Raw genomic sequence first — 60,948 nt, forward strand, 5'->3', positions numbered from 1 at the left:
TTCATGGCGTGAATGATTACCTACTTGAATCGTTAAAGTGCAGAGATCGTAAGATCGTAAAAATTGTAAGATTAAATTTTGCTGCTTTCAGTAGCTCAGTCTCAACAACGGCGTTGTTGTTCTATTCCTTAATGAGGATTGTCTTCTTCGTGTTTCTTGTTTAAGCGATGCGTTTTTGCGCCGTATCTTGCGTCCACACGTAAATCATGCCTTTTTGGATAGTACGTAGGAATTCTACATATAGCACAAATTAGTGAAGGCGATCGATGTACTCCTTACCGGTGATTTTTGGCCCCTGTAGTCACGGACTCGTCTCTACTTATTGAAAAAAGGGGTTAACGACCCTCGAGTGCAGTCTAACGTTCGTTGAAGATCAATGTGGTGTGCATATCTGTACGGCACGCGTGGGAAAGTCTGTCAGTAATTTGCAAATGGTCAGACGTTCACCGGTTACCCCCACCCATAAAAATGAGAGCCACCATGAAGATAAAAATGACCAATCAAATAAATAAATACTTGTCCCGGGTGTATCTGAAACTAGATGCAAGTTTTACACCTATGTCACCGTCATATTTAACTAGGGGTGCAGTAGCTGTTCACTTCAAGTTCAGCTCATGCTGGCTTCCTCTCCGACCATACGTGGGAAAGTCTGTCAGTCGTGGGTTTCTCCTGGGCTCTGCCCAGTTTCGTCCCACCATAATGCTGGCCGCCGTCGTATAAGTGAAATATTCTTGAGTACGGCCTAAAACACCAAATAAATAAATAAACAAATATAACTATGATAAATGGGCCTAAACACCCTACAGTTCCCAAAAAGGAGATTTTTCTCTACAATTTTGAGTACAGTAGAACCTATCCATGTGCGAAACCATAAATGTCCAATGCAAGACAATTTCGCCATGAGCAAAATGAATACACTTTGCAGAGGCATTGAGTCAGGCGTACCTAGATCGAGACTGACAATAGTTCCCAAAAAATGGGTTCTCGTTGAAATAAGTAAAATGGATACATGCACCCAGAATACACAATACACACTATTTCAGACTCGTCCATTCCGGTTTCCTCTACTCATTAACCTAACCGCCATCATATACTGCTAAGTGAAATATTCTTGAGCACGACGTAAAACACCAATCCAATAAATGTATAAATCGATGTTCAAGACAAGCTTCCACAAAACTCCGTGGAATGGATCTTTTTTCTTGAAATAACACTCCTTGATTGTGTATTTGGTACTACAATGACGCGTACGGGTGTTTCAGTAGCGATCAGCATTCAGGTTTAGGAGTGGAGGAAATCCCTGCAACTAATAAAACTCCTAACATATGGCCACATAGAGACAATTTACTTATTTATTTATTAACTTATTTATTTGTTTGATTAGTGTTTTACGCCGTACTCACTTATATTTATATAATATTTCTCACATTTGGGAATTGCTGAAATCGCTTGTTCTGTAAATCCGTCTTGCGATTAACGACCTTAAGCGTCCCTTATAAGCTACACACAAGTTGGAAATGACGCTTGGATGCACATGCGTTTGAATTAGACAGAGATCCACAACCATCCACAGGTTGCAGCCAGGCCGGAGAGGAAGCCAACATGAGCTGGACTTGAACTCACAGCGACCACATTGGTGACCGACTCAACTGCCAATGCGCCGCCCTAGCACACTAACCATCTCGGCCACCTAGACACCCAAGATGACATTGACAACGAAATATAGTTAATCTTGTTTTTGTTTTCTCATATATATTTACCCGTTATACATGTGTAACAAAGAACAATCTACAGACATTTAACACAATTTACACTTGTGAAAAAATGTATGACAGCCAACAAATTGGGTGACATGGCCAGTTACAAAACTTAATCCACTTACATCCATGTACGTATGTATGTATATAATAAGTCATAACGATGATTTTATGCTCTTTAGCTTCTGAGCGACATGAAAAACTGAATTGTGAATACTCAGTTACATGAAGAATGCGAGAATAATGAAGGTGCAAGAGGGGAAAGAACTCGAGCATGTCTTCTTGTACGCAGATGTAACAATTAACTTGATTAATGTTCGCAATAAATAATGTCACGAAAACATGCAAAAGTGGAAATCACATGAAAAACAGACCATACATCTCTTGTAACAATTCGTGACACTTTGTCGCAGCCTACACCTGAATTTCACCCTGGTGCGCTTTCATGCAAAGGCAATATTCACAATGATCGGTGTTTTGGAAACGGACGGATATATCAAATCCTGTTGACACCCAAAAGTGAAACTAAGCAAGGTCAAACTACCATACAACTGTACATCCTCGACGCAGGAAACTTGTATCAGTCATCGGTTAGTTAATATCGACAATGAAGTAAGACATGTCCCCACGTAAATACTTTTTAAGGCCATGGTATAAACAGTATATTAATCAGTTTTTTACACACATACATGTGCATGTATATAGCAAAGTTCACGAATACAGTAACATTTTAACGCAGTTTTTAACATACACCTTAATGATAAACAGCACCTTTCTAAACACCACCACATAGTAAAGTTGAACAAACCTGGATTTCGATCACTCGCATGATCAGCTGCAGTGATTTCTTTGCTCTTTCCCTCATATTCCTATCACATCAGAAAAGACTTTAGCTATTGTGTGAGGCATTAATTAACCAAATAAATAAACATTCATGTACAGTGTACACAGCAAGTAGTGTCCTGTGAGAGCAACCTTGGCACTAAGATCATCTTAATCACAATTTCAACCTCTAACCCATACCACTGGTCATATTTATGGAAAGTTACAATGATCCAGGCACAGAAATCCCATTCTAGGTTTATATGCAGATTATTAAACCAGGTTTCAATACAGCGAATTTTAGGTGCAGCCTATAATCAGGCTGTTTACACAGCATCAGGGTTAAAAGTTTTTTTTAGGTAAACCAGAAGCCAGCTAAAAGCCAGCCACTAGCCTTCTGGTGGCACACATCTTGAAAGATTTGTGCAAGGCAGAAACTAACAGACATCATGTCAAAATTGTCAAACTTGACAGTAAGTCTACACCATCAGCAGACATCTGCCAGAAATGATGACGAAACCTGGGAAACTGGTTTAATAGTAGTGTGCTTGCAATGAACTAGTGGCAGGCTACTGAGAACCTATGGCCTGCTGTATATCAAACTTGGTAAGTTGCTAAAAAACCAGTTAGCTTTCAATGAAGCTTTACAGGCCACAGAAATTTTCAGCGACTTGAATTGCCTCATATCAACAGCATGCTTGGTGTAAAATATTTACAGCCTATCAAAAAACTTGTACAACATAGGAGACCACAAGTTCGTTTTAGTAAAATTTTTGTAGTCACACACAGGTACCCTTCTAGCTGTCCCTGTGCAGCAAAAGTTACAAGTTCAAGAGACAAGCTATGTTCGGTGAAATATGATTCAAGTCCCATGCTGAAGATGCAGAAGATGCTTGTTTTCAGGGTTGCTAAAAACCGAACGGATAAACAGTAATGTCTCTTGCTTGAGTTGCTCAATTTCCTGCTGAAGCTTCCTGTTCTGCTGTATAAGAGCTGCCGATTCCATCGTGACTGCCAGCAGACCCGATTTCTGTAGAGCGTCCGCTGTTCGCAAGAACCTTTTCTTTTTAGCACTTGTTTCACTAAAACTGGAGCAATCAGCATCACTGGAATTCCTGGAGGGTCCGGATTCGTCGTGTGGTTGCACCATTTCTGAATGTGAGCGTTTCACAGGAGTCTTTGAAAGAGACTGGAATTTGGAAAGGCCAAACCGCATGGGGCTCAAAGAAGGTTCTGAATCATGGATATCTATTCTCTGTCGTTTGATAACACTATTAAAGCACTTTGAAGACATTCGGATTGCCGGAAATTTACCCTTAGTACTCTGTGACCTGTAAACAGGTTCTGAGGAATCAAGTCTTCCATTATAGTCCTGAAAGTAGTGAAGAAGATGAATTCAGCACGTATCAATGTTTTGACCATAATTTTATCAAGTTCCAGCCATATTTACAATTTTTAGTTTAAATATTGACAACTAGCTGGAATCACACAGCAACCTTCAACTCTTGTATGTTTTAATATGAAAGATGTTTTCATCTGATATATTTTATCATTTCTTATCTTCCTTATTACATGTTAAGTTACGATTTGTGACAGTAAATTTTATGACATATTCATGCGGAGAATGATAACACAAAATTCTCAGACATGTTATTTTTTCTGAGGAAAAAAAACAATAATAAATTAATGTACAAACAAATAACTTTGGAAGATTCTACATTTTCTGCATAATATGATGAATGTGGACAAAACAGGGTACTGCATAAAATACAAGAATGGAACCAATCCCTTTTGTCCTCATAATGTCCCCCAATGCCTAAGTATCCCCACAATGTAAATAATCCTACTTACAAACGGAAGACTCCTCATTTTTGGACTGCTAGCACGGCTACTGCTAGGAATGTTGTCTGAGACACCTACCAATAAAAACAGCAGAATTGTTCAAATATATGCACTTTTATACATGTGTCTGGAATGGCGAACAATCATTACACGTACATGGTGATGACAGAGCGGAAATTCTTCACAACCCCATTTTTTCTATCTGTTCATAAAAACGATGCCACTAGAATATTTGCAAAGACACCAATCCTCTTTTTTTCAGGGGATAAAATCCTTCTATGCAGAAATACACAAGGATCCAGTGGATCAAGGTTCCCGACCTAGCTGTGCAGGATTTCTTAATGATTTTGGTTGTTGATGTTAAAGGCTTCAGGAAGTACCCACTGGGAGCTCAGCCTGAGTTTTGTGACATGCCAGACGATGTTGTTAAAATAACTGAAGAATCCACGATGCACGGCTTTAACAAACAACCTTCATTTCGTGGAGTGTACAGGTACATATATTGAACATCACATAAAGCGCATCAAAACAAGGCCCTCCAATTACAACTCACAGACTGAATAAGGACCTATGATTTCAGAAATACTTTTTATGAAAATCTGTAAAACCTTTACCTACAGTAAGTGTGTTTCACCTAATGTTTGACAAGTAAAACTGCACATTCAGTACCACTGCAGTTTCTTAAAAGGATACTTTTAATGCCAACACATACACTTTTCTTATAAGGAATTAATTAAACTTCACTTATATATTTTTAAAGGTGGATGAATCAATCAGAATCAAGCAAAACGTTTGACATGAAATATGCTCACCTTTAAGAGGGTAAAATACAGTACATGTACATATTAGCTTTCTGCGTTTACGTATGTATAAGTTATTCACACATACACATGTTATTCACACATACACACATAAGTTATTCACACATACACATATTAGTTATACACACATTATAAGTTATAAAACCAAAATCTGGAGAAAAAAAACCCCATCACAAAAGCATTACAAAAGTGTCCTCCAAGAAGAAAACCTGTGGCATTTCTCTATAGTTCTGGATGAATTTGTAAATTGTTTAGATATTCTTCTTTGATGAATCAATATATTATGTGAAAACCTGTAGAGCTGTAGCTCTTAGTGTGTTGTCTGAAATGATTACATCCACCCACATGTACATGCATCTCACCTGAATTGAAGCCGGACAAATGAGGTGCCCATGGCAGCTGAAACTGGAACCCTTGAAAGGTATTCTGCACAGGTTGTTCAACAAGCCTTTCAGGCTGCTGTAACTGGACCCCCAACACCTGTCCCCCAATGGGCATGACTGGAGCTGAAAAGACACAGAACAGGGGAAGGATGAAATAAAGTTTATTTATTAAACTACCATAACCATCCACTGCAAGGAAGCCATCAGAAAAGACATATTGTTACATGCACCTGTTCAATACATGCACATTCTAAACCTTCATCAGGTTTCAGCTACATGTAATTACAGGTGTCATCTCAAGAACAACCACAGGATCTATGACTTTTAATCCTGTCTAACTCACAAACACATAAATTCACAATGATACGGCTGAAACACCATGAGTGCAATCCCTCATTCATTCATGCATTCAAACAACTAGCACTTGAAGTGTTCGTATACATTAATCATGTACAGTATCTTACCTTTGATACCCATTATTTAGCGGTTATCTTCACACAGCACATCAATCAGGAGCAAACCATTGTAAAGACAAAATTTTGCCACCCAGGCCCTATATAGGGAGCCTATCAGGCCAGACAACGAGCAACAAGGCATGTCCCTCAGAAATTTTGTCAATATCGACAAAAGCAGGAATCAACACAGTATTGTAGAGATTACACATGAATATAGCCTCTCATTAATCCTGTTTATGACCATCTGGAGCTATTTATGGTAAAGGACAATCAATTGCTACCTAAATTAACCATTTTTAATCAATTAAGTATACCTTGAGGACCTAACAGTTAATATAGGATTACTTATGGTACAGTAGCATTCAAGATCATGGACACAGTGAAGGTTGCAACATGAAGGTTGATCTTCAGCGGCACGATCTAAGCGCCTATAAAACCAAAAAAAACATTTTTTTGAACTTTAACTCTAAATCGACCCACAACACACATACTACCCCATTCATAATACAATTCACATGATTCCATATAAACGTCATAATATGAGAGACCTCAAAGAAACTCAAAGAAGATTGTCAAGATGGAAGTACTGCACAGCTAAAGGGTTTCCATGGTGATCATGTTTCTGCTTGCTTTTGATTTTGCATCATCCTTTTCCCTTCAAATGGATTTTAATACATGCATGTATATAATAATATATTGCTAGCAGCAAGAGTTCCACGAAAATATACATTCCCTCATCTACATTCACAGAACAGCATGACGTTGCTATTCGTTACACACATTCTTTGGCCTTCCAACAAGCTGAAGCTTTCATCTTACACCATAACAGCCCTTAGTATACCATTTAAAAACATGCTGAACCAAAAGATACAGCAATATTTTAGAGGTGACATTACAGAAAAAACAAAAGGGAAAAATTTCAGTTTTCTTACCAATCAATCAATCAGGTTTCAGAAATCTAAACTCTACAACGATCAGATGCAGACAAGTGATATAAATGAATTGACTAGCAGCTGCCAACAAATAACACATCCTTTCCTGATGATAAAAGGGAGATTTCTGCATCCATCAATGCCACTGAAGGTGTGCATGGCTTCTTTTATATATGTCAGTGGAAATGTCAACTGATTACATGTAGTTTACTGCAAAATAAGTAAACAACCCAGTGGCCTTGAGCTCACAATTGATTTTCTATTTATAAGAGGCTGTAATGATTTTGACTTGACCTGGATCTCTGCTTCGTTCTCAAGGGGACACTAAAGAACTCGCTCTCTGCGTAGTCAGCATGATAAACACTACAATCAGGACTGCATCTTTCAATGAGAGCAAAGAATTACCACATCCACCACACTGTTATTTCCTCCCATCCTTTCCACTTTTTATATATTTACATTTGGCTTCTATGACATTCTGTAATTTTCCAGCACCCACACAATGCATTCCATCCGTAATTCCCATTCTTCCCCCAAATCTACACCTACAGTAAACTTGTTATTAATTAATACACTGAATCCACACACCTACACCTTTCGGGACTTTCTGATAAACCATGTAATTCTGACCTTTTTTGTCGTTGTGGTGAGCACGTACCCATTCTGACTATTGCACATACAAGTACCTATGTTCACTTCTGCATGTACATTCACACACAGCCAGCACACTTGTCATAATATACTGATCACTCAAACAACAGGCTTGATATACACTTTTGATTTTTATAATACATGTGTTTATTAATGCTTATCCTGGGGCCTCCGTGGCTCAGTCGGTTAGCGCGCTAGCGCAGCGTATTGACCCAGAAGCCTCTAACCAATGTGGTCGCTGTGAGTTCAAGACCAGCTCATGCTGGTGGGTTTCCTCCGGGCTGTGCCCAGTTTCCACTCACCATAATGCTGGCCGCCGTCATATAAGTGAAATATTCTTGAGTACGGCGTAAAACACCAATAAAATAAATAAATAAATAATGCTTATCCTGGTACTTAAAATACTATAAACCTAGAGCTGAATTCACTTCTGGTTTCTATAACAACTCACCAGCTTAACTACAGCTACAGCCACATTTTGTACAGGTCCTTTATTTTTATATGATGTTTTTTGCTGTAGGCTTTAACCCATGAAATCCTATCTACATTGCCATCTACTTCTAGCCAATCATTGTCACGCCAATCTGTATCTTTTCCACATGTCCAAGGAAAATTTACAAGAAGATCCATCAACATAACCTTCCAAAGAGACCCAGAGATGTATTTAAACGACACGTCATGTAACTGAACATTTTTTCTTCATCCACTCTTTATTCTGGAGGTGGTTTGATGTAAACTGTACTGCTCTCTTCATTATGCCAAAATCTTCACAACTGTTTATATTCCAAATTTTCCACGAACTTGTTGTTCAACACATCTGATTTTTTAGATACTTTCAAAAGCTTCAGCTAAGAAAAGCTTTTCATGCTGCACTTTGTATCTTTGTAATTAAAGGGACATACCCCCGAAAGAAATTCCCCTGAAAGAAAAGGAGAGCCTCGGAAGTTTCTTTGAAGCATTTCTGAAGCCCCTATGAAGCCTAAATAGAAGTACCTTTGAAAACCCAGACCTCACCTCGCTGAGATAGAGGGAAGGGGATCAAGTTAAGGTTACAATTTTTATACACAGCATCTTTGAAGCCCCCCATGATGGCTGGATAATTGTGTAAGTTTCAGATGTGCCTCTGAAGCCCCTACTGCTCTCCGGCACTTCAAAAGATGCCCATGGAAAGTGCTTAACAAGTGCCCGGGGCTTCGGAAGGAGTGCACTAAGCCTGTTGGAAGTGCTGCTGAAGCCCCGTGGAGCGCATCTTAAGTAGGGGGCTTCAGCTGGAGTGGGTGCTTCTTTTCCACGTGGGTTGGTTTAGCTTAATACATGTATAAAAATTAGTTGCATTTGACTCTTTAACTAAAAGCTCCTAGCATTACATGTATATTCCTCCCCCCCCCCCCACTCCCCCTCAAATTTCCCAACAGAATTATGGGGGAGATCCATCACTGGTCTGAAATGACATCCACCAGATGAGATAATATGCAAATGAGACACCCCAAACATTCCCACAATGCAACGTTCGCTTGAGAATCACACATAAAAAAAAAAATACGATAAGCTGAAAGCGAATTATAAGTCTAGTACACCAAATACGATGTAAATCGCTAATGATAATGTATTACAAAGTATTCGGTAATTCTCAATGGCACAGCAAAAATGAAGCCACATGGAAAGCCACATAATTACCACGCAACAGTGTGTCTTACATTTCAATGTTGGCTGAACATCTCCCATTGTATAGACAACAAGGGAACGGGATAAAGTAAAAAAAAAGTCAGTCATCGGCCATGCTTAAACTATAGCGACTGGAGTGAGCTGATGGTTGAAGGGATACTCCGCATAAAACTGGGCAGATGATTGTTCATTCAAAGTCAGATACATGTCAATAGACATCGGGAAGTCTCAACTCTAAGTAGATGACGTCTAAAATAATGGGGTAATTTTTTTTTACCACTGGCAAGGCCTCTTTAAATGTCAGCTTACATAAATATTCAATAAAGACTGATTTAACATTTTGAGTACCACCCTGAGCCTATCCCAATGATGGAGCTGTGCATGTCACAAGACATTAAATCTACAGCTGTTAAACAACCCTGACCTGGCTACATGTAGAACACATCACTGATAACATGGTATATGCAGACTTGTCTTCCATCAACACCCTTGTCATGCTTGTATGATTATTAAATCATGAGGGAGTGATGTATTACTCAGTGTTCCTTCTGATATATACAACATTAACAGATTATCACTTTACATTGTATCTGACACATGTATGTTTACATATGACATGTACAACACCTGCTACCTCAGCTACATACAAGTACAAATGCACCTATACAACATCCGTACACTTGTTTCCATGTATATTCATAATACTAGGGCATAAAGTCAAAAACAATGCTATATAACACACTGCAGCCTATTTATGATAAAATATATGCGGCACTATCCAAGTATTAAAACCACATGGAGAGGTGCAAAGATCAATGCAACACTGCACCTAAAAAATTGTTGTTTAGTGTCATTTTATGGCTTATTCCTTATCTGGCTTAAATGTCAAAGAAGATTGCTTAAAGATATTTTTTGGACAAAAAATGATCGAATGATGTTTTTATGGCACAGCTTTGTGTCCATACCTTGAGGCTATATACCTTAATTCAGCCGCCTCAGCAGCTTTCAAATGATCTTTATAAGTATTTACTATTAACAAACCTGTGTCTCTGTACCAAGCTAAAAATATAGCTTTCCTATATGTTTGTACATACATATGTTCTGAAAATAATATATGTTTGTTTGCTTTATATTTTTGTTTGTTGTTTTAATTTTTCAGTTAATTTTTATTGCTGGATTAAGCAGGGTGCCTGCTGTTGTAAACAACCATCACTTACTCCTCCCATGGTGACAAAAGCCTTTTGCATTTTATTTAAAGCTCAGTGTTAGAGTATGTCAACTTGTAAGTTGTAGGGGCCCCTCCGTGGCTCAGTTGGTCAGTGCGCTGGCGCAGCGTAACTAATAACCCAGGAGCCTCTCACCAATGCAATCGCTGTGAGTTCAAGTCCAGCTCATGCTGGTTTCCTCTCCGGCTGTACATGGGAAGGTTTGCCAACAACCTGCGGATGGCCATGGGTTTCCACCGGGCACTGCCCGGTTTCCACCCACCATAATGGCCACCTTCGTATAAGTGAAATATTCTTGAGTACGGCGTAAAACACCAATCAAGTAAATAAATAAATATAAGTTGTACTAAAGGATGAAACCAGACTGCTTTTAAGACATGTACGCTGTACGTGTAACTAGTACATCAGAATTATTTGATATAACAAATATTCATGCATAAGTGCATGCATTTTGATCAGTGTCTAAGCCCCCACTCCCCGCTCTCTATTCCACTGCTTTAAAATTATTTTCAGGTATCACAGTTTACAGGATGGGTGTAGTACAGTTGTAGGTCTACATTTCCAATTGTATGTCCATAGTTTTAGAAATGTATGAACATCAAAATCTATAGTCTTAAAACTGTCTATAATCTTAAAGTCTATAAACTGACATATTGTCCAACTACAAATTAAAAAGACTCTTTCTTAAGAAAAGATCTTAAATTTACATAACATGACACTGAAATAAAAAAAAAAAATCTTGTATAAATATTTTACAGAATAATCTATGCTCTTCAATCTAAAATAAATCCCTCAGATGTACTTACCTCTGCGTAATCGCAAAGCTTGTCTCGCTGGTACCCAGATGTGACCAAATGGTAGAAGTACAGGTTGCAGTGCAACATGTCGATGCATGGGAACACTTCGATGACAACATGGAGGCAGGCTCGTTTTGACACCCATTAGTACTTTCCTTATTAACAGCAGTTAAACTGCAGGTAATGCTTTGTAAAATCAAATGAAACTTGGGCCAAAATTGGTGCTTCTCACAAACACTGACAAAAGCTGTCCAGAAATCATCCAGAAGTAAATTATTCCTGATTACTCCTGAGTCTATATCACTTGCACAGCACTATAATCAAAAGTGCTTGTATCTATGAAATGCGACAGTATTGATTGAAACCGCCAACAGAAGGCACAGCATCTGTCCTGCACCAGTTGCACAGATTCAAACTAAAGGCATCAAAAAACTCAAGTCTGCAAATCACTCCTATTATTTGTATGTCCGAAAATCCCTTCCAAGGCAAAGGGTGACTTAAGCCTGGTTGGACCTAATGCAACAGACATGCTGTGGGCATGTAGTCATCCCATGCACTTGACAGGGGTCAAGTCTGCTGTAGCCATGTGAGGGCTTAATTCAATGATCAAACAGGATCGGTGGCCTTGAAACTGTGTGGACACGCGCTGGCAGAAAGCCACAGCAAACACAGTGTAACCCACTGGTTAGCCCCGAATATCTTCTCCACCGAGTGACCATGGAGGTGTTAGGGAGAACACAAGCTATTGCATTCTTTGGTGCGAGGGGGTCACGTACTGCAAGGTCACTGTCTTGGCAAATCATTATCATTATTGCATCCCTTAATACAAATAACATTCTGAAACCGCCCTCAATTGGCAAGTTGGGGTGTGGGGAGAGAGATAGCAAAAGATAGACACTGTGCATCAATGTTCAGTGGATACATGCATATGCTACAGAAATGTGGTCTGGCTGTAAATGAAAGGTTTGTACACCATATTAAATGTATGCATGGGTGTATGGATGCAAGCCTGTTGTTATGGACATGTATGCTTGGGGTTTTTATACATCATACATGTACTTAACAATTTTTCGTCATGTGACGACGAGTTATTAGGTGTGTGTACATGCATGTATACTGTGTCAATGCCACCAAAGTGCTGCCACCACCACTGAAGTATCATGCCAAAGACACCAGACATGACATCTCACTCAGTCACATTATACTGCAACGGCCAACCAGTCCTTCTTCCTTACTCTAAGCCTCTCAGTACTAAGCATCAAGCGAGACAGCAACAAGTACAGTTTTTAAAGACTTTGGAACGACTTGACCAGTTTCTGATCCCAGGTCTTCCGACTTTGAAGTGGAAACTCTCACAATAAGGCCACTGAAGCCATCAAAACATGTTGTACCTGGATCTTTGCATAAAGAGAACACAACAGGTGCTCCTATGAGAAAGACTTCAAAATTATTTCACAAGTCCTCACTTGGTAATGGCTGCATCTTAGGTTTGCAATCTCATATCTGCTACACTCTGAATATGGCTAGCACATGTTAGTGATTGATTCTGGGCATTCCTCTCTGTAGCTAACAATTTATATCAGGACTTATATGACACAGTTATTAAACATATTTTGGTAAAAGTTAACACTGTTCAAATTAAATTGGTGCTTCGTGTAATCTCATTCAGGTAAAAACAAAAAGCTGTGACAATGTGAGATGTCCAAATCTAACGGCACAAATCTTGGGTCATGTCCACGTAAGATAGTCCTTCGCAAACACTACATGTACCTGCCATGCCTGTATTACTGTATACATCATTCATGGAAGGGACATTTAAAGAGTCTGGCTCCCAAATGCAGTCATTTTAAAATTACCTCAACTACTTGAGTATTACAGCTCTTTCAAAGGCACAGTAAGAGTATTTAAGTGGATGAAGCAATTGACTTATCAATGCTCAAATTGTGTGTTCGTGATTGCTGGGCTTTTCTCGCTAAAAAGGTCAAGGGAACAGAAGAAAAAAATAAAAGGAGAAAAAAAAGAAAAAAACGCTGGAAAATCGTGAAGTTGATAAGCATAAATAAACCCCTTATTGTGCAAGGAGATTTAAAAACTCAGCTGCAGTAATACACAAAAAAAGGTGACACGAAGCCTGTTAGAACAGAACGAAAGGATGGCATTTCACTTGATCAACACACAGTATTTGCACAATTATCTCAGGTCAAAATGCGCAAGATTTTAAGGAAAAAGGGGTTGACATTTTTTCAGTTTTGGCAACCACTTCTGAATGCCACCAAAGATTTTTTTGGTTTATAATACTAAAACTTGAAAGCATGGGAGTATTTTTCTGAAATATCAATTGATATCGACGACACACATTTTGCACATTTCTAGCACATATGCAATCCATATTTGAAAAAAGACTGAAATTCTAACACTGCCATGAAATCATCATGAATTATTCAAACACTAATCACTCCAATTTTACTGTAAGTTTGGGGGAAAATCATGCACTTGACACTAAATCATGTACAACTTATTCGCATGATTTTTCACCAACTAATCACCCTTTCGTATTTATACCTGATTACAGCTTGTACACCATGCATTGTGATTTGTAGGTGAAAATCTTCATGAAATTATAGGTGATTTACTGAAATTAATTTGTTTTTCATATTAACTGAAGCACTGATGTAGTTGCAAGACAGCTGGACAATACATGCATGCTGACATAATTACCCGAAATGACCCAAAAATTTCAACCGCAAAAAAACACTTTTTGGAGGAGAATAAATGTCATGAGATATTATATCTAGTGCTAAAATTTACACTTTCCCAGTGGGATATCATCCTATCTTCCAAACACCTCTCAAAGCACCAAAAATCAACCGAGCTCCCAGAATCTGGGAAAATGAGCAACTTAGTCAAGACGAAATTTTAGACCATTTATGGTATGCTTGGTCAGTAACCAACAAGGCCTCTTATACATGTACATTATCATTAGACCTTCTATAGATGGGAGCCAAGGCTATGGTGGGCAGTGTCCTGTGATACCACAACCTTCAGTTTGATGTGTTTGGCTTTGATGGAAACATCTAGTTATCACCTGCTTTGGAAACCTGATATCAGAGAAGAGCAAGCCATCTGTCATGTCTATTGCACAGCTCCAGTACATGGTTTATTGATGTCTGACATGTCTGAAGACATATTTTCACTACTTTTACACTATTTCCCCCATCACACACTTAGTGCTTCCTGCACTGGGTTTTTTGGTCTTCTTCTCAAAAAACTTTGTCTAATAAGTTTGTTGACATTCACGCAATTAGGAAGATCAACTATTGGGCAGTAACCCAGGGGGTCAATCAGTGCTACAGATAATTTTCAGAGGTAGTGCCACTGGATAAGCCTACTGCAGTACACATTTTTTGAAAATACTCAACACTTCCTATTGTGGGTCCCCAGCAACAGGCCTGGAAAGTGTTAAGTTGACTGAGTGAAGGGGGTTGAGAAAATCGAAAGACATACACATGCCTACATGTATAGGCCTACACAGGCCTACACAGACCTACCTGTACAGAGATTCTTGCAGTTACACAGACGACTACATGTATATATATACATGTATATATGTGTACATGTCGCTTGCCCAGAATTATGACTTGTCATAACATTCTAGAATAAATTAATTACTTCAGCTCTTCCTCACAAGGAATGAATCTGAATGGCGGTCATAGCCCTACATTTATTTATTACACCTCAACCAGTAGGCCCACTGGGTTTATTCCAATAACTTACTCACTGACAGCTTTACCTCTTCATTTTGTTTTGATAGCAAAGGTTGCAGTGTTATTTTATTCTATGGTAAGTTGCCTAATGGGACTGGTAATTTGTCTCACCTGTCAAAACATTTCTGTATACACAAACAACTGCCGTTTTGGAATCAAAACATGATATTAAAGCTTGCTATGCTAAATCCAAATGTAGGCCTACATTAGAAGAGAAAAAATTATTATTCATGTTTTATTTGTTGGCAGTATACAGTATAAATCCAAAGTGTTTCTGAATGCTAGCTGTTCTCTTGAACGTTGTATTTTACTGCATTAGTTTCTCTCCTCAGAAATCACTGATAAATGTACGTGTTGGAAACAGGACCCTCGATGACACTTTAACATTGCTCAAATATTTATTTTATTTATTTGATTGGTATTTTATGCCATACTCAAGAATATTTCACTTATACAATGGCTTCCAGCATTATGGTGAGAGGAAACCAGGATGAACCTGGGGGAAATCCACGACCATAAGCAGGTTGCTGACAGACCTTCCCACCTATGGCACAGCTCAAATAACTGATGATAGGTGTAGAATTAGACCATTTCTTTTTTCAGCCCTTGCTACATATTTTTCATGGCAAACACTTGAGAATGTCACAAATACAAATATCACTGTAGTCATTCTCAATGAGGGGGGAAGCGGTACATGAGCCTTTGCTGTCATGGATAGTATCGCGCACGTAAAGTACATGTACTTTGCAGATCTATTTTCCATGAGGTCACTGGCTTATGTACTTGTAGGAAAAAATCTAGGTATTAAAATGGATCCCATATTAGTTATTTCAATTAACACTCTCATTACTGTCTCATGTATGAGTCTGGCTACTGGTTCATGTACAAGTCCGGTTACTGGTTCATATACAAATCTGGTTACTGGTTCATGTACAAGTCTGGTTACTAACCCATGTACAAGTCCAGTTGCTGTCTCATTTACAAGTCTGGTTACTGGCTCATGTACCAGTCTGGTTACTGACTCATGTACAGGTCTGGTTATTGGCTCATTTACACGTCTGGTAGCTGTCTCATGTACAAGTCTGGTTACTAACCCATGTATCAGTCCAGTTGCTGTACAAATATATATGGTTCATGTACAAGTCTGGTCACTGGCTAATGTACGTGTCATTATGACCCTCGGTACTCTCTGATGTACATGTCTGGTTACTGGCTCATGCACCAGTCTGGTTACTAACCCATGTATCAGTCCAGTTGCTGTCTCATTTACAAGTCTGGTTACTGGCTAATGTACATGTCATTATGACCCTCGGTACTCTCTGATGTACATGTCTGGTTACTGGCTCATGTACCAGTCTGGTTACTAGCCCATGTATCAGTCCAGTTGCTGTCTCATGTACAAGTCTGGTCACTGGCTAATGTACGTGTCATTATGACTCTCGGTAGTCTCTGATGTGTATGTCTGGTTACTGGCTCATGTACAAGTCTGGTCATTGTCTCATGTACACATCTGGTTACTGGCTGAAGAACAAGTCTGGTTACTGGTTCATGTACAAGTTTGGCTACTCGCTCATGTAAATGTCTGGCTACTGTCTCATGAACAAGTCTGGTTACTGGCTCGTGTACATGTCTGATTACTCTCTCAAATACGAGTCCTGTTACTGGCTCATGTACCAGCCTGGTTACTGGTTCATGTATGAGTCTTGTTACTGGCTCACCTAATGTTCTGTTTAAAGGCTCATGTACAAGTCTGGTTACTCGCTCATGTACCAGTCTGGTTAATGGCCCATGTACCAGTCTGTTTACTGTCTCATTTACAAGTCTGGTTACTGGCTCATGTACAAGCCTGGTTACTGGTTTATGTATGAGTCTTGTTACTGGCTCACCTAAGGGTCTGTTTAAAGGCTCATGTACAAGTCTGGCTACTCGCTCATGTACCAGTCTGGTTAATGGCCCATGTACCAGTCTGTCTACTGTCTCATTTACAAGTCTGGTTATTGGCTCATGTACAAGTCTGGTTACTGGTTCATGTACAAGTCAAGTTTCTCGCTCATGTACCAGTCTGGTTATTGGCTCTTATTACTAGCATGGTTACTGGCTCCTGTACAAGTCTTGTTATTGGCTCACCTAAGGGTCTGTTTAAAGGCTCATGTACAAGTCTGGTTACTGGCTCATGTACAAGTCAAGTTTCTTGCTCATGTACCAGTCTGGTTATTGGCTCATGTTACTAGCCTGGTTACTGGCTCATGTACAAGTCTGGTTATTGGCTCACCTAAGGGTCTGTTTAAAGGCTCATGTAGTTGCTGGCTAGTCTGGCAGTCTGCTTAATACTGGCTTGACTTCTGCATACAATTACAACTGGGTTATTGGCTCTTCACTTTGTCATAACAACTGGCTGTACTGGTTAGTTCGACTTCATACAAATTACAGTCATTACTAAAAACATACATATATGCATCTGCAAGGCAATGATAATCTTACAATCTCACCTGATAAGCTGCTTTCAGAGCCGTTGGTCATTTTTGATGCCATACTGGATTCTTTTCCTGCCCCTTTGGAAGCAAATTCTTTCCAGCTTTTAGATCCAAGGCCTTTTATGCCATTTTCTTCTAGAAATGAGGAATCCATAAAACTGAATGGCAGTGTTCTATGACTGGGCATCTTAACCCCTGTAGATAACCTGAAAGGAAGAAAAAAGGAAACATATGAGGACTCCTCTATGTACATGTACAATAACTCTTCATAAATTCCAATCTTTCAATTTCAGTTTTAACATCAAAAACAGTTATAATTATTACTACATATAGTATTATAAGTACATGTAATATATATTATTAAATTACTTGTTGAATGCATATCACCAAGTATTAGAACAGTCAAAATCTGCTTTTATCAAAACAAGCCTTGGAACTATTGTAACCCATTAAAAATGATCAGTTAATACAGTATTTAAGAAAAGTGACATAGATGGCAGCTTTCACAAATCTTATAATCTGATTTTGCCGAGTATAAGTGGGATCATAAAGTAGCTGCTGGTCTATCTCCAGTAAATACATGTATTTAATAATAAGAAGCATGTAGTGAGAAGCATGTACTGATGATGTGTCTTCATGGCTGTGGTTTAAGGTCTAAGCTGTGAAAATGTTGAATGCAAAGAATGCACATGTGAAACAGCATTTATTAGGTCATGCATGGACCTAATGTTCCCAGATATGGATAAAACAGACATGCCCTCAAAATATCGTTTTTTCAACATTTCACAAAAAAGAGAACACGGAAGAAGGGCAAAAAAGCGAAAAAAAAATGTAATGGACAGAGTTTAAGATCTCTGTTGACTGAGTTTCATGTTGAAGGACAGTAATCAATGTACATGTAGAAACGAAGACCTTGAGCAGATCCCACTCTCATATGACCTGTGTGGATGTTGTGTTCTCATACAAATCATATACATAGATATTTGCCCTGTTAATACCGTACTGTTCTCCAGCATCTGCCAGTCTTGTTTGTTAAAGTTATTAGAAGACCAGGCAATAATTTGTTAAAAATATTTTGCACAACATGCTTTTTCCCTCAGTATGATATAAAACCATAAAAGTATTTTTCACCTTCGACCAGTCAATTCAGTGGATAATTTCTTATTCAAACTCCAGAATTTTTTTTTACATGCCTAATGAAACTATACAAGATAAACACAAGACTGTCTGTTACTAACTCACCTGAGCATGTTATATTGCCTAAGGTCTCTGGAAAATTCTGTAACTATCTGTGTATCTACAGTACGTGTCACATTTTTGCTTATACTCTACATGTATTAATTAGATCACAAACACATATCCTAGTTTATAAAACGTAAACAACAATTTTTCTTCATGCTCTACTTATCAAAGCTTGGGGACAATATGCTGTAACAAAATGCAAATCTAACAAAAAATGTGCAATTCATCCATTTTGGTTCGAGTTGAATTCATCAGCTGCACTATTAAAGCACAAATGTTAACGGTTTAGTGCTTATATAACATATTCTAGAATTTACCATATTTCACCTCCGGTCTTCCATTTTTCAAGTGACATATCCTTGATCCTGAATAATTCAACTGATGATTTACATGTTTTTAGGCCTTTATGTGCTTCTGAAAGTGCACTTTTAAATACCAACCTAGGACGAAATCGAAGTATATATTCAACTGCACAATCAATTTAAACTGGGAACTTCATCCTGGAATGTATATTAATCCTGGAATGACATAGTTTTGCTAGATGCTGAACAACAGGTATCTCAAGGTAAGAAAAACTGTGTGAAACAGGAGTAGTACCTTGGTTGCTCTTTAACACCAACTGCACTACAATTAGCCAGACATGCCAGATGTAAGAAAATATTTGTACTGAAAAATTCACCAAGAGCTGTGGATTCCCATATATCACTTTCAGAGCTATTTATAACCTGCAACCTAAATAGTTCTGTATTAAAAGTCAGTTGTAATGTTGTGATCTGATCTATCTTAAAACTCTATCTGTTGGTCAAACTTTTGATATTGCATCTTTTATCAAGGATCTCCTATCTTTAAACATTCATTTAACCATGAACCCAGGTTCAACATGGCATGAAATGAAAACTGTATTGCAAATATTAGCTTATTTTATTCATTAGATACTAGGCTTTTAACGTTATATTCAAGTAGTGTATATATATATATATATATATATATATATATATATATATATATATATATATATGTCAATTACATGTGACAGTGGTGATGCAGTTTTATAAGCTGATGATCCAGAAGGTCTCGAGTATTCTGCAAGTACATGTACATGTAAGTATTTTTGAGTGATTTTCCTGTTTACTAAGTGTTTTGACAACAGTATTTTGAGTATAAAAATTATAGACTTGTTCAGTGACGCCTAATAGACTGTGAGTTATCACGACATTTTTCTACTCAATTCTGTTAAGTTAATGTGCTAGATTATGTTGCTCTTTTTTTAAACGCTAAGAATTTGCCAATATATATGTATGGTAGTGATTTTACATCAAATATAGCAGTGGATATTAATTACATTTCCTCAGATAGCAATCACATACTGATGTGGGGTAGAACCCTTGTGATGCATGTCAAAACCATGTGCAAGTTTAATGCAAGTTAATAAATGTATTAGTAAATAGTTTTAAATGCTTTCAGTGGAGTAAGAAGCAGTGTGACTTTTAAAAAAAAAAAAAAAATTAAGCCAATGCTCACATATGTGCACTGTAGACCATTAAGCACATGGAACTACCATGGATCTATGTGAGGAATAAAAACCCCGTAAAACAATTTCAGGGCATCTCCAGCCGTCTAGCATCCCAAAGTATCATTTAATATTTTGAAATACATTAAAATATGTTAAAACATAGTAGTAATAAAATATAAACCAGGTTAGAGTCTCCAGGTGAACTGGCTATTCCTGAAAACAGTCCTCCTTCCATACTGTAGACAGGGGGTTAATCAGCATACATATGTAACACTGACAAGGATCGGGAAAAAGTACTTCATAAACTTGTATTAAAACAAAAAACAAAAACAAAAAATTGACACGTTTCAAGTTTTCCATAAAGTTCAGTGAAGCAAAACTGAGCAACCACAGAGGCAGAAACTTTCTCCCCCTAATTCTCTCAGCATCCGTTTTAATCTCAGTCAATTCTGTTCTCTGAGATTCAAGGCATAATGCTGGAGGCTGCAGAATGCTGCTCTGGCTACTTCCGTCTTCCTGTTCTTGCAGAAATTGATTCCGGTGTAACCCCAGATAATTTTATTAACACTGACATTGCCAGGCAGGGATAATCTTTCTTTATTTTTTAGATATGCAGTTGGTATGAAACTACGGCTAAGCTAGAAAAAAAAAAACAGCCCCAAAGCTCTGGCATTTTCACTTTTTTCTCCAAAAAAAAAAAAAAAAAATACCCAAAAACTTTATTGCTGGTAAAATACTGGCTGTATTACCTGTGTTGTTCGCCAGAAACTTAATGACTGTAAATAATCTGTTGGGCCTTGAACATTGTAAAATTTTTCTTACAGTGTACATGTACATACACATTTACACAAAATGTCACCATGTAACTTATATTGCAATTTCACACAATATAATGCCATGGAAAATTGTTAGTTCTTGAAACGTTACAATACATTTACTTCATAAATTGTTGCATGAGAACATCAGTTATTTATTGTCAGAAAGGAAAACTGTGCCCAGGGACTATAAACCTATGAGTACTAAGTATCATATCATTTTCTTCTAACTTTCATGACCATCGAGAAATTCCAGACTGCTGTTCAGAGATTTACAGGTTACCCTAGGTGATACATGTACAAGTATTTCTACCACATTTTTCTAGCTTTAACACCAGTAATACAAAAATTCACAGTGTTCCATCGACAAGTCCTGTCCAGTACTTACAGCACCAGGGAGCACATTTTTCTAGCTTTTACCCCAGTATTACAAATATTAAAGGAGAAGAAAATTCAAATATCAATCAAATACCATTGAAAAGAGTATGCTTTTCCTCGCAGGAAAATTCTAATATGTACCTCAACTTGATAAATTATTAATAAAATCAGGCCCAAAATCGGCTGCGGGCGACTCCATTTTGCCTAAAAACTAGTCCCGAAGTATTCTGTGTTAGGAGGAGAATTGCCGTCGGAAACCGCCGAAGTGCAGTTCATACATTTCCGGAGGAAGTCTTCTTCCCTTGAAGGTAGCGAACAGTACAGTTCGTTTTCTGCTTGGTGTTGGGGAAACCAGATTGTTGAACGTAGGTTTCGAGCTTACACGAACAAGCTGGCAGTTTTAACGACTCTCATTGGCTGACAGGCAGCATAAATTACAGGATGTTCAAGATGAAGGACGCGATGGACTCAGCGATTTATGTCAGCTTTGCCGTTTTTAGGCTTTACGTGTATGGCGAGGAAAAATTGCAAAATTATGCGGCAGACACCACCAGACAGAAATAAATGTGCTCTTTTCAGTCTATAATGTCATGTTTTTAGGTTTTCTTCTCCTTTAACAATGTGTTATGGGCAAGTCTGTCCATTGACAACTGGGAGATTATGCAATCACACGATGTATTGCTCTGTAAAACTTCTGATTCATTTCTACCCGAGAAATCCGGCTGAATCATCAAGCTACCTGCAACAGGTAGGCTACAGTGGACGCTAGGTATGAGACGGCGCGGCGTGTGGCGAACGCACCAGGATTCTGAACGACTGAAGACATAGCGTAAAAATGATCTGAAAACTTGGGGCTGTTCTGACAACACTGCCGTAAGGCTGTCAAAATCGCGGGCAAACAAACAAAATCTTACCTCAGTTGTGCTGTGTTTGTTTAAAAGCAGCAGCTCACTGTATTCGCTGAAGGTTGAGTCTGTGTGTTAAAAAGCCAACAGGAAAACACTGCAATGTTGACTTTAGGCTCGCTGATCTCGTCGACTGTGTCGCAAGCCGATAGCTACCTATCTGCCATCAGTGGACGGTGTCAGGTCTCGCTGGCAACGTGAGGTCGCGAGACTAGTCCAGATAATGTCTCGAAGGCCATAAATAGCTGATTATATACCTATATATGCCTGGAAGACCACCTGCTTATTATGTGCTCTTCACAAGAAAAACAGACCCACTGGACCGATAGCAAATAGGCTTACGTCTTCCCTATATAAACTGATATAAAACATGTAAGATATCAGTATATATAGGCCTACGGATTTCTTTGAAGAAATTAAAACCCATGTGTGTATTCTATTAACATTGGATGTAGAATGTTCTACCTCCAAGGATTTCTAAATATATGAATATGTATATTGTACGCCTATATGTTTATTGAAGGGAAAGGTATACGCCCACCCCACCCTCAACCACTCCTCTTATTCTACCAATGTTTGTTTTTGTGCATGTAAAGATTCGCCAAGGAATATGTCGCTTTTCCCACATCCCTGACACCCTGCAACTAAAGGCAGTGCAGATACAGGCACGCTACAGAAAAGGCGCATACATTTCAGCTCTATTAGCCTACGGACATGCGTGCGGTTAATCTTCGTATATATATATATATATATATATATATATATATATATATATATATATATATATATATATATATATATATATATATATATATATATATATATATTATAACAATAATAATAATAATAACAATTTGTTAATTTTAACAAAAAGTCTGTTGTGTGAGCGATGTTATAATGTATTCTGTTATATTCAACATAATATCCTAAAAAAACCCTCTTAATTTCAACTTTAATTTTTAATTTTCCTTGTGTGAGTGAGGCTATATTGCATTCTGTTATGTCCAATATAATATCTTGTGAGTCTGTCTCAGTCCTTATGTAGAATTAAATGGATACGTGTGTTTAACATTAACAGAATAATACACAAATTATTACATGTATAGCATCATTCAGACAACATATACATTATGTTAAATTTAGCAGATTACTTTTTTTCTTTTTTTTAGACCACAATATGCCGATGGCGCTAACAAAAACCGTTCTTTATAACAATTCTATAGAACGTCATGCTTTTAACTGAATTTCATTATAAAAGTTATAACGAGCTTTAGTGAGTGAGTGAGTGCTTAGGGCTTATCGTCGTACTTAACAATTTTTCAGACATATGACGACGAAAGAGCCCTCAGAACGCATGTACGTGTAATATACCTCCTTGTTGCACCGCGGATTTCCACCACCCTTTTATCTAGTGCTGCATCACTGAGGCGATTTACCAAAGGCAAGTAAGGCGCCCCGCCCGAGCCATAATACTGATACGGCTCAGCCAGTCGTTGTACTATCCCCTTAATGCTAAGCTTCAAGTGAGGAAGCTATAACTTCTTCCTTTAAGGTGTTAGGTGTGACCCGACCCAGGATTGACCCTGCCTACCGCCCCCGAAGCGGATGCTCTACAAAAAGAATTTCAGTGCGCGGTTAGTTTTGGATCATAGCAATGAAATCCCATAGAACAAGGTTAAATAAATATAATGCTGAAAAATGGTCGTTCTTTAATTGGAACAATCCTCAAATTATATACATGCTGTTCATCTGTGTCAACAGGGAGACAGACCTTGATTGACATACCTGCACACTCAAAAAATCACATAAGATAACAGGCTTTCTATTAAATTTAACAGATTCTTTAGAGCTCCCCAAACTCATTATGCATTGATTCTGATTGTGTTTATACTTGCTGACCTTCTGTTTGTATGACAATTAAATTTAGCCCAGACTACCGTTAATAATAGGCTACTTGTATTCTTGTTCGCGAAGCCTTTGCGATATAAATCTGTCGAAGATGAGCGTAAGACCTTTTGCGCAGTCTATATAACAGTCTAAGAAAAATATGGTGCGGATATATATACATGTACATGTGAGAAAGTTCGTCATAAACCTGCCCAGGGTCGGTGGTTTGCCTAGGCACTTTCACCGTTGCATATTAAGCATATTTTCTTGATTTTATTTATTCATCACGATGGAATTACAACCATGATTAAATAAAGCTCTTAGGGAGCTAGCTCTAGCCCCTGACAATGGAAAAGATATACTTAAATAGCAAACCAAGCAGACGTGATATATTATAGTAGACAACGCAGAGTATTAAATAATCAGTTGTGGTAATGTAATGTACATGTATGTGCTACATACCAAACGAGTAGAAACTAAATTTGCAATAAATATTTTTTGATCTCAGATTTAAATAGAAAAGCTGAAGGAACTAGCCGTGGGTTTGTTGGCAATTTATTCCATTCCCGTGGGCATGATATATATGATATGGCATAAGACAATGCACTCAAGTAAAATATATAAATATTACATCTTATTTCATGCACACTGACACTGAATCAGTAAATGAGTCATGGTATTTGACTACTTTCACAGTGGCTAATTTCCACATCCCTTAACCTACTCTCCGTGTGTGTGCGCGCGCGCGTGCGCGTGTGTGTGTGTGTGTTCGCCAGTGGGAATATTTTTGACAAATAATGTATATTTGAGATAGAGTAGCGTAAACATTATATCGTCAGTATATAACCAGTGGCCTTCAGATCTTCGCAAAGACACAAACAACATACATACATATATATCGTATATCTGTACATATTCCTTGGCGAATCCTTACATTAAACGCTGGAGTTTCCATCTATATTTGCTTCAGAGATTAAACGCTGGAGTTTCCACCAATGTTTGCTCCATCGATTACACACCGCTGCTATACACCAACCACATCAAGGTTTAATTCTTTCTATTTCGATTGCGAGAGTATAGAGTTACCCTGGAAGCACCTGCTTGAAGACCCTGAAGAGCGACCAGGAGATATAAGATTCTCAGGTTTTTCCAACATGCTGCTTTTGAGCGTAGGCTTTGCCTATCTTTGGAACGAGTACCTTGACGTGTCTCACAATCATTAACTACATCCACTGTAAAGTTTTTGTTTCTCGCAGATTTCGTGGTAAACTTTTCCATGCAGCTACATGAAATGCTAATTTTAATCTTGAAAAAGACGGCATAAAATTCTCTAATTTTCTTGGAGCCTTCGCTTATAACCGCACTTTTGACATCTATGTTGTCAATGTCCATGTCAAGCGGTGGAAGTGGAGGAAAGAGCGAGGGTCGTACGGGGAGGTAGGGGAAAAGGGTGTGTGGACGTTGGGGTTTTACACCTATTTTTCCCGCTCACATGTCACTGCTGCCAAATTGCTTGTCTTAATACTTTTGAAAATTACCGAACTTCACTATTCTCGGTAATTTCTTTTCAAATTAGCGGTGAACAGAAGTCGAAAGGCTGTTAATTTGGGCAGTCTTAATGACTCTGTGTGGGTAACTGTGTGTGTCATATATATATTGAAACGCATTAAAAACGCACTAGAGATAAAAAGCGCAAATGACGCTAAACTAAATTTTATTTGGCGTTGACTGTGTATTACATTCACACTCAGATAAGTCATCCAATGACATGTCATTGGAAAGCACACAATTTAAATGTAGAGGAAATGGAACATACAAGAGGTTCAGAGACAAAATCAGTACCGGGTATGACCACCACTGTTTGCAATGCATGTCACACAACGCCTTGTCATGGAAACTATCAGTGTCTAGGATAACAGTTTATGGTATCCTACGCCAATCACACTGTAGGACAAGTGCGAGATCTCTAACGTTGGCGATTTGATATCGACATGCAATGCGCTGTCCCAGGTATTCCCACAGGTGATTGATGGGCGATACACCGGGAGATACATGTAAGGCAGGCCATGGCATAACAGGTATATTATTCTCTGCCAGGAAGCCCACGTGCATATACAACAGGGTGAAGAGAAAAGACGTGCTGAAACTAAGCTTAATCTGGGATGAACTTAAGAGATGAGCTTAATCTGGGACGAACATAAGAAATAGGCTTAATCTAGGATGAACATAAGAGATGAAATTTAGTTGACTTTAATTTAACTTAGTTTATTTTTTATCCATTCTGCGTTAAGCTAAATCAGTTGGCTACAGGAGGACAGTTTTACCCCGCTGTTATGTAGTTAATAATATAAAGTACAATTGCGTGGTGCCGTTCAGTTAAGCTAAATCAATATACCAGCATTCGTTTTCTAAATATCACCTTGGTGACTGAAACGTTCGTTTTAATAATTTGATTTTGTAGTTTTAAATTGACCATCGTAATTTCTCCATGTTCACAGAGACCATAGTGACAAAATACGCCAGAAAATCTCTCGATGACGAATTAGGCACCGAACTTTATTAACAGCACTAAGCTTTCTGCCTGTCTGTGGGAGCCTTTAAAAACTGTGTCGTTTAGTAGAATTATCTGGAAATTGACACAGTCCTGGAATCTTGTATGTCATCACTAGAGTTCTTAAACGATTAGTGTTCTCACCGAGGTGACTGATAGGTCCGATGGCCACAAGCTGGCTGTGCATTACGGTATATTACCTCCGTGGTCAGGTGCCCATGCAGTTTCGAGAGATAGACTAAAAGAAAAGAAAACAAATAATTTACCCATAGTTACTTCGGGAGCGTGGCGGAAACACACATACTTCGGCCACATAACGTGTTTGTTAATGTTTTCTCTGGAACTCTAACGAGATCATGTTGTAGAGAAACAAGATATATGACTGCGCGTCACATGGTACCTCACGCTCAAATTGTTAAAAAACAAAACAGTGTTCGGGTGACGTCAACGGAAACAGTAGCCCTCTTGAGTTTGACAAATAACTCGTGACTCATTGGTTAAAATTAATTACCTAACGGCGCTTTCGAGTTTCTCACTGTGTGCATTATTTCTTCCTCTGAACTGCGATACCTCGGCTATGCAACATCACGAAAATGAAAAATTAGGCTTTTAAAACTTTATGTGGTACACTTCGTTGATGCATATATACATTTTGTCTAGTGTATACCAGCAGTGTGGATATACTGTGATCAATAAGACATAGAACGCGTGGCTGCCATGGGGAGGGTTTTATCGCAATCCGCCCACCCCTTCGTACCTTACCGTTGTGTCATCGCTTTGTATCTCGAGCTATCACTTCGTTGATCATCGTCCCATCGCTTCGTGCCAACGTCCCATCGTCTATGTGACATCCTGCCATCGCTTCTTGAGATCGTTCCATCGGTTATGTGTCATCCTGACATCGCTTCTTGAGATCGTTCCATCGACTATGTGCCATTCTGCCATTCGCTTCGTTTCATCGATCGTTCAGTGGGCAATGTGTCATCCTGCTATCACTTCGTGCCATCGATCGTTCTGTCGGCAACGTGCCATCCTGCCATCGCTTCGTGCCATCTACGGGCGATATTACAATGAAGCAATGAAGCTTCCACAGGGTCCGTTTTATGTCACTTTCACTTTTACTTTCTTCTCCCCCAGACTCCATGATGTTTCTCAGTAAGACCTGCACTCTGATACATGCTCTTTATACACACGAGTACATGTCACGGAAGCTGAGGCAAGCCACGACAGCTTAAAAGCTCGGTACTGGGATACTGGTATAGGCATGGCTATGTAGATCGAAGCTTGGATCTACTACGCACCCCAGGGTAATATAAGACCAATTTCAGTACTGGATTGTCACCTTGGTCAGGTTTATATGTGTGGTGAAAATCGGGATGCCCGGCGCAAACCACCTACTTTTATATAGGTGCTTGATTATAGTTCGAGTGCACTGACGATAATAGTCCATGGGCAATGGCCCAAACTTCCACATAATGGTACCACCCAGGTTGGCCAAATCTCTTTGCTATTTTTAAGCTGGTACATGTCTTTAGTTCATGTTTTGATATGATAGCTCTCACAGATGGGTAGCTCTGTATGGGTTATGTCCTCTTTAATAAACGTACTTATTGTTCAAAGTGCCAACTCATACATTGCCAACATTCATACCATAACAGCGCTATTTGAACTTCCAGTCAACTCAGGAACAGTTTACCTTTGTGAATATTTCCTTAACTAATTCAAGCTATTCTTCTCAAACATATTGGCAGATTTTTTGATGAAAGATAACATTTTAGCCCTCTCTGGAGTGTGAGAGGGGTAAGCTACAGGAGCGAGAAGGACCGCATCAGCAATTTTCTTTGCAGCCAGAAAATGACAGAAGACACAAAATAATGTTTTGTAACATTTTAGGGCATTCTGTCATGGTTGTATGAACAATTATCAGCTGACTTCAGGTCTAAATATCCAAATGGTAAATACAAAATGATACACAGTAGCGGTCTTTCCACATGACCCCAAATACCAAACACCAAAGGAAACTGGAAGACTTTTGATTCTTTCAGAGGGACTTTCACACTATCACTTAACTGTCAGCGGGTGCCATGGATGTTTAACTAATATCTTGTTCCTTAATTTGATGTCTTAGTTGCCTGATGGCTTTAATTATGGAACCCTGGGTGACGGAAGTCATTGGTTCATTGCAAGGTCAAGCTGCCTTGACTGAGGAGAAGATTTCTTTTCTCATCCGAAAAACAAAGTAGTGTTTCATGCAACTCACTCTGAAACATGTTTATTTGTGGACGTTTTGACCTTGATGTTAAATTTGTCAGGCGAAGGACTTTTTGATGTAGAGGAGCTATTCATTGAATGTTTTCATTAACTGCTATAATCTCTTTCTCTTCCTCCCTTGCACTACTTCTGGAGAAATAAATGAATGGTTATGGCTGAACACCGCTATTACTGGAGGAAGACTCCTCTTTGTGTAAAATCTGGAGCTTCTATTGCACGATGACGGTTTAGATCGTTTAGGGCGTCCGCTTCGGGGGTGGTATATCCAGGGTCAATTCTGGGTCGGGTCACACTTGAGACCTTAAAACAGGAAATTGTAGCATTCAACATCAAGGGGATAGTGGATGATATTCCGTATCAGTATAATTTCTCATTTCGGACGACTTACTTGCCTTCGGTAAGTCCTCTCAGTGAAGCTGCCCTAGATGAAAGAGCGGTGGAAATCCGTCCTGCAACAAAGAGACACATTGCATGCACTCTGGGGACTCCTTCGTCGTCATATGACTGAAAATTGTTAAATACAACGTTAAACCCTAAGCATCCACTCACTCACTCTAAAGCATGGATCTAGGTCCGTCTGGTGTAGGGCAAAGATTCTTTGGTTTATTTATTTATTTGATAGGTGCTTTACGCCATACTCAAGAATGTTTCATTTATACGACAGTGGCTAGCATTATGGTGGCAAAGATTCTCTAGTCAAGTTGCTGTTCTAAGTATGCTGCCATGTGCACCTACCTAAGCAAACTGGATAGGAGACACGGGTGTTTTCTTCCATTAGAGAACTGCATCTGCATGATATTCCTTGAGACATATTTGTCTGCCACACTGTTGGGATAGTGTGCGCGCTCAATTTTATCTCCAGGGCGAATATGTTGAGATCTATCAAAACACGTTTCGGGTTGAACGCTCTGGAAGTAGTTGGTGTATCCCTAGAAAATCGTCTACAAGTGATAGTTACAGGTCAATCACAAGCACCTTTGGATAGTACAGTCAAGTCTTCATCATGGTGAAAATACTACTGAACTAGCAGTCATGTTACATTTTTGGAATTTGTTCAAGTTCAACTCCTCTTGCCTGATGTCCACCGCTCGTCGTAGAAAGTTCCACGAACCTATAATCTTCTCGCGATATCAAGGATTCAGAGTCATCATGAAAACAATGAAAGACACCGATCCGCTCCAATTGCATAGAGGTTTCTTATCAACGAATGATATACAGTATCCATTAAGAAATAGTTTGTTTCAGTGTCAATTCAGCCAATGCATTTATGGCTCTATACAAGTATGTGTGTTTTAATGTACCGGTTTAGCAGTCTGCATTTATCAAGTTGCAAAGACTTTATGTTATATCACGGCTTACAATGTTGTCAGAAAAGACCACTTAAGTATCCAGTGTTTTAAAGGCAATTTACTGGTTGTAAAAATTTGGAAAAAAAGTATATTGTCTGACATACACTTCATAATAGTGTTTTTTTTTCTTTTGTTTTTTTTTTCTACCGTTAACTCAAAGTAGACATTTACACTCTGCAAAGGGTATCAGGGAATAATTTAGTCCTTACTCTTATTGTCTATCGGAACTTTCACTTACCAGTATTCTTGATGGAAGGTCAAAAAATCTGATCGAAGGTTTGCTCTGACATTGTAGTTTTCAGTCACGAATATGACAGGTAAGGAAATGACACGAACTTTTACTTACCTGATCTAATCTACCTTAACTCACCGTATTAATGGGAGCAAATAAAAGTACACAGCTAAGTATACCCTAATTCCTCCTTTTCGCGTATGAAAGAGCAACTTTCGGTCCAATTCATGTACATTTTCAATTTGATTTTGGAGACAAAACTACTTTGGCTGAGTTGACCAGTTCCAGGGCTAAACAAAAAATATAGTTTTATCAGTCTACACAGAATAATGCCTTCAGAATGTGCTTAAATAAACACCATGTAAACGTGTGAACAGCTTGAAGAATTACAGTATGAACTGTTGATAAACTGTTATCAACCCAGCTGAAAACCTTGCAAATCTAACATGTAAATGTACAGGCCTGTTGAATATTCAGTTAATAGCGTACAGGAAATGTAGACAGATTGTGGACTGCTAAATTGTCTTTGATTCATAATTTAGTCCTTACTCTTAGTGTTTGGCGGAACTTTCACTTACCAATATTCTTGATGGAATGTCAAGAAAGTCTTTGCTTCATCAACAATCAAATCCGCCGTTTAAATTGGTCTTATTACATTATAAACTGAGAGTTCAAGAGGTACTGACGTCTCTCTTGCTTTTTGTAATTTGCGCATAAGGTGATTTTTCATTTCATTTTCATTTTACCAAACTGTGTGATAAAACTACCATTGCAGAAAGGCTATCATGGCTTAATTTACTTCTATACTGACCCTATAAACCAATTAGGTTTGACCACCTCAGGTGGTACCAATATCATGTCTGGCTCATGGATCTCTGGTCCGAGATTGCTCTCGTCCGGTTTAGCAAAATTTTGCTGCATTCAGCTACAGAAGGCTCCAAATCAACGTCAGAGCGCACTCAATTTAAAAACCTGATACAGATGCCGTGGTAGCTTGTCACTGCGTTTGAAACATCCTTGGCCGAACAAAATTGATTCAGCAGGTCTGGCTGCTTTGCACATCTCAAGGTTTTCCCCAAGCAGCTCAGCGAGTTGTGTTTGTTCTAGGGGACACAGCTCCCAGAGTATATTAATGTCAGGAGTTGCTTCCCGTAGTGTTTCGTATTTTCAAATCTGCTTTCGTGTACATAACCATGTTGATTTCCCAAATAATTAATACCCGTGAGGAGTCATAACTCATGCTCTATAGTTTCAAATTTCATTCTACATTTCATTCGTTACGTCCAGGCATTGTGAACTTTTCTCATTCCACAAAATTATTCCAATAATGGTCACAAAATCAACACAACCCTCCCGATATGGGCTTCCTCGATATGGCACCGAAAGCTTTAAGCACTATCAGCAAAAAAATTCGACAGAGAATAACAACTGACATGTCGGTATCACATGAAAAATAAAACAAACCGAAACTGATGACCAATACATTTAAATTTACTTAATTATTATTGCCATTATTACCGGCCCCGCTTTTACAGTTGGTAAAGCGTCCGCTTCGGAAGCGGTAGGTCCAGGGTCAATCCTGGGTCGAGTCACTCCTAAGACTTTAAAAGTTGCAGCTTCCTCGCTTGGTGTTCAGCATGAAGGGGATAGTGCAACTACTGGTTGACTCGTATCAGTATAATGGCTTGGGCAGGGCGACTTACTTGCCCTCGATAAGGCGTCTCAGTGAAGCAGCACTAGATAAAAGAGCGGTGGAATTAAATCCGTCCTGCAACAAGGAGGCACATTATACGCATTATAAAGATTCCTTCGTCGACATATTATTGAACAATTGTTAAGCACGACGTTAAACCCCAAGCACTCACTCACTATGGCCATTATTACCCTGCCAGGCATAGTACACCGGATTACAAGGGCTATGTATGGGCCTTATCAACCTGTCGGACACAGTACACCGGATTACAAGGGCTATGTACGAACTTTATACCTCTGCCACACATAGGACACCGGATTACAAGGGCTATGTATAGGTCTTGTCATCCTGTCGGACATAGTACACCAGAATACAAGGGCTATGTATTGACTTTGTTACCCTGACAGACATGCGACACCGGATTACAAGGGTTATGTATCGGTTTTACACAGAAAAACATTCAGTCGTCAATTTTACTAAGATATGGGTCGTCAGCCGGTTATGACTAACTTATGATTAACATTCAAAATTTAAAAAAAAAATTATACACGAAATTAACTCTAGTCGGTTTGACGAACATAAAAATAGTCAAAGTTTAAAACTAGTCTTTCCGGACATAACATTAGGCAACATGAATGGTGATCGTACAAGTGACATGTCCCATATAGTAGAAAAATGCGTAAAGAGGATTTTAGTACATTCTTTTGTATTGTTTTCATGTGAATGTTTATTTCATGTGATAGCTTATGTAATTTGGTGACAACAAAGTACTCTGAGTATTACTAAACCATTGACGTCTATAAGTTAACATCATAGGACTTTCGGTTTGTGCTTCAGCCATAGTGCTAGGCGTCAAAGTTTCTAATGTCACTGCAGTCTTTACGTTTCGTAGTCTCAACATTACTGCGATTACCTCTACTGACAGTTATCGAAGAAATCATTTATTAATTCATTTTATTGTTGTTTAACGTCGTACCGGTTTTCAAGAATTTTTCAGTTTGGCCTAGGCCTATATATGCTATGGCGGTTATTGGCCTCACCTCCGCTGAGGCAAAATTTTATACGTGTGAGTGAGTGAGTGCTTGGGGTTTAACGTTGTACTCAACAATTTTTCAGTCATATAACGACGATTTATACGTGTGGAAATCGTCGAGAGGTGAGGATAGTAAATATCCTCCAGATGGCAATGACATTTCAAAAAATAACCCCCAAAACAATAACAACAAGATCCCTAAGAGAGAGAGAGAGAGAGAGAGAGAGAGAGAGAGAGAGAGAGAGAGAGAGAGAGAGAGAGAGACAGAGAGAGAGAGCTCCATTTACGTAACATCGTAATTGAGGCTAATTAATAGTTACACGGCACTAACGATGCGAGAGAAGTGAAGATCAAAATCGACATGTGTCAAAAAATGTGAGCGCCGCAACACTAATGTGAAATAACTGGCTAAATTTTCTAGATATATGCAGGACGTGGCTTGAAGTCCTTCGCCATTAAGGGGTAAACGATTAAATAGAAATTTTCAGAGATTTTACCAGTTTTGGCATGATATACGCAAGAAATACTACACTGGGATTTGTTGAGCGATGTGTGTTGCCGCCTAATATGAGAATAGTCAAAGTGACTGACGTGAGTTAGTCAAGGTAAAAAGGGAGATAATTTGTCCGCTAGGAGGACAAAGGGAGAGTGCACCATTTTTGTTGATCGTCCGTTTTGTCGCTGAAATTTTGGAGTTTGTAATCGTGATTTATTTACCACTGTCTATTCATTTACAATGATTTGAGCAGTAGTAATATTTTTTAAACAATAAATATGGGCACACATGTTTGACGAAAAAGTTAGAAGTTGTCAACTTTTTGGTAACCAACCTACCGTTGTTGTTGTTTTAAGTTTACTCTTAATTGCTACACAAGTGAAAAATTGCCGATATATTCTCAGAGCGGTAGTGTATAACACTTGTGTCCAAAACATTGTCGTAACACATTTTATACAAATACAAGGCACGAATATCATTTTAAAAAGACAAATTATACCCAAAATATTTTAATTTTTACAAGACTCAGTTATTAAGACCAGGCAGTTGGTCATTATGAACTAGCTGGTATACCTCCATTTTCAGTTGCGTACGCTGCATTTAACTGTCTCATCGTAAATAACGTTTTCACTTTACTCTTGTTAGTCGTCAGTAGTGCTGAAGGTATGTTCGTTATATTTCCGGATGACCAGTTTTATTACGTCTGCTCAAACATTATTGTTTTATCTTTCCCTTATATAGGTGTAAAAGCGGGAGCTGATGCTTATACCACATATGCTGGGAAAGAAACTTTTTTGGAGAGATCAAGGTTGGTTAACATATATATGCCTCTTGCCAAAATATGGGTTTTACTTATTTGAATAACTCGTTAAATTAAGCTGCCAGAAATAAGGAACAATAATAATATGCTCTGAGTAAATAAATTGCAAGCATGCAGCCGTAAGGTGATATATTCCTTGGATAAGTTTCCAATTAATGTTTTTAACTAACTTGGCACATTTACCGACAAAAGAAGTGGAGACTTAATTGCTTCATCCAGACGAGGACTGCCTTATCGAGGTGTTTGTAGATGGATTGGCTGTGTCTAAGGTGGGGTGTGTTACGGATGCCGTCACTCTTGCAGTCGCATTGTAGGCCTACTACATATTCACCATATCCTATCCAAAGGAGTTGAACAAGACACTTTCGGTTATCCAGAGGGTAATCTTAAATATCCAAAACAAGACGAAGATACCACCTCGCGTATTAGTTCAACTAAAACAATTATATGTGTATTTAACAACATACCAATTCTATGTCTGTATTTTTCTGTAAACCGTGACTTGCAGTTCTGAGTATAGTTCAATTCTGACAGAAAGTTTTGAAGTTTGTTTGATTTATGCCACTCTTAATGGAAAACAAAGCTCAAAATGCAATTAAGCCTCACCAAATAGACAACTGACAATTATGTAACTTAAACTAAAAAAAAAACTTCCTTTTTTTTGGTATGGGTTTAGCACTTAAATGCATTGAACTGTTTTATCTCTATAAGCTGGTTCTTTCGGAGCTTACTGCCTATATTTGGAAACTCTGTAGTCTAAGGAACTATTGAAACAGTGAATGTTGCTTAGAGTGCGGACAAGTGTTCGAGACGACAGATTACTTAGATAATGGTCACAAAGGTCGCGATATGACTTGCCCGTTACGTGGAGTTGGATTTAGAACTAATGCGTTTGAATACGTTTAATTATTGTACCTGTATGCTTAGTTTTCAGTTGTCTGTCTGACGAATCTTAGGTCATTTTGTTAGCTGAAAGCACTGTGATTACGTACACTTTCTTACCTTGACAGTCTGCACTTAGGCAGTCAAACAAGGTGGACACCATTTGCGCTCTTGTCACTTTGACGGTCGTAAAATCGTCGTTTCCGAGATAGAATTTTCACTATCGCAAATTAATAACCCCGAAGAACTTGCGTTTATCAGTCTGACTATCTCCGCCGACGAATACTTGGTCAATTTGACGAACTGCTCTAATTGCACATCTGACTAATATTGGTTAGTCAGTTTGATGAATTTATCCTGGATCAATTTGATGACAACAGAATTTTAAGAACTTTCAGAATTTGACCATCCAAAATTCGTCCTTATTGTGGATGTATATTGTTCATAGTGGTTATCCTTAAATGGTCGTCTGCGAGGTAGATATTTTACCACACTTAATTAGTCAATATGAGAATGCTTTTCAGTGTATCAACCTGTCGGGCACACTACACAGGATGTCTAACTCTCTTAGACATAGAAGACCGGATTACAAGGGCTATGTATGGGCTTTATCTACCTGTCGGACATAGTATACAGGATTTCTATCCCTTCCGGAACACCGGATTACAAGGGCAGTGTATGGGTTTTATAACCTTCCCATACATAGGACAGCGGATTACAAGACCTATATATGGGCTTTATAACCCTCCCAGACACAGAAGACCGGTTTACAAGGGCTATGTATGTGCTTTATTCACCTGTCGGACATAGTACACAGGATTACAAAAGCACTGTATGGGCTTTATAACCCTCCCGGACATAGAACACCGGATTACAAGGGCTATGTATGGGCTTTATAACCCTCCCGGAAATAGAACACCGGATTACAAGGGTTATGTATGGGCTTTATAACCCTCCTGGAAATAGAACACCGGATTGCATGGGCTATGTATGGGCTTTATAACCCTCCCGGAAATAGAACACTGGATTAAAAGGGCTATGTATGGGCTTTATAACCCTCCCGGACATAGAACACCGGATTACAAGGGCTATGTATAGGCTGCATAACCCTGCCAGACACAGGACACCGAATTACAAGGGTTATGCATGGGCTTCCATACTTTATTACCCTCCTAGATATAGCATTTTATTAGTATTTGATTGGTGGTTTACGCCTTACACAAGAATAGAGAGGTTAAGATACTTGTGAACGACTTACGAGTGACGACTGATGTCATCGTTTTCTGTGAAATAAAAATGAAAACGACCTGCTCATGAAACATTAATTTTACCTTTAAACTGTAGAAATTAAGCCGAGAAAATGTAATTTTATTTACATGTATTTTTTTTTTTTTGCACATGGCACTGTGCGATAACCATATATATCGTACGAGCTGCAGTTTTCAAACTAAATCTAACGTGGAAACATGTAAACAGCGCTCTGCTGTGCGTCATTAGTAACATATATCACCGTTGATTACATGAAAATAAAGCATAGGTTTAAACATTCTGGACGCAATTTGTGTAATTCTAATCGCTTAACATTTTTACCGCGCTAACGATCCGAGGTCACCTGGCTCACGCGCATGAGTTGTCGTTGTAGGTCGTTCTTAATTTGTTTAACATTTCACTTATACGTCGGTGGCCAGGATTATGATGAGAGAAAAATGGTCATGCGCACAGCCCAGGGGAACCCACGACCATCCGCAGGCTGCTGCGAGACTTCCCACACATTTCCCGATATAGGACACTGGGTTTCCAGAGTCATAGCAATATCATAGTGTCATGTGAAAACCACAAAATATGCCAACATAGTCATGAGCCGCCCATAAAATGACACCTACCCCTAACCCCTTCGAAATAGGCCTTCTTCTAAAAATCAATGATATAGATAAAAGACCATTTATTTGTTTGTGTAATCTGTCTTTGCATCAGCATCTGAACATTCAGATGGAGGATCGTGTGGTACAAGTTTTAAATTATTATGCATGCATACGGCGTAATCCTTCGTGAAAACTTCTAATTAATATATCCCACCGTTAATTAACGCCATGCTCAAGCTTCAAGAATTATTCACTCATACCATGGCAGTCAATTTTATGGGTGAAACCGGGTGAGCCTGGAATAAACCACCAATTGCTGGCAAGCTAGCGAACTTTTTCAGGTGTATGAATGTATACACCAACTGGCGGATGACAGTTATTTTGTGATTAACGAACGCTATGGTATAAACTATGCAAACGGCCATACGATCGTCCTCGAGCGCTTCTTCTCACTAAACCCAACAAGAATGTACAAATTCCTAGGCCAAGTCAGGGTTTGAACCCGCATTTCGTGCCTGTATGTCGTTGAGAGGCAAGCACCACATATAACCACTCGGCCACGATCCGTTCTCAACTCATAATGTAAAGACACTGCCTAAAAAATATGAACTGCATTCGAACGCGACAGGATTTCTTACCATCCGCGAAGCTAAAGTAGAGCCAGATACGCCGTCAGCGGTTTTTGGACTCGTCGCAAAAGGTCCTGTTTAGTTGTGTGCCTGGTCATTGCTTTAGCGTTATACATGCGCAATGCGTGCAATTGGATCCAAGATTTGCCTCTGAACTGAATAGTGAAGCAACACTGATTGGATAATACTGCCACACAGACAAATAAGTTTGTTGAGACATTATAAATTTCTGCACTAGCTGCTATTTTGCACCTGTATGGTTAAAATCTATCAGAAGTTTGTCTGTGTTGTATAGAACTGAAAACTGTTTGCCCAGTGTCACTATACCCAAGCCCCTAGAGGCTACCACGATAAACAAAATGCTTTAACTTCACTTCAAGCAATAACAGTTTTAAAAAATGCTAGCTCAACTTTTTTTTGGTAAAGAGAAAAAACGTACAAACTGGCATGGAAAGACGCGAATTTTGTTTTGGATATATATATATATATATAAATTTTAAAGCTGAAGTTTTAAAGTGAGGTCGTATTGCGGATGTAGGTGCCAGGCACTGAGAGAGAAGGCAAAAGTCACTCTGACCGACACAGTTCTTATCGGATTTCATGCTAAGTTCTGAGTGGTGGATACGTCACAAAGGTCTGTATGAAATTCCACCCTAAAATAGAATTTATCCTATTCACATCGTTCAGACGCTATCATCCCCGTTACATGGCCATCTAGGTTTCTCATGTAAGGCGTTTCTTGAAGAGTGACGTCATTTGCTGGATAATTCCAAATTTGAATCCGGACTTTTATTGGTCATATTCGGACGAAAAGGCAGCTTATCTAATGAAATAAAACCTCCACTTTTTCCAGTTATCTTTGGTGTCTCTCTTTCTATATCATGTTTTCTGAATTTGTGACCTACGAATGAGAAAAAAATCAATTTATTTAGATTTATAGACATGAAAACCAGTGGATTCACCGAACACTTGTGATAAATCTGGCCTACATGACCACAGCGCAAGTCAAACAGCTCAAGGTTACGATACCTCGAATCTGAGCCGGATGCAAGACACAAATATGTGGATTTGTTTACTTTGGAACCCGATACTTCATGTACATGTACCAGCTGGCAACGCCCACACAATTAACAGATGTCTGATTCGATCTACCATTCTCAGATTTCAACTGGACATCAGCTATATAGGAAGTCTCGCGGCTTTCTATACTGTAAGACAGTTTTGTCTGTAACGAGATCACGAAGTCATCATGGCAGGCTACCAAATACTTCTACTTATCGGTGTATTTATTATATCAATTTGTACAGCAAAGGTAAGGAACAGCTGATATAACTCATGGTTCATTACACTTTGTGGTCTGACTTTTAATGAAGAATATACTGGTGAAGCGATTTTTAATTTCAATTTTATTTTAAAATATATACAGGGGAGAATATTTAATCTTTTTACTACGTTTATTATATGGTATCACATTCCTTATTTAGCTTGTAAGGTACATGTACTTGACGGAAGAGAATATTGAGGATGATTTCTAATGTAATACAGAATATGGATATGTGTAACTTTCCCCCGGGTCTGCCTAGTTTCCTCCCACCATAATGCTGGCCGCCGTCGCATAAGTGAAATATTCTTGAGTATGGCGTAAATCACCAATCAAATAAATAAATAAATATGTATAACAGCGTATATAATGACATCGCTTTCTCTTTAAGTATAAGAATTGAATGAACTCGTCACAACAACAATCACCGGAAACCATAATTATTATTACATCGATTTCAGAAAGTTTGAGTGGAAATTTGAGTCACTGAACAAGTTTTATTTACATACTCCTGAGTAAAGACACTCTTTTAAAATTGAAATATATACAATATTGAATCTAACATGTTGGCAGTAGAAGAGGAGGGAAAGTTTCTGTAATAGTAGGTAAAGACTTTCTGAAATGTTAGGAGCTTCACATATTACGAAATTATCAGAACATAATCTAGCACTGTCTTATGTCAAATTAACATTTCAGATGCTGTGTTCCGAATTACAAACATATAACTGACATTATGCTATAACATGCAAACAACAATTATATTCAGCGTAACATTTTAATATATTACCACTCATATTTTACTGCATGGAACACTTTGTATTTTAATTCTTGCCATAGGAAATGTTGATATTTAACCATCTGAGTTTTACAGAGTGAACTCAGTGATTCATTTAATTATTTGTAGGAGGCCGATTTCTCCGTTGAAAAGCTTCATGTTAATTCTATTATAACTCATCGCTTCGCCACCACTCACGTGACAAGTGTGTTGGTGAATTTAGGGTATTCCCCAAAAGAGGCCATCTTCGATATTCGACTGCCAAAAGGTGCATTCATTTCCAACTTCTCCATGTAAGTATTTATCTATTTATTTACTTGATTGTTGTTTGCCGACAAGTTCGGGACATTACGATGGATGTCAGTAGTGTGGGTGGAGCTTTGGCTCTCTATGTAAGTCGCTTTCGCATGTATACTTAGAAAATTAATTTGTCAGTTGTAACAGAAAGTCTGTTATTTAAGCGATGCTAGAATGTAGTCTATTATTATGATATAATACTGTGTCATATTCAGCAAAATATCCTGTTAGTCTAATAGAATCTCTGTGTTGAATTAATATAATAAGTACATCTTTATGTTGAATTAATAGAATAAGTGCGTCAAACATCGGTCGTCTTCGGTGTTAAATTTTAAAAGGCAACCATTGGTTTTCGTGTCTTAAAAACACATTGAAATTCAACGTCACTGAATGTAGAAAACGCACTTTGGATCCTTGGATCCAACTTTTCCGTTTTCACATAAATGATTTTATATGCATTGCAAAAAAAACTATAGACTGGATAATAAAGCCTTCACCTAAAACTGAAATTCACCACAATGTATGGTGGAAATGTTATCGCTGTGGCGTTAAATCATAAAGATTCAATCGTCCTGGAAAACGATAAAACCCGGAACAGAGGTACAGCATAGAGAGTATGTGCTATAGAGAAAAGTGGCCAATGTTATTATGTAAAAGATAGATGAAACGCTTGGCTTTTATTTCTTAATAGGTAGTATATGATATGGTCTAACATAAAAATTACAAAAAGGTTTCAGATTTGCTCTTGGGGTGTAAATATGGCCTTAATGCGCAGATTTCGTAAGGGCCCAATTTCCGGATATTTTCGACCACTGACGGAAAATATGCATAAAACAAAGGGGTAATGAATAAAATACGCCTCAAAAAGACTTTTTACTATTTTTGTTTTTCTTGGCATACCTTTCGTCATATTCCTTAAACCCATACTCTTCCGTTTATAGTACCTTTTCATGTATCCTTTATAGGGCCATTACTTGGAAATGAAACTTCGGCGTCCATCTTATGTGAGAGATTTGAGATTGTCGTTTATGTTTTCACCAGGACCATCGAGGACAAAGTTTACGTGGGTTACATAGAGGAAAAAGAGGCTGCTCAGAAAACGTACGACGCTGCCGTGGAACGTGGTCAGTCTGCGGGTCATATCAGGGCAAGGTACGATCCTAATGGGTATTCATAGTAAGTCCTACATAACAGGATCACGTTACTGTTAGATTATTGTTTAGGTTCTTCGCTAAAATCATATATCCACCTAATTATTTTTACACGAAAAAGGCGACATATTATCATAAGAGTATCAAGCAACAAATTCAAACCTTTTGGACTGTCTTAAATCAGTATTTATTTCTTCAAGTTCTTTGTGATATCATTGGAAACTGATAACTGCTAATATTCCCTTGACATCATTGAACAGTGATGAATGCTTATCTCGTCCTAATCTCATTGAAAACTGATGACTGCGTATCCTGCCTGACATCAGCGAAAAGTGATGACCGCTTATCTCCCCCTGACATCCGCGAAAAGTGATGACCGTTTATCTCCCCCTGACATCAGCGAAAAGTGATGATCGTTTATCTCCCCCTGACATCAGCGAAAACCATGAAACCATTGAAAAAATAAATGACTGCATGTTTATCCCTGACAAAATCACTTGTGTTTTTTAAAACTTACATGTAAATTTTTTTGTAGTTGGGGATATACTTTAACCAGAGAATTGGCTGTGTATGAATCTCATATTTGATGTTTATAGCTTGATGTAAATGACCTATTGTAAATAGCCCATTATAAGCAGAATTTCAGCGATTTTCTTAGAAACCTCGGCTAAGCAATTCATGCTCGCTTCATTGCATTTCCAGAGAAAGCAACAAATTCGCAGCCTCTGTCAATGTTGCGGCAGCCATGAATGTTACCTTCGAACTAACGTACCAAGAACTGCTGGAAAGACGACTGGGCCTTTACGAACACGTGGTCTACATTGACCCGGGTCAACCCGTAGCTGACATGAAGGTCGATGTGTACATCGTGGAATCTCGCGTGATCACAGAACTGAGCGTCCCACCAATAAGCAATGACCTTATCACAGATGTCATTATAGATGGTGGGTTCCTTGAGACGCTGATCTACTGTTAGATAACTGTTCTTGCATTGCTTTTATGTTCTTAATTGTAGCTCCATTAACTGCAGGCTATACTTTTCGTGCATTCATGTTAACCGACCTCATGCTATCAGCTTGTTAAAAGTAAAGACCCAAAAGGAATATATTTCTGCTGCAAAAGCGCATTGTGGGTTTTAACTACTGTGGGTTCTAACTAGCTGAATATTTTTGAAATACAGCTTGCTGACAGTTTTTTTGTGGAAACAATAGCCTACAGACTTCGAGTCTTCAAATGGATGTATCCTGTAGCCATCATTACACTGGAGATGGTGATAGTTCGACAAGAGTGCCATATAGCTTCCTTTACATCGTCCATTCGCAAATGACCTCAAAGAGGAAATTTTCTGACTGCACCGTTTTCCAGGTCTTGGTGGCAACATAGCGGGTAGACAACACTCGTACAGAGCGTTTTAAGTCGTCTTGCTTGCTCTGTCGATGTAAATATAAGTATGTACATCACATGTGGGAAAGTTCATCAGATGCTTGCCAAATTTTACTTCGGCCACTCCGTAAAAATGAACTATCCTTGAGTGCGGTTTTGAATAGGCCTACTAGTCAATCAGTCTATCAATCTTGTATATTTAACAATGTTTCCGCAATGTTTCAGACACAAATGAGTACGCCCGAATTGACATACTGTCAGAATCTTCGGCTCACATCGCTTTCTCCCCGACACCAGAAGAGCAGAGGCACTTCTCCGAGCAGGGGGTTTCCGGACAATTTATCGTCAATTATGACGTGGAGCATGAAATGGACGGCGTTGGAGAGATTCTGGTGCGTTCGTTCTGTCCTACATGAATCTTATTATTGATTTACAGATTGTTAGTTATAGAAATTTTACTTACACTGTGCCGATCAGTTGTAAGGAAACCCGACTGCCCCGGTTAAACCACCAACCTTTGACGAAATTACAGACGATCTTTCGTACCTGCATGTCACCTAGAGGCTCACACGCTATATTGTTGGAAGACAACGTAAGACTGTGCAAACGGACGCACGTGCCATCAAGGTGCCTGTACGAACAGTGACAATGGAAGGCGTGTGCAGATTCCCTATCCAGGGCTGGTATCGAACCAGCACCTCATTAGCTCCTGACTATGAATTGTGCACCTCTCTCATTAGGCTGTATCCCGTTGTTTGCATTCTGTGATGTTTAAATCTCTTTGTGAATAGCCTATGTTTATAAATCCGCATAGCCTGTATCTAAAAATCTGAATACCCTATGTCAGCGATGCAAGCAAACCAAGTTTGACTTCAACTTAACAATATTAAGGCATAGGCAGGTATTTGGATTATCACTACGTCTTTACCAAATCTCTACAATATCTTGCTTTAGTAAACATCACGTTTCTAGTTATTTAAAATATCATTTTGCTGGTTCCTCTCCAGTCGAACGTGGGAAGGCCTGCCATCAACTAGCGGATGGTCGTGGGTTTCCACCCGGTTTCCTCCCACCATAATGCTGACAGCCGTTGTATAAGTGAAATATTCTTGAGTGCGGCGTAAAACACCAATCAAATAAATCAATAAATAAATCAATCTAAGTCTAATTTTTTTCACTTGAAATTAATACAAAAGTAGGTTAGCCCCCAATATCCAAAGCGAAGTTTAATTGGCATTGTGGACACGAATAATGTATTCATTTGTTGATCATTAACTTAAGGAGTTTGTTATGTGGTTTCCTCCACATGGCTTTCCGGTTTCCTCCACCCATAAACTTGACTGCCGTCATATAAGTGAACAGTTCTTCTGCACGGATTTAATCACCAATCAGTGAATTAATATCCTGTGTGTATGATGGTGCACATTTGAAACTTGTAAGGCCACAAACGCAAATTACCAACGAATATACAATATCTTGAAGGCGATAACTGGTTAGACATGCAACTTCTAGGTTTCGTCTCATATCTAGGTGGCATTAGGCCATATTCATTCATTCTTTTATTCTCCATTCTCCAGGTAGTGGATGGCTATTTCGTCCACTTCTTCGCTGCCGGATGGCTCGAGCCTCTAAGCAAACGATTGATGTTTGTCATGGACACCAGCGGGTCAATGAGCGGGATTAAGATTCGCCAGATGAAGCAAGCTTTGGTGACTATCTTGAATGAACTTAGCCCGGATGATGAGTTTGGAATTCTCACTTTCAGCAGTGGTGTTCAAAAATGGAAAGGCGGAGAGATATTACCAGCCAGTCTCCAAAACATTGAACAAGCTAAACTTCATGCTGAAACCTTGATAGCTTCTGGGGGTGAGGCCTTTGGCTTTAATTTTGTTGCACAAAAGTACGACCCGTTAAAATGAAAAAAGTAATATAATTTTATAAAATTGTATGCAGCATTTATGTCAGCTTTATACAATGCCTTATGCTCCCTAAGACAATAATAACGTGATCATTTTGCTATTGCAGCAGAAAATGATATCCAATAATTTAAAATTGTTAATAAAATGTGGCCATTAAAATGAGCATTTATATGATATATATATATATTTTTTTGCAGGTACGAATATTAATGCCGCTTTGCTTCTTGGACTTGACTTGTTATCCGGCGACTCAGACAAATCAAACATGTTGATTTTCTTGACGGATGGTCAGGCTACATCTGGTGTTACCTCTTCGAGGAAAATTCTGGAAAACATCAAGACTTCAAATGACGATGTGTCCATTTTTTCGTTGGCGTTTGGTAGTGGAGCAGATTTTAGTCTACTTCAGAAAATCTCTGGTCAAAACAATGGCCTAGCCAGAAAGATTTATGAAGATGCTGACGCTACGTTGCAACTCACAGGATTCTACGATGAAATCTCGTCGCCGTTGTTGTCTGAGTTGAAAATAACCTACCTTGGAGATGTCGATAACAGTTCCCTAACTGAGAACACGCTCCATTGCCTGTTCGATGGGGCAGAGATGGTTGTGGCCGGTCGACTATCGCTGGACAACAACAGCAACAGTGTTCCCACCATCGACATTAATATAGAAGGGAACCTCGTGGATTCGACTCTTGTGATTGACCAGACGTTCAATATGACCGATACTACCCTAGAGGATATTCCCACAGCATCAGCCGAGGATATCCAAGAATTCACCCACAGGCTCTGGGTGTACCTGACCATAAAACAATTAGTAGCCACCACACGGCAGGCTTCAGATCCGCAAAAAGTGCAAGAGGCCAAAAACAAGGCTAAGGAATTGGCCTTGAAGGTAAACCAGCCCTACATAACGTGTACAGCTAATCCACAGAGCAGTTTTAGCTACATTAATAGAAAACTAACAAAAGAATTTATTAAGGCTTATCCGACTATCAACTGAAAAATAGATTCATTTATTTATGAACCATGTAATCGTTGTCTGGGTTCTCTGACGTCACATGACGTTTCGTTTATGTTGAGCAAAATTAGATCCACTTTTGTCCAATTTTGGACTATTCTGTAAAACGGAATTATTGTGAATCAAAAATGTTTACATGGCTTCACCGAGACGAATTACAGACCAAATTCGAGTTTTTGGTCGTTTTGCCCATTTCCAATAAAATTATGACCGTTTTTTTTCTTTTAGAGGCTTTGGCATAGCTATTATTCTGACGACTTGAATCGGTAGGAACATTATTGAACGCCTTGTTTGACTAAGGTATAGATCTCTGCTTTGGCAAATTCGCCTGAGGTCAAAGATACGGAATCAATCGGTATAGGTATATTGTTGTTTATAAATTAAGTTGAAATTAGTACAGTTAATTCTAGTATGATACAGTATTTCGTGCATACTCTAACTTATGTTGAGGAGTTTAGAAATCGGGGTTTGCATTTTCAGTACAACTTTGTGACACCGTTCACATCGATGGTTGTGACGAAACCCGGAGACGGCGACGAAGAAGACAAGGAGGTGATGGGCGGCAGACGGCAACATGATAAAGACGATGTCTTCTACGAAGGTAATATAGAATTCCAACATATGTCAACATATGTAACCGATATAAACGAGAAAACAATCTTTATAGATGCCGCCAAGCAAGTCCAAACAACCGTTAGCAGTTAATCAATAAACCCTAGGCTGTATCCACCTATCACGGCAATTGCCAGTAATAACAGTTGCAAGTGCCACTCGGCATAGACGATATTCTACACATCTCTTCCATAGGCATAGGGCGGACAAAACTTAGGCCGTGATTATTTGAACAAGGGAGAAGCTGAGAGCAATTATAATGTCTTTGTTAAGAGATAAAAAATCTCTTGTTACATGTGATGTTTGTAGACGTAATTCATCTTTGTGAACAGTTTCTTAATAAGCCAATATAACAACTTTTACCCCACCTCTATGCTACCACAACTCTCTCAACATTCCACATGAGTTATTTTCATAGTTTTAGTCCTGTATTCTTAGAATTGTTCGCTCAAATCAAGAACAGAACATGATCTCCATAAAGACCTTGAAATTAACAAAACAAACATCTTCAACTGCATATATCATAATCAATGAAAAAAAGTGATTAACTATGATATTGCCTTTACGCCGTTGCCACAGTATCCTGAAATACTACTGTATGCATCATTTTGTTTATGTTCATTCATGTTTTTCGACGTAATATCTCTTCCTGATGCCGTTGTCAACAACTCTAGTGTGTGGCTGATTAGTTCGAATGTAAAAAATGAAAATTGTTTTGGACTTTTTGGATTACTAATTTAAAAAAAAGTATGCAAATTTTCATGAGGATCTTTAATTGTTTTTCAGATTTGATTTCTCGTGAGTATTATCAAAGTTTTTTTTCATTTGTTTACACATTACATTTATTTCCTAAATAAGTTTACAAGCTAATGCTAATGTATGAAACGGTTGTTCATCCGTAATTATTATCATTCAGCTGTTTGTTACTTGTTCAAGTGTATAATTATTTAGTATTTATATACAATTATGAAATTAATCATGCTACTTTACAATTTTTTTTCACAAGATGTTTTTTTTTATATTGTCTCACGCAATATTATGAAAACAAAAAATGTACTTTTCACTCATGCGGATGCTTCTGCTACATTTCTCAGACTACGACTTACAACCTATGCCAATTCAGCCTCCACAATACGGAGGTAAGTGGATTACCAAATATCAAGAGATACCGGAGATTTTTTAGCAAAAAATCCAGATTCGCCAATGAAATCATATTTTCTGTAGTTACCGAGAATAGTTCAAATCATTGCCCTTTAGTAAATATCACACTCGTATTTGTTCTATTTATGGTGTTAAAAAGATTCTAAACATTGAAACATAATAATAATAGGAAACAGATTTTGAACAGTAACGCATTCACAGACTGGCTGATATTTTGTGAAAGCTAATTATTTGGGCTATTGTTAAGCAACAGTCAAACTCGATTGGATTTTTTTTCCCAAAAATCTCAGGTATAGCACGCGTTGTCACTCACCTGTACAAAGATTTAATGAGCTGTGATTTATATCTAAACGGTATTGAACTATTGATCTAAACGGGAATATGCTATATCATGTCGCTTACTATAAATGTACGATAAAGGACAAAATCGAGTCGCCATTATATTATTGAGATACCGTACATAATTGACTTTCCAGACCACTAAATGGGACACTGATAGGCTGGACAAAGAGGTGTAAATCGTAGCAGAATCACACAGATTTCTGCTGTTTCGCTGCGGTGATTGTGATACACTTTCAAAGTGTTATAGGAAAACTTATAAATACGGTACTGTCGACCAAAATGTGTGATGTAGAACAGAAAAGAACAAAGAAAACACGGCTTTTTTAAAGGCGGGTCGAGTTCCATATATTGTTGATGATTTTTCTTTAACTATACACTTCTGTGAACTTCTTTTAAACTTTTATTGTAATTTTCTACCCCAAAACTACTTATAATCTTGCCTTACTACATAATCTGTGTTTTCACTGGTATTCAATTTGTCCAGCTGAAATTGACTTTTTTGCCTATAGGTCCGTCATCTGGGTCTACATTCCATAGTCGAGGTAAGCCATGACAAGTCTCACGTGCGAACCACATAAGACATATGTCATATTTGCATAAAGCAAGTGGTTTTCAGCACCTCCGACGCCTATGAGGCTATTGGCACCGAACTTAAGGTCATTTTTTCACACATTCGTATGCTCTTAGGAACAGGACATTAACTTCCAAGTCAATAGGTGCTGAACTAGCTGCGGAATATCGCGTGTCTCCAGCATGACGTTTTACTGAGGCCGCACTTCATATAAATGCTTCGGTAAAACAACCGGTATACTTCAACACCGTAAACCCCAAGCAAACAAGTTAATTTACTCTGGAAAACAGCTGTTTAATATTTTAACAATTCGGTCCACTCGACTGTCCATACAAACGTCGTGATTGTGTGAATGACTTCTGCATGGTTGTTTCTCTGAACTTTTCAGAAAGTGGTGATATCATTATAATAATGCGAATGCTCTCTGTCCCCAGGATATCCGAGCCTGCCAGGATTACCTGGACTGAGTGGTCCATCCGGCTTAAGGCCTCGTTTGATGCTCAGTGAGTCTATGTTTTATCCATGAACAAACTGTACTTCTATATAAATAATATTTATCAATAGGACTATACATTTATAATACTTAAATGCTTCACTGTTTAAAATTTCAACGTCGGGAAGGAAGTAGTAAGAACAACAGCATAAATAGTCTCAGAAACTAAGTCCCTGTGTATTTCTTTGTTCGTCTTTTAGTGCAAACTTGTTCCCAGAGTTTCCTCATTAGTTTCCAGGTGTATTTATAGGATTAGTTTCCAGACGTTTTACAATATCAGTTTCCACGTGTATTTATAAGATTGGTTTACACGTGTATTTATACGATTGGCTTCCACGTGTATTTATAAGTTTGGTTTCCACGTGTATTTTAAGATTAGTTTTCTCGTGTATTACTATATGTTATAAATACCCTGATAGTATATATAAAGTGTATTAAAAGTCTTCAGGAAAGATAATGATGTCCAGAGCACTTGTTTATGTATGTCTATATGTTATAGGTGTATACATATATATATCATTCTATCACAGCTCTGAAGTAATGTGCTCTATCATTTTTTGCTACAGACAAGAAAAGGAAACCAGCATATAGCTGTAAGTATACCAGTAATTTAATCCTAGCTTTATGTTCCATTTGAATTATAGAAACGTTTACAAGTGCTTTAGTAACTATCAGATTTATTTGAAACTAAACGTTTCGTTAATAGGCCACTCAACAGGGAAAAAAACTGTATTGCAAACATGCAGAATAGTTCAAAATGTTTCGTCTTACCTGGGGCTAAAATAACAGTCTTAGTTCCAGTTCTCGCATAAACGGAGTATGAGTTGAGGTATTCAAACCAGCGTTATCATATCACTAATTAGCGCAGTTAAGATTGTCATAGGCTCCATATTGTGATTAAGTTTTCTGTTACCTATCCGAATGTACTACTGCGTGGGTAGGTATCGTGAACGAATAATTAAGGCGCTTACCCTTCAATCGCCAGGTACATCAGGCTCAGGTTCAAACCCGGTCGTACAATTTTTCAGTCATATGACTGCGAAGGAATCCTTAGAGTGCATTTGACGTGCTTCCTTGTTGTAGGACGTATTTCCACCGCTCTATTATCCAGTGCTGCTTCACTGAGGACAAGTAAGCCGCCCCGTTTGAGCTGTTGTAATGATACGGATCAACTATTAATTGCACTATCCCCTTAATGCTGAACGCTGAGCGAGGAAGTTACAACTTCCTCTTTTAGGGTCTTAGATGTGACTCGACCCAGGATTGACTCTGGATCTACCGCTCCCAAAGCGGACGCTCTACCAACTTGGCTATCAGGACCGGTCCTTGCTACCTTTAACACATGGCTACGAATAAGTTCAGTGTATAGCAACGTTAAAATAATATATCTGTTGTATAATGTGTGTTTATTATGCTAATTGTGCTGTTATAGCCCTTTTTGGATAACTTTTTTTTAGTTTGCAATCCACTCTTTTCCTATACTATTAGTGGTATTTTTTTTTCTCAAGTTTATAGAGTATACTTTGATATCGTTGTTTAGCTGTGTGTTTTGATATGTTCTTGTAGTTCCTCAATACACTACGATTAGACCAGTGTTTCACACTTGGGCTTCAAGGACAGCAGCAACAACAACAACAACAGGTTGGTAAGCTCATGCACCACTTGTGGCCCTGAGAGTATAGCGGAACTGGTGATCAAGAAAGACTTGATCAAAACTTGATCATTACTACTTTAGTGTTTTAGTATTATCAGTTTTCGCCTTGTTTAATTTTCAGTGCTTATATGTTTTATAGATACTAATAATACTGCTAATAAAAAAACTGTCACCACCGTTATGATGTGAAAAATTTTAATTTGATATCAAATGAACAAAAGTGAAACAAAGGACCTCTTGCAACTGGATAGGATATCGTCCCACTTCCGTGCAGTAGGGAAGTGTAATTTTTTTCATGCAGAAAAACAAGTAAAACTTACATAAATATTAAGCACAATTACTGAAGACTATGTTTGTGAAAAACTGGATTCATGTAATTTATACTTTTTGTTTTATCAAAAGACAGACGTAGGGACGAAAGCAAATTTTGCTAACTTAAGGCGTTCTCCAGCGGGAATTCTCTTCATAATGAAAATATGATTAGGTGAATCTAAATCATTTCCGCATATTTGGTGTCTAGTTAGTTCATATTTTCATAAATCGACAAAAAAAGGAAAAATAATTTGGAAGTTCAGAGGAACTCTACATTCACCATAACATTCCATTGCTTCCAACGCATTGTTCCTATTGGTCCAGTGATAATATGCGTACCTTGAAATTGTTGTATTGAACAGGTCAACGAGTCCGATTTCTATCATAGCATACTTTTTTTTAGTCGCTGACAAAGTAAGATAATGAAGGGGGCATTAATTTCAACCGGACAAGAAATTTCTTTATTGTATTTCTTCATATATTATCAAGCAGTATGAAACGTAAGTTTAATACAGTATTCTTTCAATGAAAGCTCAACGCCATTTACTTCAGCGAAACAGTATATCGTACAAATACGTTGAGAAAGGGGGCATATGCTTATCAGTTTAGCTTCCTAAGACACTGTAATATATTCATGGTACAATTCGTAAGACAAAACTTGTTTGAAATGCCAACATTAGACGAAAAATGTGTCAATTTATTTATTTGATTGGTGTTTTACGTCGTACTCAAGAATATTTTACTTATACGACGGCGGCCAGCATTATGGTGGGAGGAAACCGGATAGAGCCCGGGTTAAACCCACGACCCTCCGCAGGTTGCTGTCAGACCTTCATACGTATGGCCGGAAAGGAAGCCAGCATGAGCTGGGCGGAGCGAATGCATTTGTGTCTCCTGGGTCATTACGCTGCGCTAACGCACTAACCAACTGAGCCACGGAGGCCCCTAGACGAAAAAGTAAACTATCCTATGCATTTAACGGCATACTGTAGGCCGTTTAGTAACGAGTATTTTAGCTTGGTGTATTTCATCCGTTACACCTTTAACATAACTTCAACCGCATTTCGCAGACGATCTGTCACTGTGAGCAGGTTGGCTATCGAACTGAGGGACGATTTTCCGTCTTGTTGCAAGGGGTCCGTTTCTGAAGTATTTTGTATCTGGTTGAATAAAGCAATTCGTATCTAATTTCTCTTCGATTGTATTTCGGGATCGATGTAAAACCTATATTCAGTACAAGTGGTCTTTTCGGACGAAAGTTGACACCCATCCCTTCGGTAACAATGATCTTGTTCCTTTAGACATTTTACAATACGAATAACTGCTTAAGTGATCAAACGGTAATGAGTCTGTGCGATCGAGTACACAGGTAGCATATATTATTATATTATTATAATTTAGGTTAAATGCATATGTTTCGATATAAACAACAAATTTACATTCAAATAAATTTATTAGACTAGCATGATATCCTTACTTGGAACATTATTGTGCAACAACGATAATACCAAAAGTTGGTCCCAAATACTCACCATACAATACCATTTCTCTTGAAAAAAAAATATTAAAAATCATATTTACAAATAAGTTTTGATGCACTTTCATCTGACTTTGGCATCATTTTTATGTTTTTTTCTCCCGTAAAATAACATTGATGGGGTGGACAAAATTTTAAGTTCTATAACCCCAAAAATAAGCTTTAGGATCTTATTTAAATTTTCGTTCGAGCCAAACAACGTTTTAGCAAAGACGGTGTAGTAATTGAGGTGTCACAAATAGTTTCATTGGGGATCACAACAATTATAAAACAAGGATAATGTGATAATGTGCCTTGTTGTTGTGATAATGTGCCTTATCCTGGTGATAATGTGTCTGATAATGTGTCTGATAATGTACCTGACCTTCGTTATATTGTGCCTTGTTATTGTGATAATGTACCGTATCTTTGTGATTATGTACTTTATCCTTCTCATAGAATGATGATAGTCTCAGTGGACGGTACAATTATCATTTCAAAAAAAATACAACGGTCATTTAACGTTACGGTTAATTTAGAACATGAAAATACCTAAAACATAACTTTCAGCATAAAAAGAAAGTTTTCCGAGAGAATAAGACTTGAAATTCCAGCATTCCAATGTTATTAATGTTAACTTTGCTGTTCTCTATTATAAAAAAACGCTTTTCCTTTCTGTTTTGTATTAATGCTCATCAGAGATAAAAGGGTTATGATCAGAATGTAATTATTAATGCATATTAGGTCAATTTATAATGAAAGTAACCAACACGTTTGTTCTCCACACAGCACCTAAGAGACGACCGTATGTCACTACGACTCTTCCACCGAAGGTAGCGAAAGGTAAGCGGTGTATATATATATATATATATATATATATATATATATATATATATATATATATATATATATATATACACACATTGTTATTATTGTATTCAGAAGATTGGCACTTCTGTGATTTTTCGCAATCATTCTGGAAAATAACAAATGCTATTTGAAACAATGAAAGACACTGATAATCATCTTGTTAAACAGCACCACGATATAAATGACGCATTTTGATAATTTTTGTCCAAGCTTATATAAATGCACAATTATCAAACCGACATGGCTAATAACATCTGATAGCATTTCACTGAGTACATCTTTTCCGGTCATTCTCACTCTCCAGACGCTGGAGCATCATCACAACGGTCATCATCGTAGTCGTCGTCGTCATTTTCGCAATCGGAAAACAAGCCAGAGTTAATATCAGTAAGAACTGACACTGACAGTGTCAGCTTGTGCTATGATGCTCTTCCAGCCAGCCAATGGCATTGCATGATATTTACTTATTTATTTTAAACCCACGACCATCCGGACGTTGCAGGCAGATCTTTCCACTTACGGCCGGGGAGGAAGCCAGTATGAGCTCGACTTGAACTCACAGCGACCACATTGACGAGAGGCTCCTTGGCCTGTCGCGCTAACCAACGGATGCCCCTGTAAACACAATATTATGTTGTGGTGTAGCTTTCCACCATCCTGGCCATGCATTATGTCACTTTGAGGTAACTATGAAAATGGCTTTCTTACATTATGACTTCTGCTTTATTATTGCTTATATTTAGTTTCAGGTTACCTTCCGGCCGTAAATGTACGTTTAAATGACCAACAGTCGCCAGGAGTGGGGATGAACGTTTGTTTTGACATCCCATTGACCGCCACCAAACCCGAGTACACCATCCTCAGGACTGGGAATACAGGTGAGCAACGAATCACATATCAGCTTAGAATGTTGTTGAAGTTCAGAGTTGCTCTTAAAAATATATGATTTTTAGACAGTTGCAAACATGAGTAAATAGTTGAAAAACAAAAACTCTTATCTGCACTATTGTCGTTATTTCTTGGTGCCGAAACACTTTCTTAAAAGTAAATGGCTATCTGCATGCATACAGAAATTCGATTAAGCTAGAAAAGAACTGTCGCTAGGACTCCTGTAAGGCAAATATGCTCAGAATGTAGCTTTTTAACCAAGATATCGGTTAACAAAGACTGATTATATCCGACGACAACTAAAAAAGCAACTGCGTATTGTAACCCACAGTTAGTTAGCGCATAGGTGCGGAAAGTACCGAGTGTTAGCGAAAAAAATGCATTAAGCCAGCTTCATTATCTAGTGGTTTTAGGTGCCATATTATTCCGATTAATGTACAATTTTTTCATAGTCTTTAAACTCAATTTAACTAAATTTTATATATAAAGTGGCAACTTATTTATGAGTAAATAATAAGTCTGGACACTAATCATTTAAAGGAATTCAGCGTTTGCTAAGGAAATGTCTATATAGTAAGTTTGTATGAGTTGAAATTGATGGGACCAGATTATTACCACACGACCTGCATAGATCCAATCCGATCCGATGGTCTGGCTAATATACACTGTGGATGGCTCACTGTAGGTTGGCTCACCGACACGCAGACTATTGTTTGGATTTTTGATGGAAGATTCCAACGTCCAAAAATAAACATTTCCTCGGTGTAACGTTTTAGAATCTTGTATTACAGAAGGGCATTGGTTCATTCCTTCTCGCATAAAAATTTTGTAAGCTTTCTTCTATTCTTACGATATCAGACAGCAAGGGGAAGTGGGAGAGTAGCTTCTGGTACGCTCCAAAAACAAATCCGTTAATTTCACATAATACGTTTTCTGAGTGGGGGCATAATCACTCAGTGGTGGCATATTGATACAAATAATTATGTTGTCTACGGCACACTTGCCTTTTTATTCCATCAAGAATACTTTTGTTGATAGAACAGCGTATTGTGCTGTCTATAGCATATATAATATGATGTTATTATAACATAACTTGTTATACCATCACTTCGTTTCTGATATTTTTTTTTCAGATGTATCGGGCAAAGTTTCCCGCGGTTACACCAATGGGAAAAAGTTCGCTCAAATTGACATCAAAACGCCAAACATCACAGTAAAGATCACGACCCGAACTTTGCGAATCGACGGGAAAAAAACCATCGCCTGGTGGCAACTTAAAAAAGTTAACATTAGCCAAGGGGAAGTAACCGCCTCTGGTGGACTGAAGCTCGACCTCGGAGGCGATTTATATGTCACGGTTAATGTGTACGGTATTCAGAGCAGAAGATCTCGTGTCAAGCCTTTCCTCGCCGTCTCCGTGAACTCAGCTAACTGGGCGTACGTACAACCATCTGGCCTCGTGGGTGAGTATTCCGCTAGCTTTTGTAACCGTCTACATTCAGTAACCAATGTTACTGGCCAAGGAGGCTATGTTTCGGTTTGTGTGTAAGCCTATCAGCAACTTTATGGGTAAAGTTAAAAACAGGAATTTGGAAGAAAGTTTGGTCACATTCTGGTCTTAGCCGGGTTATAAGATCCCAAGATCGGGATCCAAGAATTAAAAGTAATTCTTCCCATTATTATCCCTTCTTATCTAGTGTGATAATTTGTACATGTATACATAGCTGTGTTGTCCCTTCCTATCTAGTGTGATAATTTGTACATGTATACATATCTGTGTTGTCCTTTCGTATCTGGTGTGATGATTTGTACATGTATATATAGCTGTGTTGTCCCTTCGTATCTTTTGTGATAATTTGTACATGTATACATAGCTGTGTTGTCCCTTCGTATCTGGTGTGATCATTTGTACATGTATACATAGCTGTGTGGTCCCTTCGTATCTAGTGTGATAATTTGTACATAGCTGTGTTGTCCTTTCGTATCTGGTGTGATAATTTTTACATATATATGTAACTGTGTTGTCCTTTCGTATCTGGTGTGATAATTTTTACATGTATACATAGCCGTGTTGTCCTTTCGTATCTGGTGTGATAATTTTTACATGTACATAGCTGTGTTAAATGTTTGTGATCTCGAAGAACCTTCTAGTCGTAATCTGCATTTAATGGATTCGCTTTTTCATTAAGAGTATTTATAATGTCGATTTATTTTGTCGTCGTTGAGATTTTAAATTTTTATTTTAAGTTTTAAAGAGAGAACAGTTGTTTGTATTTCTTCTGATCTTTTTTTTATTAATGACGACAAATGCTCACCCTTAGTCATGGTTGTTTAATAAGAAACGCGGAAGGAGAAGATTAAGATAACTCCGTTTTGTTTTGCTTTGCTTTTTTTCCAAACGGCTAGCATAAGGGTGTTGCACGCTGACGGCACTTTGGTAAAATTTTAAGCTATACATATTCGACTTTGTGTTTTATTACATCTCCCAAATACTTGATTTTTCAAAAAAATAAAAAGCGTTATAAAGATACGCACGTCCTTATTACTCGTTATTTTTTGCTGTAAAGTAAACACCCATGCATTTTCATGCATTTTTTTTCAAAGTAGTGGGCTCAATATTTAAAAATATTTATATTTGACTGATGTTTTACGTCGCACTTATATTTCACTTGTATGACGGCTGCCAGCGATACGGTGTGGAGGAAACCGGGCTCGGGGAAACCCACGACCATCCTCAAGGTGCTGGCAAACCTTCCCACACAGGATGGAAGAGAAAGCCAGCATGGACTGAACTTGAATTCATAGCAACCGCATAGGTGTGAGGATCCTGGGTCTTTTCCCTGCGCTTGGACGATGATCACTCGGCCACGAATGCCAGTATATTTAAATCAGAGTCTTGAAAGTTGTCTGTTCATTTTTATATGAAATAGAAAAGAAAATTAACCATGCTATTAAGATGCTTTCATATATGGCGTCCCTTACTTCATGGTGGAAGTATGTAGAGGCTAAGCTTTAGGTAGCTCTATGTTTGGGTGAATTGTGTATGTGATTTAACCATGAATATTCATTTTCATTTTTCATATCTAGGGAGAATTTTGAAGTTGAAAGAGCCCCAAGTGAAAGGAAACCAGCTGGTGTATAGGAAAAAAGTGCAGAAATCTGTTCCTGTGCAAGAATATACTTTGCTGGAAAACGACATTTGTAACCGCATTACAGATTCCAACATTGTCACTGAGTTATTAAAACTGTAACATACGTGTGGTATTAAAGGCTGACAAATGTGTTTACATTGTGCCAAATTAAGACTTACCATATAGCTCACATTGGCTGTGATCAGAATATTCAATCTGTAACGAATGATGGCATACCTGTATCGTACCTGTATCGTACCACACAAGTTAAATATTGAGAGGTTTTTAAATAAATAACATCTTCGAAGCAATGCAAAATGTTAAGCGTTCTGAGTGTCTGTTTATCTCTATTGACAACATTACAGTATAAAGTTCCCTGGTTTTACGGAACCAGTTTTGGGCTAAAGTCCATCTTCTTTGCAAAGAAAAAAAAAACCTTGAATCTATAAGACTACAATAATTTTGGGCTAGAGCCCCTTGGCTATTTTTTCACGCCAGATGCTGACCAGAAATAGGCAGAAACATTCTCATCTTGAAATCAGTCAGGTCGACGTGCCGCCCTTCATAGAATTCTGTTGGTATTGAATCTTAATGACTTTTGGAGAGACGTTTTGGTCTTATCAAATAAAGTGCTTAACCTACAGGTATATGTACGATAATATGATCTGAAATTCCATCCCCTGAAAAGAGAATTTTTACAAAAAATGTCAGAATCAGGCAATTTTAGCAACTTAGCAATCGTTAAAATTTTCGATCATTTATACTGTTTATCTTCGAGATATATAGTGATTATCATATAGATACAAAGGTAAAGTTTGGGCATCGGACGAAAAATAGAGAACAATCGCTTTTATATATGCATAGCACATACTGTCCCAAAGTACCTGCATGATCAGCCAGGGCCCAATTGTTCAAAACTGTTTAAATCAAAGGTTAATACCAGATTTATCGTCATGACAAGTCTTCAATTTAATACTTAGCCAAAAAGTGATTGGGTAACAGTAGATTAAATATGAACTAATTCTGCGGCTGTTATATTTCGACTTTTCGCAACTGCACTAGCTGCTGACTTTGGCTAAAATCATAAATATAAAAAATGACTTAATACCAGTATAATAGCCAATACACTGTCGAACAACTGGGCCCAGATGTGTAACTAGATGAAGCCGAATTAGATGGTTCGTTTCCATGGTATATCCCAAACGCTACGTCGGCAAATCACGAACAATTCCCTCATCTCCCGCAGCAGGCCGAATTATATAATGCTGTGTGGACTGGATGGTCCACGCCGTTATCAATCCAAGGCCCATGGCTCATTCTTCGGAGCAGTCGCAAACTACGACGGGCGTAATTTTCATGAGAAAATAGATAGTGAGGATACACTTCACTTTGGTAAATGCTCTTGAGGAAGCGTTCGAGAGCTTTGTAGAACGGGCCCTGGCTGTTTTAGCTGCGCAAACATTTTTGAGTGAAAGAACCGATAGGAAACTTTGGAGCCGTGTGAGAGCCACGGTTTGGGTCTATGAGAAGGTGACTGTTGAAGGCCATTGATCGTCAATGGCACCTAACTCGGCTCTACAGAGATAAAACCCATTGCAAGAAGTAGGGGAATACATTCCTTTGATAAGTTTCCCCAATTAATGTTTTTGACTAACTTGGCACATTTACCAACAAACCTCAAGAATAATTCTTTAGCATGATTCATTTTCTTATTTAGATGCGGGAGGATCTCAACCATGCACCCGGTCATTGTGTTTAGTGGAAACTTAATTGCTTAATCCAGACGAGGATTGCCTTATCGAGGTGTTTGTAGATGGATTGGCTGTGTCTAAGGTGGGGTGTGTTACGGATGCCGTCACTCTTGCAGTCGCATTGTACTACATATTCACCATATCCTATCCAAAGGAGTTGAACAAGACACTTTCGGTTATCCAGGGAGTAATCTTAAATATCCAAAACAAGAGGAAGCTACCACCTCGCGTATCGGTTCAACTAAAACAATTAAATGTGTTTTTAATTTGGCACAGACATGCCAAGCTGCCAGTAATTAGTGGAATGATGACAACATAGCAATTAAATATCTGTATTTTTCTGTAAATCGTGACTCACAGTTTTGAGTACAGTTTAATTCTGACAGAAAGTTTGTGTGATTTATGCCATTCTTAATGGAAAAGAGAGCTCAAAATGGAATTAAGCCTCACCAAATAGACAATTGACAATTACGTAACTAGAAAACACATATTTTTTTGGTATGAGTTTAGCACTTAAATGTATTGAAATGATTTATTTCTATAAGCTGGTCAATTTGGAGCTTACTGCCTGTATTTGGAAACTCTGTGGTCAAAGGAACTATTGAAACACTGAATACTGCTTAGAGTGGGGACAAGTGTTTGAGACGACAGATTACTTAGATAATGGTCACAAATGTCGCGATGAGAGTTGGCCGTCACGTGTAGTTGAATATAGAACTAATGCATTTGAATACATTTAACTCATTTGAATACATTTAACAAATAACATTGTACCAGTATGCTTACTTTTCAGTTGTCTGTCTGACGAATCTTAGGTCATTTTGTTAGCTTTCACTTTCGCTTACAAGCACTGTGATTACGTACACTTTCTTACCTTGACAGTCTGCACTTTGGCAGTCTAACCATTTGCGCTCTTGTCACTTTGACGGTCGTAAAATCGTCGTTTCCGAGATAGAATTTTCACTATCGCAAATTAATAACTGCGAAGAACTTATCAGTCTGAGTATGTCCGCCGACGAATACTTGGAATACTTGACGAACTGCTCTAATTTCACATTTGACTAACATTGGTTAGTCAGTTTGATGAATATATCCCGGACCAATTTGATGACTACATTTTAAAATTTGGCCAACCAAAATTCGTCCTTATTATCAATGTATATTGGTCAATGTGATTATCCTTAAATGGTCGTCTGCGAGATAGAAATTTGACCACACTTTATTTGTTAAAATGATTAAGAAATGCTTTTCAGTGGACCTGTCGGACGGACATAGTACACAGGTTTTTATAACCCTCTCAGACATAGAACACCGGATTACAAGGGCAATGTATGGGCTTTATAACCGTCCCGGACAAAGAACACCGGATTACAAGGGTTATGTATGGGCTTTATAACCGTCCCAGACATAGGACACCGGATTACAGGGGCTATGTATGGGCTTTATAACCGTCCCAGACTTAAGACACTGGATTAAGGGTAATGTATGGGCTTTATCAACCTGTGGGACAAAGTACACATGATTACAAGGGCTGTGTATGGGCTTTATAACCATCCTAGACATAGAACACCGGACTACAAGGCTATTTATGGGCTTTATAACCCTGACGTAATTTGCTTAAGAAGTTACAGTG

At 38.3% G+C, this 60,948-nt stretch overlaps 2 protein-coding genes across 2 annotated transcripts; one reads left to right on the forward strand and one right to left on the reverse strand.

The window, feature by feature from the left end:
* Positions 1–1,515: 1,515 nt before the first annotated feature.
* LOC135468824 (uncharacterized) lies at positions 1,516–22,599 on the reverse strand. Its single transcript, XM_064747265.1, has 5 exons — positions 22,452–22,599; positions 17,605–17,795; positions 5,605–5,748; positions 4,431–4,495; positions 1,516–3,951 (listed from the first exon to the last, which is right to left on the reverse strand). Exons 2-5 carry the CDS (start codon positions 17,774–17,776, stop codon positions 3,442–3,444), a joined length of 891 nt encoding a protein of 296 aa, XP_064603335.1. The 5' UTR covers positions 17,777–17,795; positions 22,452–22,599; the 3' UTR covers positions 1,516–3,441.
* A 16,731-nt stretch (positions 22,600–39,330) lies between these two features.
* Positions 39,331–57,684, forward strand: LOC135467027 (inter-alpha-trypsin inhibitor heavy chain H4-like). Its single transcript, XM_064744782.1, has 15 exons — positions 39,331–39,459; positions 40,373–40,536; positions 41,582–41,692; positions 42,394–42,635; positions 43,300–43,466; positions 44,652–44,940; positions 45,191–45,888; positions 46,495–46,615; positions 47,413–47,424; positions 47,721–47,765; positions 49,135–49,203; positions 53,465–53,518; positions 54,289–54,423; positions 55,567–55,896; positions 57,521–57,684. The coding sequence occupies exons 1-15, from the start codon at positions 39,397–39,399 to the stop codon at positions 57,682–57,684; spliced, it is 2,664 nt and encodes an 887-aa protein (XP_064600852.1). The 5' UTR covers positions 39,331–39,396.
* Positions 57,685–60,948: the final 3,264 nt, after the last annotated feature.

This window comes from Liolophura sinensis, chromosome 6 (genome assembly GCF_032854445.1).
Source record: "Liolophura sinensis isolate JHLJ2023 chromosome 6, CUHK_Ljap_v2, whole genome shotgun sequence".
In the NCBI taxonomy this organism is placed as follows: domain Eukaryota; kingdom Metazoa; phylum Mollusca; class Polyplacophora; order Chitonida; family Chitonidae; genus Liolophura; species Liolophura sinensis.

What these genes read in the sequence shown, in the direction of transcription:
- LOC135468824 (XM_064747265.1), bottom strand. Translation starts at nt 17,776, where the DNA reads ATGCCCAGTCATAGAACACTGCCATTCAGTTTTATGGATTCCTCATTT. An exon ending in CTCTGAAAGCAGCTTATCAG is followed by an intron (nt 5,749 to 17,604) that starts GTGAGATTGTAA and finishes GTGTCTTTTCAG; the next exon opens with CTCCAGTCATGCCCATTGGG. An exon ending in AAATGAGGAGTCTTCCGTTT is followed by an intron (nt 3,952 to 4,430) that starts GTAAGTAGGATT and finishes CACTACTTTCAG; the next exon opens with GACTATAATGGAAGACTTGA.
- LOC135467027 (XM_064744782.1), top strand. Translation starts at nt 39,397, where the DNA reads ATGGCAGGCTACCAAATACTTCTACTTATCGGTGTATTTATTATATCA. An exon ending in TTCATTTCCAACTTCTCCAT is followed by an intron (nt 40,537 to 41,581) that starts GTAAGTATTTAT and finishes TGTTTTCACCAG; the next exon opens with GACCATCGAGGACAAAGTTT. An exon ending in CCTCAGGACTGGGAATACAG is followed by an intron (nt 54,424 to 55,566) that starts GTGAGCAACGAA and finishes TTTTTTTTTCAG; the next exon opens with ATGTATCGGGCAAAGTTTCC.